The sequence below is a fragment of the Capricornis sumatraensis genome, chromosome X, assembly GCF_032405125.1.
Source record: "Capricornis sumatraensis isolate serow.1 chromosome X, serow.2, whole genome shotgun sequence".
In the NCBI taxonomy this organism is placed as follows: domain Eukaryota; kingdom Metazoa; phylum Chordata; class Mammalia; order Artiodactyla; family Bovidae; genus Capricornis; species Capricornis sumatraensis.
The window spans coordinates 139,065,444-139,137,348 of NC_091092.1; the positions used below are offsets into that span (position 1 = coordinate 139,065,444).

General features: G+C 49.1%; 1 protein-coding gene across 1 annotated transcript; it reads right to left on the reverse strand.

The window, feature by feature from the left end:
• Window positions 1–21,677: 21,677 nt before the first annotated feature.
• Window positions 21,678–42,700, reverse strand: LOC138071972 (liprin-alpha-1-like). The gene is made up of 16 exons (XM_068963330.1): window positions 42,584–42,700; window positions 41,392–41,490; window positions 40,750–40,920; window positions 40,174–40,189; window positions 39,804–39,852; window positions 39,000–39,102; window positions 38,575–38,778; window positions 36,507–36,653; window positions 35,005–35,121; window positions 33,691–33,798; window positions 29,727–29,950; window positions 27,696–27,927; window positions 25,640–25,669; window positions 22,867–23,009; window positions 21,842–22,014; window positions 21,678–21,730 (listed from the first exon to the last, which is right to left on the reverse strand). The coding sequence occupies exons 1-16, from the start codon at window positions 42,698–42,700 to the stop codon at window positions 21,678–21,680; spliced, it is 1,986 nt and encodes a 661-aa protein (XP_068819431.1).
• Window positions 42,701–71,905: the final 29,205 nt, after the last annotated feature.

The window sequence follows — 71,905 nt, forward strand, 5'->3', positions numbered from 1 at the left end:
TCATATGAGCAATAATGATACATGACTGAATATTCACATCACCAATGAGAACTTCCCGAGTGCCAGACTCTAAGTGAAGTACTTTAGAATAACCCAGTGATGTAATGAGTTGTTTCCCAGACGGTTCAGCAGAAAAGAACCCGCCAGCCAGTGTAGATTGTGAAATGCAGGAGACCTGGGTTCAGTCCCTGGGTGGGGAAGATCCCCTGGAGGTGGAAATGGCAATCCATTTCCGTATTCTTGCCTGAAAAATTCCACAGATAGAGGATCTTGGGTGCTACAGGCCACAGGGCTGCAAAGAGTTGGACATGAATGAGCACCTGAACATGCACACAGTCGTGCAAATACTGCTGGTATCTCTGTTTGACAAATGGTGAGACATCATTGCTGTTGTTGTTCAGTCATCCGATTTTGTCTGATTCTTTGTGACCCCATGGACTATACACTCCAAGGAATTGTCTAGGCCAGAATACTGGAGTGGGTAGTGTTTCCCTTCTCCAGGGGATTTTTCTGATTCCCCGCATATTGTAAGAGTCAACTTGAGAATTCTTGTTTTTTATTTCATTTCAAATAGCCTTTGCGTATCTGAAAGGACAGTGTAGGTACTTTCGAGATGTATTCTGCAAAACAAAGCCCTTTTGGCAAATGTGGTCATGATCTCCAGGTCGGCATTGCTGTAGTAAGTGTCACATCTCAGCCAGAAGCCAGATCCTAAGCCCTTCCTCTGGCAGAAACAAATTCACAAAATAAGCCAAGAAAGGGAGCTGGAAAAACAAACCACACCAACAACCAGAAACTCATCCCTCATGAGACAAAGCTAGAGAAAAACCCAATACCCTTGTGGCCCCAAAACCCTCTTGGCAATGAATGTTCAGTAAGGAAGAGACAAAACATATCAAGTTCTAAGGAGAGGCAATGCCCATGGCCAGTGTGGTTTAGCAACGGCCTGACTGCTCAGATGTAGAAACACACCAATGTAAACCCTCTGCAGACAGCAGTGATGGTCATCACCATAGTAAGTGTTTACTCTGGTGACAACCTGCCCTGGGCACCACATAAGGGAGCAGACCTGATTCTCTTCCTCTGCCCCCACACCATTCACTCATGAAGGCAGCTCAGGTGCTATCGAGCCCTGCCTGCCTGTCTGGCTCGTCCATGAGCTGTGACCACCTCCAGGGAAGGACTCCACCTTCTCTTCTCTCTGCACCATGAACCTGCACACAGGGGGCCTTCAGAACCTCAGGAGACTCACCCCACCCACACTATAGCCAGAACCCTCCCCAGGCATTAAAACAGCTGTGGAGTCACTTTGGCCTAAGCCCTGGTTACAGATCCCTGCAACCTACTACAGCCTCTGCAGCGTGAATAATCAGGTCCTTTATACACAGATTCCTGGCTGTGAGATTCGAGCTTTGGATTCATTGTCAGCTCTGTCCCTCCTGTGGCAGCCAGGTGGGCCGCGATGCAGACAAAGGAGCTCATGAGCTGAGTTTCAACGGAGGCATTGAAAGGACAGCGATGGATGCAACCTGTTGCAAACTGAGGGAGGGTCCCTATGTGTCTCAGAAAAGGCCTCTGGTGTGCAGGTGTGGAGGAGGGCTCCCACGGTGCAAAGGAAAGAGAGGTACTCAGGGGCAAAGGCTCATGGCCTCTCCTGTAGCAGCTCCCCTTGGTAGCTCGTGAACAGTGGACAGCCAATGTGGTCACATGAGTGTGACTCTTATTCCCTCACAAAGCAAGAGAAAGGGGGCAGGGTATGGGAGAACCCGGAGGGTGTGGTGGGGCGGATGAAGGGAGGTGTCCTTCCTCTCTTCAGTGCAAATTGCTTTTGTGAGTCTCAGAGCTTCCAGACGGCAGTTACCAAGTCAGGTCCCCACAGTATCCAGTGTGGGCTGGGTGCCTTAGCCCCTCTCACATGGACAAGCCACACCATATGGCTTCCCTGGGTTCTAACAGCAGGATCTGGGGAGTTTGTCTCGGTGCACACTTCCTTGCTGTAGCTGTGTTACCTGTTACCCGCTTCTCTGAGCCCCAGTTTTGTCCTCTAGAAAAAAGACATCGATTGCTACCTTAGCAGGTTGCTACCTTAATCCTGTGAAGACTAATTAGGGTAATCCTACAATTAATAGCTGGCCTTAAGAGATATCAATGAATAGCTGGCCTTAAGAGATACTGGGCTTCCCTGATAGCTCAGCTGGTAAAGAATCCTCTTGGCATGCAGGAGTCCCAGGTCTGATTCCTGGGTTGGGAATCCTGATCCACTGCAGAAGAGACAGGCTACCCACTCCAGTATTCATGGGCTTCTCTTGTGGCTCAGCTGGTAAAGAATCTGCCTGCAATGCAGGAGACCTGGGTTCAATCCCTGGACTGGGAAGATCCCCTGGAGAAGGGAAAGGCTACCCACTCCAGTATTCTGGCCTGGAGAATTCCATGAACTGTATAGCCTATGGGGTCGCAAGAATCATACACGAATGAGGGACTTTCACTTCATTTTCAAGAGATATGACCTGAATCCAGATTAAACTGGCGTCTCCAAGTGTCATCTGGCATTTCTTCCTTGAAGCCAGCCAAAACCCACACAGCTGCATTTCCAGGGTCTCCACTTAGCCAGCTGGACAGAAAACCCAACATGGTTCAAACAAGCTGACAGGCAAGCAGGAGAGGACTCACAGGCAGACCGCTTCCCTCCAGTTTCAGGTGGAGCTCCGGGACCACAGCAGGAACCGGCGATCTCAACCCCTGGGCTCAGCAACGCCCTCATTCTCAGGCCAGCAGCTCTGCCCTCATGGGTTCAGGAAGGTCACCAACTGCCCCAGGCTGACCTCACGCCCCTCCCACTGCTGGAGCCTGACCTCACCCAGCCCCACCCCTTCTGGCAGAAGGCGAGCTCCTCTTCCCTTGCTTCCAGCGAGAGGCCCGGCCCTGGGCCCCGGTTGGTAACCGCACCAGTCCTGAGCCAATCATGGTGGCCAGGAGGGATAGAACACGCCGATTGGCCAGGTTCAGGTCATGTGACCATACTCTCCAGGACACAGGTGAGTTGCTCCCCCTGTGTCAGCGGTGGAGACAGTGCGATGCCCAAGAGCAGGGCTGAGAGTCCAGTCACTGTGTCCGTGTGCTCAGTGTCCTGGGGCGTGCCTGCACATCCTCTCTACACACCACCTTGTCCTCTGCAGGCAAAATATTCATGACACACCTCTTTCCTTCCCAAGCGCTGTTTCACGCACCCACATTCAAGGGAGCAGGGCCTTCTGTTTGAAGATAGGTTATGAGATCCTCTCTTGACCTCTGGGCTTGGTACTTGTATCATGTTAGGATAATTTATTCAGTCTAAAAACCCCCACAAGCACCACCACATGCTGCTTTGCATATTCAGGATTCTTAGCTGTTCTGAGTTGAGGGCATGGCCCACGGGCCTCCCAAAGGGAATGAATTTTGTCCAAGGAAGCACCTGAGAGGCTGAATCACTGAATCACTTTGCTATACACCTTAAACAAACAAATTATTGTAAATTAACAATACCTGAACTTAAAAGATATTCCTTCATCCAAAATTGTTCGAAATTCTGCAAAGTTTTTCTTTCAGTCGTTGGTTCTTCAGTTCAATTCAGTTCAGTTCATTTCAGTTCATTTCAGTTCAGTTGCTCAGTCATGTCCAACTCTGCGACCCCATGAACTGCAGCACGCCAGGCCTCCCTGTCCATCACCATCTCCTGGAGTTCACTCAAACTCACATCCATCTAGTCGGTGATGCCATCCAGCCATCTCATCCTCCGTCGTCCCCTTCTCCTCCTGCCCCCAATCCCTCCCAGTATCAGGGTCTTTTCCAAAGAATCAACTCTTTACATGAGGTGGCCAAAATACTGGAGCTTCAGCTTTAGCATCATTCCTTCCAAAGACCACCCAGGGCTGATCTCCTTTGGAATGGACTAGTTGGATCTCCTTGCAGTCCAAGGGACTCTCAAGAGTCTTCTCCAACACCACAGTTCAAAAGCATCAATTCTTCAGTGCTCAGCTTTCTTTACAGTCCAACTCTCTCACCCATACATGACTACTGGAAAAACAATAGCCTTGACTAGACAGACCTTTTTTGGCTAAGTAATGTCTCTGCTTTTGAATATGATATCCACGTTGCTCATAAATTTTCTTCCAGGGAGTAAGCGTCTTTTAATTTCATGGCTGCAGTCAACATCTGCAGTGATTTTGGAACCCGAAAAATAAAGTCTGAAACTGTTTCCCCATCTATTTCCCATGAAATGATGGGACAAGATGCCATGATCTTTGTTTTCTGAATGTTGACCTTTAAGCCAACTTTTTCACTCTCCTCTTTCACTTTCATCAAGAGGCTTTCTAGTTCCTCTTCACTTTCTGCCATAAGGGTGGTGTCATCTGCATATCTGAGGTTACGATATTTCTCCCAGCAATCTTGATTCCAGCTTGTGCTTCTTCCAGCCCAGCATTTCTCATGATGTACTCTGCATAGAAGTTAAATAAGCAGGGTGTCAATATACAGCCTTGACGTTCTCCTTTTCCTATTTGGAACCAGTGTGTTGTCCCTGTCCAGTCTGTTGCTTCCTGACCTGCATATAGGTTTCTCAAGAGGCAGGTCAGGTGGTCTGGTATTCTCAGTTCTCGAAGAATTTTCCACGGTTTATTGTGGTCCACACAGTCAAAGGCTTTGGCATAGTCAATAAAGCAGAAATAGATGGGTTATTTTGGAACTCTTCTTTTCTGAAGATTCAGCAGATGTTGGCAATTTGATCTCTGGTTCCTCTGCCTTTTCTAAAACCAGCTTGAACATCTGGAAGTTCACGGTTCATGTAGTGCTGAAGCCTGGCTTGGAGAATTTTGAGCATTGCTTAAGTAGTGTGTGAGATGAGTGCAATTGTGTGGTAGTTTGAGCATTCTTTTCCTTGCCTTTCTTTGGGACTGGAATGAAAACTAACTTTTTCCAGTCCTGTGGCCACTGCTGAGTTTTCCAAATTTGCTGGCAAATTGAGTGCAGCACTTTCACAGCATTGTCTTTCAGGATTTGAGATAGCTCAACTGGAATTCCATCGCCTCCACTAGCTTTGTTCATAATGATGCTTTCTAAGGCCCACTTGACTTCACATTCCAGGATGTTTGGCTCTAGGTGAGTGATCACACCATCGTGATTATCTTGGTTGTGAAGCTCTTTTTTTTGTACAGTTCTTCTGTGTATTGTTGCCACCTCTTCTTAATATCTTCTGCTTCTGTTAGCTCCATACAATTTCTGTCCTTTTTCGAGCCCATCTTTGCATGAAATATTCCCTTGGTGTCTCTAATTTTTTTGAAGAGATCTCTAGTCTTTCCCATTCTGTTGTTTTCCTCTATTTCTTTGCATTGATAACTGAGGAAGGTTTTCTTATCTCTTTTTGCTATTCTTTGGAACTCTACATTCAGATGCTTATATCTTTCCTTTTCTCCTTTGCTTTTTGCTTCTCTTCTTTTCACAGCTATTTCTAAGTCCTCCCCAGACAGCCATTTTGCTTTTTTGCACTTCTTTTCCATGGGGATGGTCTTGAGCCCTGTCTCCTGTACAATGTCACGAACCTCATTCCATAGTTCATCAGGCACTCTATCTATCAGATCTAGTCCCTTAAATCTATTTGGTTGTGAGTATGTTTCTAATTGGTTTGGTGGTGTTTTGTGAGGTAGGGATCCAACTTACTTTCCCATATGGATACCAAATTGCCCCAGTGGGATGATTCTTTTGTCCTTTCTCCTGGAAATGTCCTTTCTGGGTTTGCATATTAAAAAGCTTTTTTAAAAATGCCAAGTATCAAGCGCTTCAGATCTTTTTTAATTTGTAGAGCTCCCCAGAGGCATGTTTCCATTTCTGTGTCTTTTCTTTGCATTTCACCATTGCCAGTTTCTAGTATACACAAGTACCCTCAGAGGGTTCTCTGTAGTGAACCGTGTATGTTTCTGTGAGAACAGAGGATGTGAGCATGGAGGAGGGTCTGAGTCCATAGTGACCATGTGACCATGCTCAGCAACCCCAATATTAAGTCTGGCTGAGACCTCCTAAGGCAAGGTCTGTATTTCTTCCTCTTGGTGTCTGGATATGCAGAATGATGTTGGTGGATTGGGACTTGGATCTCTGGGTCCAGCAGTGTAGAGATATATCCATAGCCTGCTTTTCCATTGTATTTTCCTCCTGTAGGCTCTGCTGAGCTGGTGTGGAGATATTTCTGCTAAAAGCTTGAGAGGTCGTCAGTCTTTCTGCTTCTCATCCCCTGCCTCGTCTGTACTTCTGTCATTTTTTTAAAAAATTTAGCTAGTTTTCAATGTTGTCCGTCCTTGTGTCATTCTGACCCTCAGGCCCCTGTGGTTTAATAGACCTCCAGCTCCCAAGAGCTCTTTTCCTGGTGGAGACATGGAGAACTCAGGGAGCAACACTACATCACACTGGAGCCTGGACCAGAGAGAAGGTTCTTGCCAGGAAGGCTCCATCCCTGCTGTGGGGGGTTCGGAGTTATCACTTCTGATTTTGCATGGCCCTCAGTGCAGGCCCCACTCTGAGATCTGGAAAGGAGGTGGCTTCCATCATTGACACAGAACTAGTATTTTTTTGTCCTCGTCCTTGTCCAGTCCCGTTCCGCTCCCAGGCTCTACCCTTGACCCTCGCCCACAGGATCAGGAGAGCCCAGTTCTAGAGGAGTTTCATACAAGGAGAGGCTCCTGGAGACACTCCAACCCCTCGGCCTAAATAAGCATTTCCTTGGAGTTTCACAGCCCTGGGAGGAGACACTGGTTTTGTGTTCATTTTACAGTTGAATATGTTGAGCCTCAGATCATTGTGTGATTTGCCCTGGGTCACTCTGCAGGTCAGTGGGTGAGCTGGGATTTGAACCCAGACTCTAGGTCTTGGAGCCCGTGACTGTACAGGTATTTCTGCCCCTCAGTTAAATTTATTTCAGGGTTTTTTTTTGTTGTTTGTTTGTTTGTTTTTTTTGTTTTTGTTTTTTTTTTTGGATGCATTTGTATATGGGACTGTTCTGTTCTCTTTCTGATGGTTCATATCTTGCTATGTTGCTGAGTTTATTAGTTTTAATAGTTGTTACTTGGTGGAGTTTTTAAGGTTACATATAAATCCTGTTGTAATCGAATAGTGACAGTGTAACTTCATCTGTTCTGATGGGGATGCCTTTAATTTCCTTTTCTTGCCTAGTTACTCTGGGAAGGACACTTCCACTGCTATGATGAGCAAGATAGGTGAGATTGGACATCCTTGTTCTTTCCTGATCTTTCAGGAAAACCTCTGGTGGCTCAGATGGTAAAGCATCTGCCTACAGTGTGGGAGACCCAGGTTGGATCCCTGGGCTGGGAAGATCCCCTGGAGAAGGAAATGGGAACCCACTCCAGTACGCTTGCCTGGAAAATCCCATAGACGGAGGAGCCTGGTAGGCTACAGTCCACGGGGTCGGCAAGAGTCGGGCACAACCGACAGACTTCACTGTCACTTTTTACCTCTTTAGCACTGAGTTGGATGTTAGCCGTGGGCTTGTCTTATATACCCTTTAGTATGTTCCATGTATAGCCACTGTACTGAGAGATTGTATCGAAATTGATGTTACCCTTCGTCGAAAGCTTTTTCTGCAATTATTGAGAAGATCATGTGATTTTATTCTTAATTTTGCTTATATTGTGTATCACAGTGATTGATGTGCAGATCATAAATCATGCTTGCAGGCACAGAATAACTTACATTTGATCATAGTGTATGATTCTTTTAATGTATTCATCAATTTGGTTTGCTAATATACTTTTAAGGATTTTTACATCCATGTACAGCAGAGTCAGGGTTCTCTGGTGCTTCATATGGTAAAGAATCTGCCTGCAACCCAGGAGACCTAGGTTTGACCCCTAGGTCAGGAAGGTCCCCCCGAGAAAGGAATGGCTACCCACTCCAATATTCTTGCCTGGAAAATTCTCTGGACAGAGGACCTGGTGGGCTACAGTCCATGGGTCACAAATAACTGGACATGACTGAACGATTCACACTTACAAGACTACTTCTTGACATTCTTAATATCTAAATTTAAGATTTTCTCTCAGTCAAAAATTACAGTCAAGTACAAAATGTCAAAAGTCAAAGAGTCCTTAGAAATAAATGACAATAAGGTATAACAGATGAAAGCAAAAAGGACTCCACATAATTTACTTTTCATAAGAATTTTAGATCTTCAGAGGAATTCTCATTAAGCTGAATTAAAATGCAAGCTTTAGTTTAGAATGGAAACTTTTTTTGGTATTATGTTTCTATGTCGAGACTGAAATTTCATTATTTATGTATATGTATTAAGCAATACTGTGTGGATATTAAAATCATATTTTCAAAACCTTTAGTGACATTTATAAGTACTTATAGTGGAAAAACAACTAGGAAGAGAAGATGATCCCATATAGGTTTAATGACATTGCATATGTGTTGAATGATAGTTTTCAGATTGTATTTATTTATTTTTAATTGAAGAATAACTGCTTTACAATGCTTGGTTGGTTTTCCTCATACAAAAACACAAGTAAGCCATAAGTATATTATCCACTCTTTGGTGAGCCTGCCTCCCACTTCCCACCATCCCACCCTCTAGGTCGTCACAGAGCTCCCTGCTGGGCTCCCTATGTTATATAGCAACTTCCCACTAGCTAGCTAGTTTGCATATGGTAGTGGCTATGTTTCAATGCTACTCTCTCAATTTGCCCCCCCCCCTTCTCCAGCTGAGTTCACAAGTCCTTCCTCTACATCTGTGCATCTATTCAGTTCAGTTCAGTGGCTCAGTCGTGTCTGACTCTTTACAACCCCATGAACCCGAGCACACCAGGCCTCCCTGTCCATCACTAACTCCCGGGGTTTGCCCAAACTCATGTGCATTGAGTCGGTGATGCCACCTAACCATCTCATCCTCTGTCATCCCCTTCTCATCCTCTGTCATCCTCTTCTCCTCCTGCCTTCAATCTTTCCCAACATCAGGGTCTGTTCAAATCAGTCAGCTCTTCATCATCATGTGGCCAAAATATTGGAGTTTCAGCTTCAACATCAGTCCTTCCAATGGACACCCAGGACTGATTTCCTTTAGGATGGACTGGTTGAATCTCTTGCAGTCCAGGGGACTCTCAAGAGTCTTTTCCAACACCACAGTTCAAAAGCATCAATTCTCTGCTCAGCTGTTTTTATAGTCTGACTCTTACATCCATACGTGACTACTAGAAAAATCTTAGCCTTGACTAGACAGACTTTGTTGACAAAGCAATGTCTCTGCTTTTGAATATGCTGTCTAGGTTGGTCATAACTTTCCTTCCAGGGAGTAAGCATCTTTTAATTTCATGTCTGCAATCACCATCTGCAAGGAAAGATATAAGCATCTGAATGCAGAGTTCCAAAGAAGAGCAAAGAGAGATAAGAAAGCCTTCCTCAGTGATTCATGCAAATAAATAAAGGAAAGCAGTAAAATGGGAAAGACTAGAGGTCTCTTCAAGAAAATTAAAGATACCAAGGGAATATTTCATGCAAAGATGGGCTCAATAAAGGACAGAAATGGTATGGACCTAACAGAAGCAGAAGATATTAAGAATAGGTGGCAACAATACACAGAAGAACTGTACAAAAAAGAGCTTCAAGACCAAGATAAAAACGATGGTGTGATCACTCACCTAGAGCCAGACATCCTGGAATGTGAAGTCAAGTGGGCCTTAGAAAGCATCACTACGAACAAAGCTAGTGGAGGCGATGGAATTCCAGTTGAGCTATTTCAAATCCTGAAAGACAATGCTGTGAAAGTGCTGCACTCAATTTGCCAGCAAATTTGGAAAACTCAGCAGTGGCCACAGGACTGGAATAGGTTAGTTTGATTCCAATCCCAAAGAAAGGCAAGGAAAAGAATACTCAAACTACCGCACAATTGCACTCATCTCACACACTAGTAAAGTAATGCTCAAAGTTCTCCAAGCCAGGCTTCAGCACTATGTGAACCATGAAGTTCCAGATGTTCAAGCTGGCTTTAGAAAAGGCAGAGGAACCAGAGATCCAATTGCCAACATCCTCTGGATCATGGAAAAAGCAAGAGAGTTCCAAAAAACCCATCTATTTCGGCTTTATTGACTATGCCAAAGCCTTTGACTGTGTGGACCACAATAAACTGTGGAAAATTCTGAAAGAGATGGGATTCCCAGACCACCTGACCTGCCTCTTGAGAAACCTATATGCAGGTCAGGAAGTAACAGGACATGGAACAACAGACTGGTTCCAAATAGGAAAAGGAGTATGTCAAGGCTGTGTATTGTCACCCTGCTTATTTACCTTCTATGCAGAGTACATCATGAGAAACGCTGGGCTGGAAGAGGCACAAGCTGGAATCAAGATTTCCGGGAGAAATATCAATAACTCAGGTATACAGATGACACCACCCTTATGGCAGAAAGTGAAGAGGAACTAGAAAGCCTCTTGATGAAAGTGAAAGAGGAGAGTGAAAAAGTTGGCTTAAAGGTCAACATTCAGAAAGCTAAGATCGTGGCATCTGGTCCCATCACTTCATGGCACATAGATGGAGAAACAGTGGAAACAGTGTCAGATTTTATTTTTGGGGGTTCCAAAATCACTGCAAGTGGTGACTGCAGACATGAAATTAAAAGATGCTAACTCCATGAAAGAAAATTTATGAGCAACGTAGATATCATATTCAAAAGCAGAGACATTACTTAGCCAACAAAGGTCCATCTAGTCAAGGCTATGGTTTTTCCAGTAGTCATGTATGGATGTGAGAATTGGACCTTGAGGAAAGCTGAGCCTTGAAGAACTGATGCTTTCGAACTGTGGTGTTGGAGAAGACTCTTGAGAGTCCCTTGGACTGCAAGGAGATCCAACTAGTCCATTCTTAAGGAGATCAGCCCTGGGTGGTCTTTGGAAGGAATGATGCTAAAGCTGAAGCTCCAGTATTTTGACCACCTCATGAGAAGAGTTGACTCATTGGAAAAGACCCTGATGCTGGGAGGGATTGGGGGCAGGAGGAAAAGGGGACGGCAGAGGATGAGATGGCTGGATGGCATCACGGACTTGATGGATGTAAGTTTGAGTGAACTCCGGGAGATGGTGATGGACTGGGAGGCCTGGCGTGCTGCGATTCATGGGGTCGCAAAGAGTCGGACACGACTGAGCGACTAAACTGAACTGAACAGGTCTAGAACAAGCTTGACTTTCGGTCAAAGCACCTCGTGTTATTTTCAACTATTATAAAAGGAAATGAAAGGGAATAAGGTGTAGTGTTCTGGTGCTATACTCTGTTTTAAAAACAGGATTTTTATGCTGAGTCTTTGAGCACAGCAAAAAAAGGTTCATTGTTTTATTTATCTTTTTTTCCTCCTCCTATTTATACACAGATGAAATTCTTGAGAAATCTAGGTAAGGGGTTGAAGTTGAGGTTAATTGGTGTTAAATCCAGGAGTATTGGAGGAAGCCAGGAAGATGGAAGAAGAAGTGGATGGGGCTGCCATCAATAAAATCGGCACCCTTCTCCTGCATCACACCCCTCTGCAGTGTAACCCATGGCACTTTGTCTTCAGTCAGTCCCTCCCGCTAGCCCCATGAGGACAAGAGAGCGACTCAGCTTTGCCCACTGAGCACAGGGGTGGTGGGCCCAGTTCATCTGACCTGTGTTAAGAAATTGGGCCTGCAGCCCAGCACACAGGGCACCAGACCCATCCATTCTGTGTGTTTAGGCAAAAGTGGCTGAGGATCACAGTCCAACAAATACCAAAGCTGCTTCTGATTCCAGACTCACTCCTGAGTGCATTTTCTTTTAAAGTATAATCAGGCTCCCTCCTGATTGCACTTTGTCTCAGATTGCATAATGAACATGCTTTTGTTTAAAAAATTGTTTTGCATTGTCACTTCTGAACTGTGTTGATGATATCGTATCTGACATAGCGACAGAGTTTGGTTTTTTGTTTTTATTTTCACTCAAGCTGGGTAGAAGACAGAAGAACGACCTGAGAAGTGTCACTCTTTTGGAGGCCAGCGCTCAGGTGAAGGATATTGCAATATTCAGGGAGAGGATAATTCTAAAAGATGGACTTCAATAAGGCACTTTTGAGCATATTTTCCATGGGATCTTAGTAGATGAAAAAGATCCAAATATGGAGAAGGGATGGCACCCATTCCAGTATTCTTGCCTGGGAAATTCTTGCCTGGGGCAGAGCAGCCTGGTGGCCTACAGTCCATGGCATCACAAAGAGACAGACACAACTTAGCAACTGAACAGCAACAATACACAACCAGGCAGATTGTGATTTGGGGAAACACTGCTTGATGGAAATGTAGAATAAAACGGAGAGTGAAGTGACCTAGCAAATATGGAGCGTAGAGTTTTGGAAGAAATTAAAAGTGTATAGAATAATAGTTGCAAATATTCAAGCAATAAAGTCTGTGGCTAAAGGAAAAAAAGAAAAAGATCCAGATAAAGAAAAGAAAGTATTTGTAAAGACGGATAAAGATCAAGCTTCTGAAATTCGGGTGACAATGATGCTCACTGAGAGCTGTAAGCTGTGCGGTCTTCGTCACAGAAATCTTCTTCCTGTCACCAGGGTGTGTATAGAAGGAGAAAAGCCCTTGGGGATATTGGCTTACATGAACTGGGGGGAATCTTAGATTGTTTGTATGGCAGCGCCAATTAGTTGAGGCCCATAATCCACAGGTGGTTTCTCAACAAGACTTGGTTCACATGACTGTTCAGATTGCCTGAGGAATGAGCCATCTGTCCAGCAGGGAAGTCATCCACCAAGATGTGGCTGTTAGGAACCGTGTCGCTGAGGACACACTTCAAGTTAAGATCGCAGACAATGCTGTCTGCAGAGACGTGTTCCCCATGGACTCTGTCATTACCTGGGGGGCAATGAGAACAGGCGGGTTTGGTGGATGGCCCTTGAAAGTCTGGTTAATAACGAGTTCTCCAGTGCCAGTGACCTGTGCGCCTTCAGAGGGAGGCTGTGGGAGCTAGCTTTTGACTCTGGGCCTAATGCCTTACGTGGACAGGGACCCCTTTGACATGGCTGCGTGCCCTAAAAGACGGTTACCGCACTGTCCTGAGGAACTGTTTGCTGTGATGGCTTGTTGCTGGCCCTTCGATCTGGAAGAAAGATCCTAGTTTTAGCAGCTGCTCATGGATAGCCACCTCTGCCATGCCCTCATGATTACAGATGGGTCACTAATTGCACCCCATGTTCAGCTATGTATCTTGAAAGAAAAAGATCAAAGAATTTGTGCACCTGCCTTAAAACCACCACAGGTAACTACTATTAATAATCCTGTTTTTCCCTCTAAACATTTTTAAACACCTTTTTAAAAACACTTTTTCATTTCACTAATTATTTTGCTACAATGTTACTTTTGATAACTCCCTAACATACTGTATGGGTCTAACACCAGTAACTTAACCAGAATCCCACTGGGAACATTTTAATTATTTTGAAGTTTTTGACATTTGAATAATACTACAAAAACATTTTGTCACATAAATGTCTATATGTGTGTTAGTCACTCAGTTGTGTCCAACTCTTTGCAACCCACGAACTGTAGCCTGCCAGGCTCCTCAGTCCAGGGGATTCTCCAGTCAAGAACAATGGAATGGGTTGTCATTCCCTTCTCCACGGGATCTTCCCAACCCAGGGGTTGAACCCAGGTCTCCTGCATTGCAGGCAGATTCCTCATCATCTGAGCCACCGAGGAAGCCCAAATGTCTCTAAAATCCATGATTATTGAACAAGGCTTAGAGGTAGACTAAAATGATCGTTTGTGTGGAAATGGTTTCAGCAACTCAGAGAATGGAGCAAGAGCCAAGTGCTTCATAAGACATTGTCTGGACACTCTCCAGGGAGGGAGAGGTGGAAATCCTGGGAAGTGGTTTGCATCAGGAAGATTCCAGACTCCTGTGGGATGGTAGCATAATGGAGGACAGAAACAGCTGTCAAAGCCAGAGACCTTTTGCTGTGATTCAGCAGGGAGAGCATGAGGTGTGCCCAAGAGGACAGAACAGACAAAAGAATCCAGAGGAAGACACTCAAGTGCTGAGACACGGTAAAACCCGAGTCTGAGGAGTCAAGAAAAAAAAAAAAAAAGCCAAGATGACTCAGGACCCAGGAAAGGGATGGGTGAAAAGTCACTTCACGATTTTGTGAAATCTATTCCAAAAACTGAGTTTTGTATTTTCTATTTGTCCAACTCAAACTATTGGGGGATGTCAAAGAATCTTTAAAAGTTTATATGTATTTAATGAAATTCTATAGAGTGAATGTTTAATATCCAGGCAGAGAGACTGTGTGCACCCTGCTTATCTTTACTACTGGGGACAAATTTCTGGCCTTTAATCCTATTATTTTCAATTTATAAAATGGACATGACATTTTTCAGATTTGCTTAAAGTTTAAGTTCTTTGAGCAAAGATTGTGGCCAACTTTGCTTAAAGGCTGTGTGAAGGGTTAACAGGACTTTTCAGGTGGTGCTAGTGGTAAAGAACCCTCCCTGTCAATGTAGGAGACCTAAGAGATGCTGCTGGTTCCATCTCCGGGCCAAGAAGGGCCTCTGTAAGAGAGCATGGCAACCCACTCCAGTATTCTTGCCTGGCGAATCCCATGAACAAAGAAGCCTGGTGGGCTAAGGTCCATAGGTTGCAAAGAGTTAGACATGACTGAAGCGACTTAGCATGCAACAAGCACAAATAGTTGACACGCCTTAGAAGGGAGAGGTTGGCTACTGCCTTGTAGGGGCTAGAGGTTGTCCCCTGCCGATCAGGGCCATGTACTCACATTCTAGGCTTCTTTCCTCCGAAAGAGGCTTTGTTTCTATTCCAGAAGAAAATACAGGATCTTTCCTACTGAGGAGGAGGGCAGGAGCAGATGCGTCAGCCCTCTATTTAAGCTCTGAGTTTCATAACCTGGAATTTATGCATAAACCCCATTGCACACACAGGTACACATGCCTCTACCCTCTCCCCCTGTGGGGAACCAGGGCTAAGTTTATTCGGCAATGAAACAGTCTGATGCTTGATCCAGAGATCTCATGATGGGCTGGTGTGTATACAGTTGGCTAGCATGTATGTTTGTATGCATACATATACACTTGCATACTGGTATAAATACATGCTACCCAGGTATACGTGCACACTCATAAAGACTCATATAAATAACTGTGGTAAGGTAACTCGTTAACTCAGAAGTAGGATCTCAGACCTGTCAGAATTTCAGACAAAATACCGAGAAATGGATCAACAGAAGCAGTGGGATGTCTCAAGATCAGGGTAAAAGCATGGTGACTTCCCCCAACTCCAGTCGCTCACTTGCTCTGATGAAACAAGCTGCCATGTTTTGCGCAGCCCTATGGAGAGGCCCGGGCTTCCCTGGTGGCACTGGGGGTAAAGAACCTGCTTGCCATTGCTAGAGACCCAAGAGAGGCCAGTTCAGTCCCCGAATTGGAAAGATCCCCTGGAGGAGGGCATGGCAATCCACTCCAGTATTCTTGCCTGGAGAATCCCATGGACAGAGGGAGCCTCGTACAGGGTTGCCAAGGGTTGGACACAGCTGAGGCGACTTAGCATGTACATACACACATATGGAGAGGACTGGGCTTCCCTGGTGGCTCAGCCGTGAAGACTCCGCCCGCTAATGCAGGAGACTTGGCTTTGATCCCTGGGTTGGGAAGATCTCCTGGAGAAGGAAATAGCAACCCACTCCAGTATTCTTGGCTGGAGAACTCCACGGACATAGGGGCCTGGTAGGCTACAGTCCATGGGGTTGCAAAGAGTCTGACATGACTGAGTGACTAACAAACAATAAATGGAGAAGCCCACATCACAATAAACAATAAACGGAGAGGCCCACGTCATAAGGACAAAGGACGGCCTCCTGCCAACTGCCCCCAAGAACTGAATCCAGCCCCCACCTCATGTGTACGCTTGGAAGCACGTCCTTTCCATTCAGGCCTTGAAGGGACCACAGCCCCAATCTGGTGAGACTCAGTATCAGAGAACCAAACTACACTGAACCATGAGAAATGGTGATGTAATAAAGGCTGTGACACACCTAGATGCCATATTAGAAACAGAGACATCACTTTGCTGACAAAGATCCGTCTGGTCAACGCTATAGTATTTCCAGTAGTCAAGTACGGATGTGAAAGTAGGACCATAAAGAAGGCTGAGCACCGAGGAACTGATGCTTTGTTTAACTGTGGTGCTGGAGAAGACTCATGAGAGACCCTTGGATAGCAAGGAGATCAAACCAGTCAATCTTGAAGCAAATCACCCCTGAGTATTCATTGGAAGGACTGATGCTGAAGCTGAAGCTCCAATACTTTGGCCACCTGATGGGAAGAGCCGACTCACTTGAAAAGACTCTGATGCTTGAAAGATTGAAGGCATGAAAAGAAGTGGTCGACAGGATGAGATGGTTGGATGGCATCACCGACTCAGTGGACGTGAGTTAGAGCAGACTCTGAGAGAGGGTGAAGGACAGGGAGGTCTAGCATGCTGCCGTCCACGGGGTCACAAAGAGTCAGACACGACTGAGTGACTGGACACCAAGAATAAGCCTGTAGTTTTAAAACACCACGTTTTAGGGTAATTTCCACTAATACGTGCTCTTACCTATCCTGTAAAACATGGCCTGAGTCTCCCTGGCGTCCGTGCACACGGGTGTCCCTCCCACAGCAGCAGCACTGCTGGCCATGCCCTGCGTGCATGTTCTCGGAGAGAACAGGGCCCAGAGCATCAGGGTTCACAGGGCTGCCCTGCCCTGGGCCTCTTCATCCAGAGGCCAGTGTTTAACACAGAAGTGCCCTGGCATCTGAGGGTCAGCCACCGCTGAGGGGCCACCCTCCCTTGCAGGTGCTGCTCTGGGCGGTCCTCTGGTGGGTCCATCCCAGGAGCCCAGCCCTGCTCGAGCCACTCTGAGAGCAGGAGGCTGTCTGCTCTGTCCTGTTCACGTCTCAGCTAGAAAGCTGGATTGGGTTTTAAGTTTTTTTTACCAGCAGCTTTTAGCTATATGTCAGAATAAAGTCAGCCACAGAGTTCTCTCCTTGATCTGCTTGGTCCTTCACATTTCTCTGAATTCTCAAAGCAGCTGAAGCCCAGAATGGGGTGGGGCGGGGTGTCTGGAGAGGAGGGGCTCGGGCACCAGCTGCCGTCCCAGGACTGACTCGTCTATGTGTTTGTTTCCAGTTTACCCGCACTACTTCTGTAGGTGATTATACAGCGTCCAGAAAACGACAAAGGGTACATTTTGAACTTGATGCAATCTTTAATCTGTCAATACTTGTTATATGGACCATAAGATATTTTATTAGAGTTTTTAATTAGTGAAAAATCATGAATACCAGAGAAAAAAAATGTTCCTTATTTTATGTAAGCTTATGACTTCATTTATATACTTTCTTTTTCTTGTATATCCAGGCTATGAATATCCTTTCAGATCAGTTCATGTTCTGATACCTGATTTTAGTCTTTCAAATGATTGTACTGTAATACTTGTCTGTATAAATCCTATGAACACATACAGGGCTTTTGCAAATGATGCATTTATTGTCATTATTCTTGTTTAATTTTTAAATGTTAAACCATGAGAGAAGGGGTTTTACTGCGATTGTAAAATCATCATGACATGGTGTGCATTATCCTTCCAGAATGTAACCAAGCTCTCCAACAATCACTCTGAAATGAGCGAACTTAATTTCAACCAATTGTTGTATTTTAATGACTGACCTAAACTGTACTTTGTTTCTGGGAAGAAATGCTTTTTGTCTGCAGTGTGAAGCCATTTAAAAGTACTGGGTGTTAAATGTGAGCTTTTAATGAAATTTGGGCTGAAAGGATAACTAGGAGACGACTATGAAAATCTCTCCTGTAACCCAGTCTCTGTGGACCCAGATCCCTCCTCTCCGGTGAGACTCTTCGAGGACCAATCGCGATGCCCTGCACCCGCTGCGGAGCCATCGAGCTGGACAGTGAGGGCACCACATCCCCGACAGACAGACAGCGTAGTGCAGCTCTGACAAAGGCCTTATTTTTTCTGATGTAAATCATCTTTTTACATCTGTTTGTAAACATGTTTAAAGAATGGACCTAGGCATACATTTTTCAATTTTGATGACATAGCCATTTTGGATAGTATAAGTAGCAAATGTAACTTTTACTTTTTCAGCAGCACATTAAAGCAGCCAGCAGGAGATGCGTTCAGATCATGGTGCCTTATTATGCAGCTGATCTCTCAGTAGACACAGACGGCATGTCTCTTTACATGTGTGTTCTGCCTTTCCTTGTACAATTCATTGTTAACATTCTGATTTTCTATTAATCTTTTGTGAACTTCCTGAATATGTGACAAAGTATGTACGGTCTACTTTTGAACTATTTTTTTATCACAGTATTATTTATTGCTTTCTTTCAATAAAGTACTGAAGCAAAATTTCCCACTGCCAATAAAGAGTGCCGAGGGTAAGCTGTACTCTCAATGAGAACAGACCAGAGCTGGTAATGGGAGCACGTGTCATCACACGGACATTCTGTTAAGAGAAACGGATGGATACAATGGAAAGGCTAGAAGGAGGAAGTATAGGTGTCCCCAAAGGACAACCAACCTGGTATTCATGTCCTTGGCTCCAGAGACAAGGGACTCCATCACTTCAGCACCTGCGGGGACGGGGCCCCTCTGCTGCTGAGGCGTGGGCAGCAGGCCGAGGGTGGGAACAAAGTGCAGGTGTCGAGGCTCACCGTGGATCCCAGGGTGGGGTGGCCGAGGGCAACCCTGATGTGGACCCAAATGATGCACTAGGGAGTGTACGTGTGCACGCGTGTGTGTGGGAGCTTTTCATGTTATTTTAGTCAACAGTCTTTATTATTCATATATTCATAGAAACAAGAATGTAGCAGGGGGAGGTGGGAGGGAGATTCAAGAGGGAGGGGACACACGTACACCTATGGCTAATTCATGTTGCTGTATGGCAGAAATCAAACCGATATTGCACAGCAATTATGCTTCAGAAAAAAAGAACATAGCAAGGTGGTCAGGAAAGAATGAAAAAAAGATTTCTCATAGAGATTTATAGTCACAACTCTGTGTACATCTGGGAGCAGGCTGCCCACCACCATCAGACCTTCCCACCACCATCAGACGTTTAACCCCCAGCATCAGGCCTTAGTCGAGCATCAGGACCTCCCCCAGCATCAGACCCTAGTCCAGCATCAGATGTTCCTGCCCCAGCATCAGGGCCCTCCCCCAGCATAAGGCCCTCCTCCAGCATCAGGCCTTAGTCCAGCATCAGGACCTCCCCCAGCATCAGATGTTCCACCCCCAGCATCAGGGCCTCCTCCAGCAACAAGCCCTCCCCCAGCATCAAGCCTTCCCCCAGCATCAAGCCTTCCCCCAGCATCAAGCCCTCCACCAGCATCAGGCCCTCCCACAGCATCAGGCCCTCCCCCAGCATCAGGCCCTCATCCAGCATCAGACCCTCCCCCAGCATCAGGCCTTAGTCCAGCATCAGGACCTCCCCCAGCATCAGGCCCTACCCCAGCGTCAGGCCTTCCTCCAGCATCAGGCCCTAGTCCAGCATCAGGCCCTCCTTCATCATCAGGCCTTAGTCCAGCATTAGACCTTCCCCCAGCATCAGACCCTAGTCCAGCATCAGGCCCTCCCCCAGCATCAGGGGTGGCAGCCCCACTTGTCTGACGCTCCTGAGCACACTTAGGCAGCCCCACAGCAGCAGGACAATAGCTCTTGCAGGATGTGCATCTTTAGGAATCACCTGCAGAGCAGCAGCAGCTGGGGTCTGTTTCAGGCCAAGGAGAGGCAAAGAAGAGGCACTTGTGCCAGAGGCAGCGGTGGGTGTGGGCACGTTCCCCAGCTCTGCTTCCTCCCCGAGGGGGCTTTGCTCTCCTGCTCTTCTCACATGGTCACTCCAGGGCCCCAGGGCTGTGTCCTTCCAGATTCACGGTCTCCTTGATATCTCAAGCCCAAGTCCTGAGTTGCGTCCCAGTCCAGCGTGGCAGAGGGCTGGGAACATCCAAGCTCAAGGGCTGAAAGGATCCCAGGGGGACAGCCGGGCCCCAGCAGGTGGCAGAGCAGGCGATGAGGGTGGCCGCCCACAGAGAGCCCCACAGCAGCACTGGAAGGAGAGCACGGATGCCTTAGCTCACCTGGGGACGTTGCCTGGCCTCAGCACTCAGATGTCACCCCAGCAGCTCTGGGGACACAGGAAGCCAGTGAGTGACACCACGCCACTCGGGCCATGTGGGTGGGCACTGCTGACCATGGCCTCGGTTTTCATTCCGGTTCCGACTGTCCCTCCAAGGGCTGGCGGGCTCCTCCTCCGATGGAACAGATATTTTCTTTGTGGGTGAACACATCCCGGCTTGTCCCTGTCGGCACTGTTGTTGCTCTTCGTGTGTTTTCCTCTTCTCATCCTGTGCTTGCTGCTCTTCCAGTTTAACTTAGGAGCAGCCCCCTGATTTTCTGCATTTCCTAGTTGTCAGTGTTCCCTGGGGCTTTCCAGGTGCCGCTAGCGGTAAACATCCTGCCTGCCACTGCAAGAGATAACGAGACATGTGGGGTCGATCCCTGGGTTGAGAAGATGTCCTGGAGAAGGGCATGGCAACCCACTCTAGTATTCTTGCCTGGAGAATCCCACGGACAGAGGAACTACTGGGCTACAGTCCCTGGGGTCACAAAGAGTCAGACACGACTGAAGCAGTTTAGCACACACTCAGCTTTTAGTTCAGTCACTCAGTTGTGTCCAACTCTTGGCCACTCCGTGGACTGCAGGACTCCAGGCTTTGCTGTAAGTCACTGTCTCCTGGAGTTTGCTCAAACTCATGCCCATCGAATCAGTGATGCCATAGAACCATCTCATTCCTGCTGCATCCACCAGAGAGGTGGCTGGGGCTCGGCAAAGTGCATGGTCCCACTGCGTGGATGTGAACCTGCCCTCACCACTGCCTCACCGCGTGACCATCACTGTCTCCTCCCCTGTAAATCGGGAGGTGGCAGCACCTGCTTGGTAAGGGGCACACGCAGCATCTGGTATACAATCAATGCACCATCCAGCTCAGTGTTGTATTCACTAACAAGAGGGATAGCACTGAACAATCTGCTCCTTTTTCTCTCTTCTCCCTTCACTGTGCTCCAGACCACATCTGTTTGACTCACCCTGTAAATCCCACACCCAGCAAAAAGAAGACACTCAACAAATATCTGGCTGAAGAGGCAGGAACATACCCTGTCCTTAAGGAGATGAAGCGGAGCGAGACGGGGGCCTGATGATAACACTGTGTGATGAGGAGACCCCAGGAGGACCTGCGTGGCTGTGGGCTGGGGTGGGGGGCATGGGCAGAACCCCTCATGAGCTCCTGGGGATGGGGAAAGTGGCAGGAAGGAGGGGATGCTGTTCCTTGTGGGGTGCCCACAGATTGTACCTCACTCCTCTCTGATAAGCACTTAGGCCGTTTCCAAACACTTGTCACTGTTCTGGAGGAAACAGTCATTGCCTGGCTCCTACTCAACCCGTTTTGTAGAATACGTTTCTCATCGGAGTAAGCATCTGCTTTACTCATTCCATGCTCCATTCACCCACCCATCCAGCCAGCCATCTGTTCATCCACCCGTCCACCCATCTACTCATCAACTGATCTGATCATCTCGGACCCTAGAGAAGACAGACACCTCCTCCGCTCCTTCCAGGAGGACACCCAGTGTGAGTGACAGGAGCCTCGTGGGGACAGTGGGGGAGACACAGAAGGGACATACACGGAGACCCTCCTCCCTCTGAACGGTGAAGCACCCACCTGGTCCTAATGCCTCCTTGCTGGTGTGTCCAGGCCGGCCCTTTTCCGTCTTGCCAAACCAACGACCGATGGAGGACTTGATGCCCTTCTTCTTTGGGGCTTTCTGCAGCGAGTCCTGGCTGTTGTTGCTGTTGCTGGGGTTGCTCCCGAGACCGTCCTGAGAGCCTGTCGCGCTTCGGGGAGAGAAAATGACCTTTAACTGGCACCCTTGTGCAAACACACACCCCTCCATAAGACCTACTGATAGAACCGGACACCTAGCAACACCCACGCCTCAACCTCGCAGCAGATAGTGGAGTCTCCTTCACCAACCACACTCCACACGAGCGATGCAGGCTTCCAGCCACAACCAACGGCCCCAGGAAGCTGAGATTCTCTGACTGAAGTCCTCCCCCAAGGAGGGAGGTCTTCACTCCAGACGAGCTGGTGCAGAGGGCGCCCCGACCCTCCCTCAGGGTCTCTGCTCGGCAGGTGACAACGCTCCCAGAGAAGGCGAGCTCCCCAGTTCTGGGCAGTTCCCCCCGCCTCCTGCAGGGTGACCGTCCTCGGCCGTGGCAGGAGAGCGACGGTCACTGTGCAGGGCTGCTGGGCAGGTGACCACATGTGCCCTCCATCAAGTGCTGCCTGGCTCACGATGGGAGCTCAGCAGGTTGGGCTCTGAATGAGGACAGTGTCAGTCACAGGAGGGGACAGACAGTCTCCTGAGAGGAGACCCCTGAGGAAAAGGGAGGGACCCTCAAGAGCAAAGCCGAGAGGCATGGAGCCGTAACCATCAGGAATGCGCCCCAGGCCTGGGAGACCTCTAGCTAGAGCAGGAAGAGACCTTCCACAGGAGTCAACACGGAGAGACAGATGTTTTCTAAAATCACTGAGGTCACTGAGCTCTTCTACCCCAGCACCTGAAGTTCACCACTAAACACAGGCACCGAATCCAGTGGGATTCCTTTACAACCATCCTTGCAACTCTTTCAAGACAAGAGCCACAGGGCTCCTGAAACTGACGACGAGGCGAGCAGGCCCCTTACTTGCGGATGTCCCTGATATCCTCATCGCTGGCTGTGTGCAGTGAGCCCGTGAGCCAGTCCAGCCGAAAGGACCGCAGCGAGGCGGAGGTCGAGGTTTCACATTTGATGGTGTCATCTTCTACCTCTTCCTGTATGGCTGGCAGCTGAGGGAGTGAGGTAAGTGTAAAATTGGCTAACAATAGACTGTGTCGAAAAAGGCAATCACACAGGCTTTACATTATAACCAGAAACTTACTTGAAAATATATTAGCTATGCTATCCGCCAAGTACAAAAAATGCCTTGTTCTAGCTTAATGCCATCTTAAAGGACTGTTTGTTCAAGAGAAGCGGGGCTGTGGAGCAGCGAGAGCACCCCACTGACTGCAGAGGCCATGGACAGGAGCCTCCCTGCAGCCGGGCTCTGCACTCCCTGAAATCCAGTGAACAGATGGCCCTGCCAGGCAGGACAGCAGAGCCACGCCAGCACCGAGAACCCTGCATGGCATGAACTGCCCTGATGAAAGGACTGTGCTCATCGCCAGATGCTGCTCAGAAGCACCACTAGCAAGAGTAAGAAACCTCTCAGCAAAGCCTTCCAGACCTTTCAATTCGAAGGAGGAAAGGAAACAGCTTGTACCACCACCCAAGATCATCTGTAGTGATGATGCAGGTTACTGAGCCCAGGACAACAAGTGAAACACAGAAAAGGTACCTAAGCCCTCCATGCAAACACCATGTGTCTGGCTTGTATTTCTCAGTAACATACAGACCGGGGGCTACACACTGAAGTGCTTACACCCAGTTTGAGTGTCATTTGCTCCCTGGGGTTTACATGAAGCTCTCCTAGGTCTTCACTAAGAAATAATCTTGTATCAACCTAGAGGGGTGGGATGGGGAGGGAGATGGGAGGGAGGTTCGAAAGGGAAGGGATGTATGTGTACCTATGGATGGTTCATGTTGAGGTTTGACAGAAAAGAACAAAATTCTGTAAAGCAATTATCCTTCCATTAAAAAATAAACTAATTAAAAAAAGGAAAAAGATGATCTCGCCTGGACTCCCAGCTCTTCCGCTAGTCCTGGGTGTGAAGATAGGAAAGACACTGGTGGCAACAGTGTGGGGAACAGATGAACCCCTCGGGGTCCAGACAGGTCTCACTTATACATTTGGGTGTATGGTTAAGCAGGGGAGGTTTGAGGAAACATGCATGGCAAGTATTTTTATAAACAATGAGTGCGTTGTTTTAACCAACTAACCAGTCCTTTTTTAATGGGATTCTGTAAAGAATACTGATCCCGTGCAGCCCCACAGGAGCTTGGTGACAACAAAGTGACTTAGTGCAAAATACAGCTGGACTCATTTAACAGCAGCTGGATAAACTGGGCACCCTCCCCTGACCTCTACCAAGAAACCTCAGACAACAGAAGGCTACAAAGGCTAGAAATTATCCACATGGAACTGAACAGGGATCAATCTCAAATTCAAGTTAAAATAAGCACTTATAAAAATCAGAAAACAACAAAGAACAGAGCAGGGAAGTGACACACCTGGGTTGACTATGGACTCAGTGGAGACAAACACCTGCCTTAGAGTCAGGGACCACGGCCAGCCCCTTCCCCCGGGCCTCCTCCTAAGGAAGGCTCTGGGTCCGCAGCCTGGCCGTCCTCCCCCAGGATGGGAGCCACCCCACTGGTGCCCACATGACTAGGATGGGCAGTGACGTGTCCTCACTTACCAGGAGGGCAAAGCAGGCCACAGAGCGGGCGAGTGGCACACCCAGGACACCAACCCCAGGGTGATGGTGCTGCTCTGCTGTGCCCAGCAGAAAGGCTCCCGGGCATTGAGCTGCCTGAACTGGAGCACGGCTGCCCGAGTCCTGCAGGAAGGCCCCAGGAGTGCTCCATCAGCGGGCTGGGAGTGGGAGAGGGACAAGGAAGGCCAGCCCTCGGGGCACTGGACTCCAACAACAGGGGCTCAACCAAGTGACCAAACGGGAGAGGCAGCGAGCTCCCTCCTGATGCTCCCTCCATCAGGGATGCCGTGATGGACACGAGAGCCTCTGGAGCAAAGCGGGCTGGACAGCACCACAGGAAGTGTCCAGGCTCTGATCAGACCAGTCCGAACCACACTGCTGGGTGTGGGAGCCTGGGCACGGTGCTCGGCCTCTATAAGCCTCAGTGTCCCTGTCTGCTGAATGGGGATAACAGCAGCCTGGACCTCACCTGGCGTCTGCGGGATTAGATGACAGACTCAGAAAGCACTCGACACGGTGCCTGGCGCACAGAGTCTCCTGCACACTGCTACCCACCGTCATTAAATTGGCTTCCCCCAAATCTAACTTCTATAGCTCTGATTCAGTCATTTGTTTAAAAAAAAACTCTAAGCGGAAATTCCATGGTGGTCCAGATGTTAGGACTTGGCACTTTCACTGCCTGGACACTGGTCTGATCCCTGGTTGGGGAATTAAGATCCCATAAGCTGTGCAGCATGGCCAAAAAATAAGTAAAGAAAAATTTTAAAATAATAAATAATACTATCTCTATTATAAATAAGCATGAGATGATTAGAAGGCAAACAAGTGGGAGATAGGCAAACTGTTACAATTGTCCCAACAAATGACCTATTTCCAACAGAACCAACCATCAGCACCCAGTGGTGGGTGAGTTTCATTACTTCCATGAAAATGTCAATTATTCACAAGTACATAGCCACACAGTGTTCATTCATGTAAAATGATAAGGACTCTCTAATACTTCACAGAGAAACAGAGGCATGCTAAATTACTAAATAGTTTACCTTTCGACAATGCTTCCTTAAATCACTAGGCTGATAGATGCATGCAAAGAAATGAAGAGAAACCAGATATCTTGCGACTTTGAAGCTAAAAATTCAAGAATCAGTACAGACAAACACAGTATAGCAAAAATGATGGCAAACATATAAGTGAGATGAAGACTTAGAGAACATGTAACTGGAAACAGAACATTTCTTTTGACCACAGAAATTAAATAAGCTATTCAAGATTTACTAGAGAAACACTATAAATTATTACTCAGGAAGATACAATTCTATTACAACATCATGATTTATTAAAGCACAGCATTCTGTACAATAAAGGCCCTTAACAGTTGTCTATTCTCAGCCAAACTTCTCTATAAGTTAGTTTCTCTTCATAAAAAACATGTTATACTTTAAAATAGTAATTTAACTGATGAGGAAGTTACCATAATACCTATTTGAACACTGAACAAATCGAACCATCTATTGGACATTAACATAAAATGCTTACCTAGAATTTGATTTAAAAGTTCTCAAAATAAATGTATTAAAGCAGGTTCCCTGTGAAAATGTGTAAGAAAGCAAGCTAGCATAATAGCAGGTGCAGTCTTTCCATTTTATTAACCATAGAAGATGCTTTTTAAAGAGTCTAGTAGAGACATTCACTGTGCAAAAGCTGATGAGATTTATAGTCTTAAAAACAAGCACCGACACAGAAAGGATATTGTGTCAAAAGTCCATTAATTCTACACTTAAGAAGATCATTTCTTTAGGTAAGGATAATCTCATTTATGAATGACACATGATATGCGGTTTAGGATCCATCTACATTATGGTTGTAACTGCATAGTGATATGCTAATTCAAACTTACTGCTATGGGGGAAAAACACCATTTGATGAGACATGAAGACAAAGCACAAACCCGACTAAGGGGACGCCTGCTGTGGACCACAGCACTGCTATGACCAGAGCAGGTGGGAGGACGGGGAAGGGGAGATGGATGGGTCAACTGCAGCCTCGGGGGCAAGGCGGGGCAGTGGTGGGAAGCTGGGGTCTGGATTGACAATCACTGAGCAGGCAACAGAATGAGCCAGGAAATCAAAACCAATGATGAAAGCAGACACACCGTCAGAGAACTCCAACAGCAGGACAAAATATACAGAACTGTTCTTTTACAAACACTCGGAAAGAAATCAATCGTGAAACTACAGAGAAATCGTCAAAGAATTTTAAATATCAACTAATTAGCCAACGATGCAAATTATAAAAACAGTGTCTCCAAAGACCACAAAATGGACTAGTTACCACTTCACATGCCGCTAAATGATTCACAGTTAATTTAATTATATGCCGACTAACAATGCAGCTAACATGAAACGGGTGGTAACCAAAAAAAAGTGAAAATACAAGTGCAGTTACAAAGCAGAGTGTTGTAAACATGAGTTCATGGGGTAAACATGGAAGCTAAGCTGGAACATGTGCTTTAGAGCCGCACACTCTGTCACCGAAAGCCCTAGGTCGTCATCCCGTTTTCAGACTCGGAAGAGTGAGGAAGCCAGACTTCTTCACTGGGGCCCTGGGGCACCGGGCTTTGAACCTGGTTTCACATGCAGAGCTGGCCTGAGCGCGCGGCCAGGCCCATCCGCCAGCAGACCAGTTGAGATTCCTAAGCCAGGGGTCCAAATATCAAGACTCATTTGTCGCTGTGTGATTATGGAATGATTTCGCTCAGTCGCGTCCGACTCTTTGCGGCCCCATGGACAGTGGCCTACCAGGCTTCGCGGTCCATGGGATTTTCCAGGCAAGAATACTGGAGTGGGCTGCCATTTCCTTCTCCAGGGGATCTTCCCAACCCAGGGATCGAACCCGGCTCTCCTGCATTGCACACAGACGCTTTACCGTCTGAGGCACTAGGGAAGCCCAATTCAAGACTAGGCAGTTTTAAAAATCTTAGACCTCTGAGCGTAGCAAACGCACCTGATTTTCTTCTGGGTAAAAAGAGAAAAAACAAACAAACAAAAGAAAACCAGTGTGCTCGGGGAGGGACGCGGCAGGGAGGAGGCAGACACATACCAGAGTCATGAAGCCCAGCTTGTCTTCTTCTGGCTCAGGGCTGGGCTGCCTCCTTTCGGGCATGGAGCGCCCTCTAATGGGTGGGAAGGAGCTGGCATGCGAGGAGGCGAAATCCAGGTTGAGGGAGTCCGAGGATTTAAAGCGCCGAAGGTTGCTGAAGCTCCCACTGCCCACCCTGTTCTCAATCCCCTCCGCCCGCTGATCCGTGTTCTCCTTGTCTTTTTGGATCAACCTAAAACAGAATAAAATCATCACCTGCCTTTGTCAGCAGAGGAACATGTCTGGACAGCAAATGTGGGCTTGCATTCTGTGTCACGATTAGCAAATTCCAGGAAGAGTTGCTCAATTAACATCTCAGCAAAAAGGTTCAGCTTTCCCTCTTTGGAATATTCTCAAACTTAGAATAACTTATCACTGAGTCTTACAAAGTGGCCCCTCATCATTCACGTTTGATTTGACTTATTTACTCTAACATTCTGATCTGGCCTGGGTGGTGACTCTCCCTGTGAGGAGATACCTGAAGCTGATCACCTTTACCTTCCCTGCTCTCAGGGCAGAGATGCACGTCAGTGCCTCAGATCTTTTCCACTGGGAATCCGGAACTCCGTATAACCAAAACAGTGATTCACAAGCAAGCTGGAGTTTCTAAACACGTCTCCAGACCAGATGAAGTGCTGAGTTGAACTTTTCATTTTGTTTTAAGCTTGTGTATGTGCAAACGCATCACTTGATGAAATTCTCCACCAGCTTTGTGTGAGTTTCTGGATTCAGGTCAATGTGCTGCATTAACCTAGAATTCACAGTTACTGCTCTTCTCCCCTAATGTGTCATGGATGATTTTATATACAGATTACATGCATGATTATGCAAATAAAATGATTTTCCCATTAAAATACAAGATCCTTACAGGTAGTAAACTCTCCAGTTTCACTTCTACTTATACATCTTGAAAGTTTTTCACTGTTGACAAGTTGATGGACAGAATTTACCATTTACATCAAGTCAACTTGTTGCATAAGGAAAAATCATTTTTACCTGACAACTTGCTCTAAAAATAAAAATATTAATACAGAAGTGTTCCCAATTTCCTACGGGGATGAGGAAAGACAATCTTTCTGAGCTTGTCTGTGCTCAAACACGGCCCACAAAGCAGTCTGTCTCAGCGTCAAAAGTACAGGCGGCACCATCTGCGTTTGCTGGTTGTGCCATTCACCCCTGCCTTTTTCCCGAGCCCCCCGCACTCGACCGACAGGAACGGGCACCTCGGGCAGGGGTGATGGGATGAGAACAATCTGAGCAGCAGCTCTGCCAGGTCCTGTGCAGGGTCACCAGCCTTCGGCCACTCTGAACGTGGACTCGGGACAGGAGGCACAGCTGTGCGGGTGTGGCACCAGGCAGGCCTCGGGGCCCCAGCCACCCGGCTGCACCCAGACCCAGGACCCCCTGCTCACCACAGGCGGGCCTTTGGGTTCTATCCTGTTTTGTAAACTGTTCTAACTGCCAAGACTGGGTCTAAAGAAAACATTTTAAATATACTGATGAGATGAGAAAAACTCAAACACATGTCCTTGGATCACTGTCTTACACCAAGCCAATCTTCATAATGTATTAAGTTACAAAGGAAAATGCAGATCTGAGTGGGAATTTGCCAAGCCCAGAACCCCAGCTTTTCTGTTCCAGGTGGCTTTTCACCAGAACGTAGAAGGCTCCGAGGGACACACGAGCGTGAACCCTCAGTGCTGGAGGGTGCACGGGCCACAGGGGACACCGCCTCGGCACCTCACCCACCTTGGGGCCCAGAGCTGAGGGGGGTACACCCCACAACGCCCCCCCACAGAGTGCTGACACCACACTGTGGACAGAATGTCCTGGCTGACTGAGCTCTATAATCAAGGGCAATCTCAGAACTGAAAATTCCTGAAGCAGACCTGAAGTCAGTTTTCTCACTATGGAACACTCAGACTTCTCTAAGCAGGAGACAGCTCCTTAGAGAAGCTGACTCTCCGGGGAGCTGGGCTCAGGTGCACCCACCAGCTTTCTTCGTTGATCCTGTCCAGCTGCTTCTGAATCCTCCCGGCCGGAGTCTTGGCATTGGCCTGGCCGCTGGGCGACAGCAGAGCGGGCGCGCTGAAGGGGGTGACCCGGTCGCCCATGCCGTCTGACACGCCCTTGTCACTCTTGAACACCTGGCCCACGTTGGCCAGCATGCTGGCTTGCTGCCCACGCTCCCAGTCCTGATCTTTCAGGGGCTGCACCTGGGCACGAGAGGACCACGTCTCGTCAGCAACATTCTGGGCACCTCAAGTCTATCAGGAACTGAACACAATTTTACATGGAAGCCCTGACTTTGGACAAATGGGCCCTGCTTATGAGACACTGCCATCTCTTAAGCGAGCAGTACTGAAGAAACGGGCAGGAGGAGAATCCAGTTCCTAGATGGCCTGGTGACATTCAGGTCTCAGCGTGGACGGAAGGCAGTCCTATGAGGTTATTCACAAGGGTGGGCTGGTGGAGTCAGAGACAAAAACTGAAAATTACAAAAATATATCCTTGCTTCCATCAGCCAGGCTGAAGGAAAATTAGAAAAAAAAAAAAAAACCCTTCAGCTCCGCAGACACTGGGTCCACCCCATCGCTCATCACTGGTACTAGTTCACCGAGGAGTGCCGTCCTCGTGGGTTCCCAGCCCTCCGTTTTCCAGGCTGGTCTGAACACGCACAGGCAGGAGTGAGCAGGGGCAGCCAGGGGACGGGAGGGCCAGCCTCCCGTGGCTCTCCTCTCAGGGCACAGGCCCTTGGGCTGTTCTGGGGATGGCCCCGCACACCGCAAGGGCGCCTCTGTCATCTGAGACGCATGCAAGAGTGCCTGCTGGGCCCCGTGCCGCCCTCCCGCTCTCACACCTCACACCCTTCTCTCCGCAAATCTCCCCCTTGCCCCACTCTCACCCAGGTCCTGCCTTGTTTTCCCAGAGATGACCTCAAAGCAACAGAGGGGCAGCCTCGAGCTGCTGGCTTGCCTGCTCCCTGTCCCCCATGGCCAGTACCTTCGCTTTCTGTCTTCATCACTACCCCTCCCCAGGGCTGGGCCACCCCTTTTCCTGGCTCCAGGACCACCTGCCATCATTCCTGCTCCGCTCTGGCAAACTAGCTGCCTATGGGTTCACCACCATCAGCCCGATCAGCACATCCTCTCCATTCTCTCGCCTTAAAATCGCACATTTTGGAACATTTTCATTCTGAGAAATTGTACTCTAAGTGTTCCATAGCAAATAGAAACACTCAGAACAATACTAACCCTTATAAACCATAATGAATAAGAAGTCACATCTCAGGTGTAGAAAAGCTTCTGGAGGAAACATGGCAAGCCATTGACGACAACGATGTCTATAGAGAGAAGCTGGACTTGGGGTCGGGGTTCGGGTGGTGGGGGACAGGACTCACTCTATTGCCCTCACTCCTCTCATTGCTTTAGACTGTCCCCATGGACCTCACATTCATTCCTGGGCATTGCTCACATTCATTCCTCTACACCCCACTTCACTTCCTCACGGGGTAAAACAAGTCAAACGGCCAAGTTTCCGAGTCACTCGACTCAACCTGGCAGCTCTGTGCTGTCGGCCACGGCAGTCAGTCACCTTGTGCAGCACACTGAGGATGTGACGCAGGCCGGTGCAAAGCTCGATGTGGAAATCACACAGATTTCAAGACTCGCAGTGAAAAAAGCATGTAAAGCAGCCCGCTCATTTTTAGGAAATTTTAGATTGTGTATGTGGCTCGTATTATCTTTCTGACGGACAGCACTGTCCACGTGAAAGGCTCATGCTTTATCTCAGCTTTCGGGTGAGCCCAGAAAGGACTACTTAGAATTCTGAACCACACACAACGGCCACACACTCTAAATCCACCTATAATGCAAATCACATTCAATGTTCAAAACCAGAAACGCTATACACGTTACAGCAGTGGACTAGCCATAAGGAAAATGTAACTCCACTTCCGTGAAGCATCTGCAGTAACTGTAACAGTGAACCCAGCTCAGTTCAGCTCTTAACACATTTCTAAAGGATTTTGAGATTTAAGGACCTTGTTGTTTTGCATTTCTTCTAAATGCTTTTTTGCATTTTCAACTTACCATAGGAGAGAATTCTGAAAAAGATACATACAGTGCTTTAGAGTCAATTCTTAACAAACGTTGCATGGACTGCGGGATGGCTACTCTCCTGTCTGAAAGCATAAAGCACCTCGGGATGAGGGGCGGACCTCTCGCCCAGAGCGAAGTGTCAGCACGAAGCCGGATGACAACTGTTAACACTAACTTGTACACAGAAAAAATCCTCCTTCCCCGACTGATCTTCTAGATCCAAGGAGGCCAGGTCCCCGGGGTAAGTGAAACTGCTTTATACTTGCTTTCAGCCTTTGCAGTTCAGTGGTCACTCAGGAAACTGGTGCAGGTTTCACATGTAAAATTCAAACCTGAGCCAAAACTATCCCCACCTCAGGGCCAGCCCACAGGTCAGGGTGAAGAGAGCTCTCTAGTGAGGTGTGGGTATCATCTTGGGTTTTGTGGGGGAAAAATGTGCCGCAGAACTTGTAGTGACCATGGGTCTCTCTCAGACAAGCGTTACCCAAGCGCCGACCTCGGTGAAGGTTCTGGGCCTCGTCTTTAGGGCACCGGTGCAGCTGGGACAGGTTTTCACCGAACCTCAACCAGACTGTTGCCCACTGAGCTGCTCTGATAGAGGTTCTCAGACATTTTCCAAAGCAAATAAAAAGAGAGATGGCTGGAGTTGGAATATGAGAATGCTTGGTTTTACTTGCTTCAATCTTTTCTATCACATTATATAAAAGATCCTGAACTAAACTTATTGATTTGGCTGCATCAGGCCTTAGCTGCATCATGCGCGATTCCTTTGATGTGATTGCCGCGTGGCACGTGGAATCTTAGCTCACCAACCAGGGATCGAACCTGCGCCCCTGACCTTGCAAGGCAGGCTCCCAGCCACTGGACTGCCAGCAAAGCCCCAGAAATAAACTTCTAAGAAAGAAACGAAGGGGTGAGGGTGAACCTAGAAGAATGTTCTAGCACAGCGGCTGGTAACATCGGGGCCACTGGTGATTCCGCCTAACTGATGCTTTCTGGAAGGGTTGTGGGCACACATCTATGTCTATTCCTTTACACACTGCCTGTGGATGCTGTCACGCTTATTGACTAGCATGAAGGCATAAGGCATCAGCATTCAAATATTTTTAAAGCAAAACAAAAGTTTACTTTGAATTGGCTTAGTCATAAATAGCATCCCAATCTCAACAGCCTCTGAGCAGCCGTTCTGAAAGTAAGGAAGTGCACCCCTGATCGGGAAACACTGAGCTCTCTGCTTAAGCAGAGAGGGAGCCTCACCGAGGTCTCATGATGGGAGTCAGAACCACAGCCCCCTGGGAGCCCACATGTGAGGCTCTGCAGTCCAGGCCCAAGAACACAGCTATGGTGGGGATAGTACTGACCCCTGAGGCTGGACCTGGGATCCCCACTCCATTTCCTGGATGGTCGGTACCGCTGTGTGGCCAACCCTTCCGGGAAACCTCCCTCAGGGCTCTCTGATGCGAGCCTCCACCATCGCTCTTTCCTGGAGCGCCTTCTGTCGCAGCGCAATTTCGGTTCTCCTCCTGCCTAGGAGCAGCCATCCTACACACACACCCCACGTCTGGACCAGCAGTTTGGCATGTGGGACTCCAGCGCCACGTCCGAGGCAAGCACCTCCACACCTGGGCACCATGCCTTCCGTTTCACGGGCCTCGGGCTGGCTCCCTCAGGTTTGAGGGACACTCGTAAGGTCCAACTGTATGCTGAGCAGCTCCCCGGCCTGGCTGGTCAGAGCAACAAGCGTCCTTCTTGAGCGTGGGGACCCCCTGGCCCCTGCCCACCACCTACAGGAGACCACATCTGGTCCTGCTCCCGAGGTTGGGTGCCTGGATGAGCAGACAGGGCCACACACGCACACTGGACGGCAGAGACAGGAGCGGCAGAGAAAGGCAGCGCCGGCCCCGCCCAGCCGCGTCTCCGGCCCACACGCCCCTCTCCTCCATGCTGCTGTGTCTCTCTCCCGCCTGTCGGCCAAGAACAGCGTCATCTCCGCTCACAACGACCCTGTCCTGACGGCACGCGGGCTGTGACCGCAGGGGCGGCTAGCGGGCCATGCTCTGTGCGGACCACTGGCCCGGGTTCTCGGGGGCCACACCCGCACGCCTGCTCACGCAGCCAGCGCGGATTCGTGTGTGACACGTGGGTGACGGAGGGTGCTGGTGACCGGCTCGTGAGAGGAGAGGTGCTCCCTCTGGCCCCAGACCCCCTCCTCAGACTGCCTGAGGTGAGCCAGCGCAGGCAGCAGTCAGTGGCAAGCACGGGACACACGAGGGCACACGTTCTTCCTTCCTAAGCTGGGAGGTAAGTTCGAACAGTTTCGCCTCCTTAGTGGCAGAGCTTCCGGAAGACAAAAGTTCAGACTACAAGGCCGACCGGGGACAGACAGCAAAGATGCCAGGGCAGAGAAGAAACCAGCCCTTGAGGGGAAGAGCACAGGCAGAAGGGCGCCCCCTGGCGGCTGTTAGTGACCCTGCTCGGGGAGGGTTTGGGAGCACAGGACACCACCCACCTCCGGAAACTGGCTGGCCCCTCAGGCGCTCCCTGAGCTCCAGGCAATGCTCCAACAGCCAGGCCAGCACAGGCCCGGCCCGCCTCTCCATGCCCAGCCAGTGCCCACCAGCAGTGCAGGGCAACACCTTTCCCACCAGAAGGACAGGGTGGTTGGCTGGCTGTGAGCACCATATCCCCAGCAGCGCCACGTCTCCTGGATGCACCCTCTCACCCGTGGGCTCCCGGGGACTGCAAGCTGGGAGTGGGGCCCTGGGTCTGCACCGTGCCCCGCTGTGACTTATTCAACAATGTATGAATAAAGACTTAAAACTGTGTTCATGACAGAGCTATTTTGGCCATCTCTTAACGAGAATGGGATTTTTCTCATTCTTTATCCTGCTAGGCTTTGAGTTGCTGACTGAACTCTGAGCAGCAGTGACTCGGAGCTGAAGCATCCTGGGGACACACAGAGCACAGGACAAAACTGGAGGGAAATTAACCTAGGGATGACACGGGAGCGGGGACTGTCCGACACTCAGGGAGCACTCCCATCTCAGACGGGCAGCACAACCCCCGCGTCTGCCCTCCTTTGTGGACTGAGCAGCACGGGGAGGGGCACAGTGGGACAACAAGGGAACAGGCCCTCCCCGCGCCCGTCCCCCGGGGACCAAGAGCAGCACCTTGGAGAGTGCAGCTCCCCACTGAGCCAGCTCAGCCACCACTTCTGTCAGCATCTGCTGCAGCTTCTGCTCTGCCAGCTCCAGGCACAGCTGCAGCTGTCGGTCTTTATCCTCCTTCTACAAAGGGAGAGCAGAACATCAAAACGGGCCAAGCGGTGTACCCTCTGCCATTGTTAGTAAGCTGAGACAAAACCTAAATGCATGTGTCTACAGGATTAGTTCTGCTTCGGAAGCCGCGTCACGGTAATTTTTCTCTCAGTGTTCCTGGGCTTGGTCTCAGTGGGCAGAACACCTCCTGCCAGAGTATTTGCTCTTCCTAAATGTCTCCAAAGAAGTCTTAAAAAAAAAAAAAAGTTCTTATATATTAAAGAAGATCAGGTTTCTGTAGAATCTTATTCATTCCTATTGACAAGTTAAGGGTCAGTACTGACCCTTCTTAAAACATCACCAGAATCATCATTTGAAGGGAACCCTACCAACCCAGACAGCCATGGGCTTGTAAGCCAAAATATGGGTTTCATCTCCTCTGAAATACAGACCTGATCAGAGTGTGCCTGGGGAAATGCCAGTCAACTAATATTTGTAAATGCATGATTATTCTTTTAACAGATCTTCTTACTCTGAAAACTTTCAGTGTAGAACATTTAGACAGATTCTTTTTTGAAAAAGAAAAAAAATGAAATGATCTATACGCTCGGGTTCCTGAGAGGTTAGCATTTATTTCTAAGCAGCTTTCTTATTTTTTCTGTGTGTGTATTACTCTATATACATACATAAACAATAAGATGTGCTTTAAAACCCTCAGAAAACAACAACGTAGTATTTTCTGAAATGCCTTTTGCAGCCATTATTTTGTATATCGTAATGCTCTTAATTAGCATTCCACATCATAGATTTCAATGGCTTTCTAGTATTTTATTTTTGTAGTGGGGCCAATGATACACTTTGTCACACACCAGACTGACTCACTTTGTTTTGGAGAAGCCAGATTTGGTTTTCCTGATTAAGTCCTGATTATGTGAGACCACACAGGAACAGGAGCAAGTAAAGCTCACCAAACCACAGGAAGTACAAACCCTAATCAGACTGGAACTCTAACCCTGCCTTTTGTTACAGTGACCACAGTTCCCACCAGGCAGCCAGCTGCTGTGAAGTTCCCTGCTGCTCTCTGCTCTTTCAGCAAAAATGCTAACAAGCCAACAGATTCAAGTCAAGTAAAACAAGAGTCAGGAGTGGAATTCCACAAAATGGTTAACCCAAATCCCAAATAATTCAAACCTGTAAGTTGCAGTCAGCCTCAATTTTTAAAAAATATATTTCCTTTCAGTACAGCTGATTTATCATGATGTACATCCACACTTTTGAACGCAGTATTTTAGGGTTATAAGAACTTTACACTGGGACTTGATTTCCAACATGGGAGTCACATGAAAAGGTCTTTACCTTCCTTCCTCAGTATTCACTACTACAGAAGTCAGACACAGTTCAGGAAAAGCCATTACCTGTCGATGCATAGAATCCTTATTTGCGATTTCATTTTCAAGTTTATCATCGAGGTTGTGCACAGAGATGACTTTGCGCTGTGCAGCGAGGTAGCGTTTCTCAAGTGTAGTGATTCTCTTCTCCATGTCCTCCTTTGGGGCCATAGCCTACACCAGGCATTGCAGAGGAGAAAAGGTAAGCCATTATCATAGAATACTGCGATACAATTAAGAGTAAAAAAGCTGGACTAAATCCTAAGTTTCAAATCAAACATAAAATTAGCGTCCTCAAAATTAAAGTCCTAGACATGGCAGTTTTCTGAGATGTGAGCAAAAACGCGCCTACCTCAAATGTCACATTTGCCACGATGGAACTCATCTGTCTTAATGTCTGTCTGGCCACTCGATTTACCAAGCTTCTTTTCTACATCATAAACCCAAACAGCAAACAAAAAGTACACTAAACTACTCTGTCATTGCAAGAATTCCAGGAGGGACGGTATCTGGCATGAAATGAGGATCTCTGTCTCCTACACCATACAGGCGGGCTTGACCCAGAACAGGGAGGGACCTTCAACAGATCCTACCGGGAGCTCTGAGGCTCATTTCCTCAGGTAAAAGTTGGAAAAATCTCATGCAATTTCCTCAAAATTAAATAAGAATATTAATGAGTAGAAACAGAAGTCAAAGTGTTACACAACTGGGAGCAGCCTTCTCAAGCCTAGTTCTTCTCAAGCAGTTACACCACATGTAGGAAATGCTCAAACCAGGAGCAGAGCTTGCTGCCGATGCGACTCCTGTCCGCCGGCTCAAAATCCATTTCAGGTCCCTCTGTGCTCACTAAGTAACCGATGTTGTCCTAACATGAAAAGTGCAAGGTCTTAAAAACGCTTTTTCCAGAATTCTCTGTGTATTAATCTCTGCCACCTAATCTCCTCCTGTTGCCAAAGAGTAGTGTGAACACGTTATACAAACATGTGCAAATATTTCTGTTTTGAGTTCTCACACAGAATTACTCACACCGAGCTACTAAACAAGTACACCTGCTGTACCACATGTTGGAGGGGTGCACTCTGAGACAGTCTCATGGGGGAGGGGTGGGGCAGGGTGGGCACTGTCTGTCTGCACAGAGAGGAGAGGCGAGGCTCACAGGAGGAGGCCTGAGCCCCCAGCTCTCTTCTGTTTTCACAGTGACTGTTAGGGAGCTTCTCATAAATCACGACACCAGCAGACACGACCGCCAGAAACATCCTGATTCTGCATGGTTACACAGCACGGGCCTGAGGATCTGAGGGTGAGCAAATGCCACTCGACTTGTCTGACCGCTGGTATCACTGTCACACATCCTTTCAAGGAGCGGAACCTCAGAAAACTAGAGAAGATGGCCAGGCAAGCTGCCTCAGCAGAGCCCACACAGCATGTTCCCATCTCTCCGGGAGAATGGGCTCCACAGATGTTCAGACTCACCTGAGTGAATCAGAAGGAAATTTCAGCATCATCGGGAATATATTCAGCAGGCAGGTAGGGGGATGAACTGGGAGACTGGGGTTGACATATATACACTACTGATACTATGCATCAAGTCAGCAACGAGTGAGGACCTACTGAACAGCACAGGGAACTCTATCAGTGCTCTGTGGTGAAGTTAATGGGTAGGAAACCTAAAAAACAGGGAGATTTGTGTGTGTGTGTGTGTGTGTGTGTGTGTGTGTGTGTGTGTGTGTATGATTGGTTCACATTGCTGTACAGCAGAAATTGACGCAGCAGTATAAAGCAACTATACTCCAATAAATGAATGAGTGGATGAATGAATTTTTAAAAAAGGAACACACTAGGCCCCCTAGAACTTGTGGAAATGAGGAGTCCACACCCAGGGTGCAGCACAGCCATGTTGGTCCACTGCCAACGGGCCGCCTGGACCAGGCCTCTTCTACCCTAGTGACCTCGATGCAGAGGCGGGAAGGCAGCCAGTGGCGGTCTCGCCAGTGCTCTGCTCTTGCTCACGCAGCCATGCCAAGGCTGAGATCACTGGGAGAACAAGGGACCCACTTTCCGCCTCAGGACAACAGACACGTCCACTGTCACTCACTTCACGGACGTCCTGCTGTAGTTTCACGTTTACTTCCTTGGACTTGAGGAGGTCCTTCCTGGCCGTGTCCAGGTCCTTCTCCAGCTCTGTTACGTGGGCAGAGAGGGCTGCCAGGCGGTCCTTCATCTCTCTCTGCTCCCGTGACTTCTTCTTGATGATTTCCTGGAGCTCGATCACCGGAGCCAGGTCTTCGTCGCGGGTTCTCTAAGGGGGAAAGGAAACCTTAGACAGCCTTGTTTTGGGAGGGAGGGAACACAGCACTTCCGGGAAATCGGTGAAGTCAAAACTGCCTTCTGCACTCTGGAGCTCACACATCCCTTACAGCCACTCAGAAATACATGATGCATTGGTGAAAGGTCTCAACAGCCCCGCACAGACTAGATAGTAAGACGAGAACCAGACAGAGAGTGAGACCGAGGACATGCCTTTCCATTGGCGCTTGGCATGTTTTCTTGCTTGTGATTTACATCAAGCACCCCATCCATTAGTATCTTTTTCAGGTTATTCTTCTCTTTAAGAATCATCAGTGAAAACCAAAACATTGAATCAGAATAAAGAAATAAGTAAAGACAGCAAAACTCCATTAGGAAAAACTCAACTCAAAACTGAAAATACAGCATAAAAAGAAAATACATGGTGATGCTATCCATCTCGAATAGAACCAGGTGATTCGAGTCAGAATTTGTCTCCTCCTGGACAAAGGGGTGCTTAAGAGATCCTGCAGCTCTGAGCCACAAGTCTAGTTTACTAGTCATTAAAATAACCCAGGTGGGCTGGTCCTCAATCAGAAAGATAAAGAACATCTGATGTCCACCACTACAGCCTTCATACTTTTTTAAAATGAAAGGATACAAATGACAAACCCTTGGACTGCAAGGAGATCCAACCAGTCCATTCTGAAGGAGATGAGGCCTGGGATTTCTTTGGAAGGAATGATGCGAAAGCTGAAACTCCAGTACTTTGGCCACCTCATGCGAAGACTTGACTCATTGGAAAAGACTGATGCTGGGAGGGATTGGGGGCAGGAGGAGAAGGGGACGACAGAGGATGAGATGGCTGGATGGCATCACCGACTCGATGGACGTGAGTTTGAGTGAACTCCGGGAGATGGTGATGCACAGGGAGGCCTGGCGTGCTGCAATTCATGGGGTCACATAGAGTCGGACACGACTGAGTGACTGAGCTGAACTGAACTAACTGAAATTGCACGATGAATGATCCAACTTACCTTGTTATGTGTGGCACCTAATTCTTCTAACAAACTACACCTTTCAAGTGCTCCTCGTGTGTTGATGCGTGTATATACGTGAGTGCACTTCTTAGTGGATGCTGCTGCTGCTGCTAAGTCGCTCCAATCATGTCCGACTCTGTGCGACCCCATAGATGGCAGCCCACCAGGCTTCCCTGTCCCTGGGATTCTCCAGCAAGAACACTGGAGTGGGTTGCCATTTCCTTCTCCAGTGCATGAAAAGGAAAAGTGAAAGTGAAGTCGCTCAGCAGTGTCTGACTCTTCGCGACCCCATCGACGGAAGCCTACCAGGCTCCTCCAACCATGGGATTTTCCAGGCAGGAGTATTGGAGTGGGTTGCCATTGTATACTCACCCTAATACGCGGCTACTATAACAGAATACATTTAATGTATCTCATTGATCTTCACATCAAAAAATCTGCTTATTAACAGCTTTAAATTCTAAGTTTGAGAGGGAAAGAAATGTTATCCTAAAATAATTCTATTACTTAGTTTTTAATTGCAAATTGATATACAGAATATAATAAATCTTGAGACATTTATACCAACTAATACTTTTTAACTGGTGGCTTCCCAGGTGGACCTATGATAAAGAATCCACCTGGCAGTACAAGAGGGCAGGTTCGATTCTTGGGTCAGGACGATACCCTGGAGTAGATGATGGCCACCCACTCCAGTATTCTTGCCTGGGAAGTCCCAGGAAAAGAGGAGCATGGTGGGCTATAGTCCACAGGGTCGCAAAGACTCGGACATGACTGAGCATGCATGTAGGCAACACTTTTTAACCATATAAAAATCTTACTTCTTACAGAAAAAAAGTATTTACAACAATTCAAGAAGCTCAAAAGTCAACTAGTTACATAAATACATGCATCATCCACCTAACAAGGCTGCAAAGTGTACAAATCCAGGATGGCCGGGTGGCTGGTACCTTCTTGTCCAGGGCCTTGTGGTGCTCAAAGAGTGATTTCAGTGACTTGATCACCTCCAGCTCGCTGGTCATGCCGGCTGGGGACTGCGCCTGCCACTTGCCCGCCGTCGTCTGGAGGGACGGTGAATACCGGGAAACCAGGAACTCCAGGTGCTCCAGCAGCAGCTGCAGGGCAGGGCCAAAGGAACACCGTCAACCTCATGCTTGAATTCAGGGCCGACAACCCCTCTCAGCCTCATGCTACAGCCGGAAACATGCTAAGGCAAGTCGGAATCCCGCCACTTCAGTCTAAAGTTAGAGTGGACTTCCCCAGTGGCCCAGTAGTTAAGACTCCACACTTCTGCAGGGGTCATGGGTTTTAATCCCTGGTCAGGGAACTAAGACCCCACACAAACTGTAGCACGGACAAAATTGTAGGTTAAGAGAACTCCCCCCTCAAATGTACTAAAATTATAGTAGCTCTCACCATAAATTTGAAGCAAAGTATGAGAACCCCAAACTGATCCACCCTGGTCTGCTCAGTGGGGAGATGTGAAAAATGACTTGAAAACCAGACAGAGTTTAAAGACAGCAACACGGAGCCCAGTGGTGGCCCCCGAGGGGCAAATGTCAACATGTGAGAATTCCCCTACTGACCATGATGTTATTCCTCTCTGCTTTCAGCAGAGCTATTTCTTCTCTTGCAAGAAGCTGTTCCCAGCATATATTGAGTTCTTCTGTAGATGTTGCCAACTCCTAGAAAACAGTGAAATGAGTAAGTAACTAAATGCAAACACAAATTAAAAAGAGAGCGAGACTCTGAAGACTGACCCTGTCAAGTCTTTCCAGGCTCCACACAAAGGGTCTCCCTGCCCCTCCAGAGAAGAGGGGGTCCACTGACCCCAAGACCACACAGACCACCACAACTCAGACTGGCCTTCAGCCTCCACCTCGACCTGGCAGGCATGCGGCAGGGGAGAACCCGGAATCCAAGCCTGTCTTCTCAAGACCCAGGGACGTCTGAGAAACTTCCCTAAACATAAACCTAAAAACAAAGTGGATAAAGAGATTCTTAAACGACACACAGACAAGTGACCTAGAACCGCTGGGAAGAGTGAGGAAGAAAGGTAAGGTCTACAAGGCCATCAGGCTTTGGAGTGTTCCTCTGGGAAAAAGGCTGATGGCACCCCAAGGCCATCTGTTAGCCTGACTCCATTGAAGTCACCCAGTCATTCAATAAACTGGGGAAAATGTTAAATTCATGTTTTATGTATTTTATCACAATTTTCACGCACGCGGTGCCGTCCACATGGTGAACTTGCTCAAACTGAACCACATGGAGTCTTTCATTCTTTTAGTTTTCTTTACACAAATAAAAAAATCCTGGGCTACATATCCCCTACTACATACTGAGTATTCAGCGCCTAGACACTGCCCAACACTTGTTAAGAGGCATGTAGTAGACATGTGAAGCTATGAGGGTGTATGTTATACACATAAGCAGCAGGTACCCGTCATTAAGATACTGGACACACTGTTCTGTGCTTTGTAAGATGGGAGACGTTAAGGGGTTTAGCCTTTCTGCTTCAAGGACTGACTCTATAGCTCAATCCACGTGCCCCAGTGACTCCTCCAGACAGTGTTTCCCTTCTTGTGGGGCCCCCGCCCGTCCTCCACGCAGCCCCTGCACAACCACTTACAAGGTCAACCTGCTGGGGTCGATCTTGCCCAGAAGGCCAAAACGCCCTGGCCGGCAGGGCCCACAACCATGCTAACAAAATGAAACACAGCTCCAACGCTTCGCCGCGTGAAGGCCAATCCGACGGGCCCAGCCCCCGGCTGCTCTCACCTCAGGCCGCTCTGCTTCCAGGACTTGGGCCGAGGCCAAGTTCTTCCTTGTCTTGGCCTTTGCCTTGGGGATGCAGCACTGGAAAAGCGCCCATAGGCGGGCCCTCCTGCGACCCATCCTCGTGGATGGGGGCAGCCCCCCACTCAGGGGCAACTGCTGTTTCACGGTTAGATACCTCAGCACCCGAGCTATCACCACCGATCTCACACTACGACCACCACTATTCACACTACGACCACCGCTCTCACACACACTGCTCTCACACACCACTCTCACACACTACTCTCACACACGGCACTCTCACACACCACTCTCAGACACACTGCTCTCACACTAGGACCACCGCTCTCACACTACGACCATCAGCGCTGCTGTCTCTAGAAGAAATGGCACGAAGGATCTGCCTCCAGCACGTCTCCCAGGAGCCTGGCACCTGGAACCCACTGGGTCATAAGGGGCTCCATGGTAACAGGGGGGCTGGGCTCAGGCCCACCATCAAGGGTGCAGAGAGGGGGGAGGGGCTGCCCAAAAGATGACAGATGACAGATGGGGTGCAGGAGAAGGAAGGCTGTGCCCACAGCTCAGGCCCACCATCAAACATGACCCTGCAAGGATACTGGTTCACAGTCGAACCAAATAGTAGAAACTGCTTCAGAAACCACCACCACTAGGAATGAGCACGTCTTCTAAGTGGGCTTCTGCCTCCTCTAGCCCCCAAACAAGCCTCCAGGGAGGCTACTGAAAGGGCACCACTGAACTCAAGGGTGTCCCCAGAACCCATCCGGGTGACAAGGACTCACTGCACTAGCTGCCCCTCACTCACCCTGAGCTCCGTCCTCCCTGACTGACTCCCTCACTCGAGCTCAGCAAGGGCTTGACCAACCTCGCTCCAGGCACTTAAAATGAATTCACAGTGGGTACAGGGCTTCGGTCAATCTGCTGCGAACTCGCCCTCTTCACTTTGACCCTGGGCTGCCAGACAACTCTGCCCCGTGGGGGCTTCACGGTGGAGGTTCAGGGGTGTCCCTGCCTTGAGCCGCGACAGCCAGCGCCTTCCAGACCCCGCCAGGTGCTGCCCCTCCCTCCACGCCCGAGTCTCCCACCCCCTCTCCTGGCCCCACTCCCAGCCTCGCAGCTCTCCACTTGCCAGGGCACAGGCCATACTGCTCCTGGCTCAGCCGGGGCCTCTGCTGTCACTTGAGGACCTCTGTCCCCCGGGGGCTTGAGGCCCCATATCCACCCATCTTAGCAGTTACAGACTCTGGAAGATACAGAGTACGGTTTGGGGTCCTGCCCGCAGTTCACCCTGAACACATTCTCTTTTTTTCGCTTTATCTGCTACAGTTCTCTGAGATATCTTTTGAAAACCTCAACTGTTGCTTTCAAAAAGACTGTAAAATCACTGTGCTCAACTTTAAGGATAAACTCTTCATTTTCAACCTTCAAGTGAAACTGGAGAGAAGAGTCAAAGCAGTCATTTTTTCACACTGAAAAAGAAAACCCACACCTGACCACATCACAGAATACAGTTCACGCAACCCCTTCCTCCTCAGCCTTCTCCTCCACTACCAGCCACCTGTCATCACAAGGCCTGCCCTGGGCCGGCAGGGGCAAGGGAAGAGGGCAGACTGGCTCCTCTGTCCCCAGGCCGCATGGACCACTTGCCCCACCTTCTTCCCAAGTTCAAGTGGCACTGAAACAGCCCAGGCAAGCAGGGGATTCTGATCAGAAACACAACTGTGGGTAATGAGCAAGGGCCCCTGGTTCTTGTTTACCCCAGTACCAAAGATGATCAATATAATTACTGTGAATTTTACATGTGGCTTCAGATGAGAGAAGACACCCGGGGCTTCCCCACTTCCAGTTATAGATGCAAGCAGCTTGTGGGTCAGCCTACCAAGAGCTAGAGAAGCTAAATACATTTCAAAAGAGGTCCTTAGGCAGCCACAATCCAAGATTTCAAACAAAAGCCCAGTGAGGGAGCTGGAGACTGAGAGGGCCGCTCCTTCCCTCGGGGCATCAGAACAAAGCTGACTCTGGGAAGAAAAGGCAGGGAAAAAGTCAAGCAGAGGGGACTGGCTAACAGCTCTGGACAGTTCCTTGGGCTGGGAAGACAAAAATCCAACCACAGGCCTGACAAGTCAGTCCGGATGGTAGAGACTAAGCTCCCCAAGAAACGGGAGGCACAGAAAACATACCCAGCGCTCTGCCCAAACCGGCTGAGTGCTGAGTATCAATCACCTTGTGGTGCTCGGGAGACAGACGGTGGGCTTCAGGACCGGCCGAGAAGGGAGGGGGCCATGGGAGGCACCCCAGACTTCCAGATGGAGATGCTGGAGGGCTCCTCCCTGGGGTCAGGGGGGGAAGGTGGGTGAAGGCTGCTGAGACTCAGCTTACAAAGACACCCCAGCCTCAAGTCACTCAGACCCTGAGTGAACAGACAGCTCTGTCCTCACTAGAGGTCTACATCAGAGGAACCTCTGGAGAAGACAGCATCACCAGAAACTCTAGGGGTTTCCATAGATAATGTCCACCATGCAACCAAAAAAGCAAATAAGGGTGTAACAACAAATAAGACCAAGAGAAAAAGAATGGAAACAGGTCCAGAGGTATCTGATGTGTATCAGCATATCAGAGGTATGCTAGAGGAATCAGATGCAAACTTCACCAGTTCAAAAATATACTTGACAAAAGGAAAACTTTCTGAGACTCAAAACTGATTCTAGAACTTTCAAATAACAGTGACTGAATTTAAGAACTCAGGCTCTGGGCTTCACATCAAGTTGGATGTAGCTGAAGAGAGGATCAGTGAACTGAGGAATAGATCGGTTAAAAAATATATATATATATATATGAGGGAAAAAAGTATAGAATATAGCGAAGGAACCCGTTGTTAAACTACATTGTTAAAAACTATAAATGGGGCCCCTCATGGTGGAGAAAAGACAGTCAGGGGAATAAGAAATGCCTCCAGGGGCTGAAACTAAAGAGCCTCTTAATGAAAGTGAAAGAGGAGAGTGAAAAGGCTGGCATAAAACTCAACATTCAAACAATGAAGATCATGGCAGCCGGCCCCATCACTTCATGGCAAATAAATGGGGAAACAATGGAAACAGTGACAGTCTTTATTTTCTTGGGCTCCAAAATTACTGCAGACGGTGAAATGAAAAGACGCTTGCTCCTTGGAAGGAAAGCTGTGACAAACCTAGACAGCACATTAAAAAGCAGAGACATTCCTTTGCTGACAAAGGTTCATTCAGTCAAAGCTATGGTTTTTCCAGTAGTCATGTATGGATGTGAGAGCTGGCGCATGAAGAAGGCTGAACGCCAAAGAATCGATGCTTCTGAACTGTGGTGTTGGAAAAGACTCTTGAGAGCCCCGTGGACTGCAAGGAGATCCAACCAGTCAATCCTAAAGCAAATCAGTCCTGAATATTCATTGGAAAGACTGATGCTGAAGCTCCAATACTTTGGCCGCCTGACGCGAAGAACTGCCTCTTTGGAAAAGAACCTGATGCTGGGGAAGACTGAAGGCAGGAGGAGAAGGGGAAGACAGAGGATGAGATGCTTGGATGGCATCACCGACTCGATGGACATGAGTTTGAGCAAGCTCCGGGAATCGGTGATGGACAGAGAAGCCTGGCAGGCTGCAGTCCATGGGGTCGCAGTGGGCCAGACATTCAGCAGCTGAACTGACTGACAGGGACAGTGGCAAGAGTTGGTTCAAGAATCAGAGCATTGACTCAAAAATGAAAACTACACATTGGTTTCAGCAGCTCTGCAGGTGCCTAAGGCAAGAAGAAAATGTTCAAGCTCTCAGAGGAAAAAAGCTGTGGCTTTTAATGGCACAACAACACTGAGAGCTGACTTTTCAAGAAAAAGGAAGTCAGAAGATAATGGACTGGCATCTGTAAAATGCTGAAAAACAAATAACCACCAACCTGGAATTCGATACCCAACAAAAACACTCTTCGAAAGTGCAAGCAAAATAAAGACTTGTAGGGCAAATGGAAATGAGACAATTCATCAACCACAGACATGACTAAAAAAATATTAAGGCAGTGCTTTGGGAGAAAGAAAAGTCGTCTCTGACTGAAATATAAAAAACAAGTAAAGACCAACAATGAGGTAACTGTCAGGGTAAATATTAATGCTACAGTGATGATAACGCCGACAATACATCTAAAGTTTTAAAGGATAACAGTGACAAGGAGGAAACAGTCGTGTCAGGGAGGCAGTAAAAGTACTAAGTTAGACTTCAATGTAAAACACAGGCTGTGTCTGCGAATGTGCACCCACCAACCTGGCAGAGGAGCACAGAACTAGAGAAACACCTCATCCTTCTAAAAGAAGGCCAGAGAAAAGAACACGGAACAGGTGGGACAAACAGAAAACACACAGCAACACGGTATCTACAGACGGAAACATCAAAGTTATAAACAGAGCAAATGTCCTCATTAAAAGATAAAAGCGTCACCCTGATTAAGATTAGAGCCACACACTGTTCCCAGAGGCACATGTTAAGATGGAAGACCACAGACAGGTGCGAGTAAAAGATGCCCAGGCGAACAAGGGCAGAAACCTGACGCGGCAACATCACTGTCAGAGAGAGTCTAAGGTAAGAAGCATCACTAGCGATAAAGAGGAGCATCTCATGCTCATGCAAGTCCAGTCTGCCAAGACGATGAGGATTCTAAATCTGAATGTCCCTAATAACATAACCTCCAAACATCGATACATACAAACTGACAGAAATAGAAGAGCAGTCACAGCCAAGTTCACAATTGCAGTGGGAGACGTTAAAGACACATCTCTCGGGGAACTGGGCTCCCTGGGACATCGTCACCTGCAGCCACGAAGTACCTGAAATGCAGCTGGCTCTACAATGAGATGTGCTGCAAGCCTGAAACACACACTGGATTTTAAAGACTTAGCATGAGAAAACGAATGTAAAATATTTCATTAGGTTTTATCAGGTTGATTACACACTGAAATGACAATATTTTGGGAATGTTAAAATAAAATATATTACAGGTAACTTCACCTACTTCTGCTTTACTCAACATGGCTACCGAAATCTGAATTATGATTGACAAATCTGATCTAACTGATACACACGTAACACTGCATTCCCACTGATAGATATTATTTTCAAGAGCCCAAGGAACATATAACAAAATGAATATATATTGAGCCCTTAGGAAAGCTCAAATTATTTCAGAGGACTGAAATAATGCAGGGTATACTTACGGATTGCAATCGGCTGATGGCCTATGTGCCCTCAAACTTCACCCTGCACGTGGTGATGATACCAGGAGGCAGGGACTCTGCGAGAGCTCAGGTCAGGAGGGAATGGGCTGCTGTGCTGCCAGAACCGGGAGAAGAAGCAGGCAGTCTAGGAACCAGGAAACAGGCCTCACCAGACGCGGCACCTGCTGGTGATCTTGGGACTTCCCAGGCTCCGGTACTATAAGAAGCAACTTTCTGTTGTTTATCAGCTGGTCTATGGTATTCATAACAGTAGCCCCTAAAGACCGAGACGGGGCTCTTCATGGAATTAACAGAGATCAAAAAAGGGTCACCAGAAAAACCTCCCCAAACATTGGGAAGATAAATCACATACTTCTTGTAGACTTTCATGAATAATAATTTTAAAAAGCACAATGTAAATTAGAAAATACTTTTACATACAAGATAATGAAAATTTGGCTTATTCAAACTTGTGGGACCCAGCCAACTCTGTTTAGATGGTAACCTAAAGCCTTAAACACATATACTGGAAAAGAAGGAAGGCCGAAATCAGCTGAGCCTCCTCCCAAAAATCCAGACAGAAAGCACAGCGAGTGGAGCACAAGGTGGATGGGAGAAAAGGAGCAGGAAATGAGGGAACACAGGGCAAACGGAATTGTTTAAACAAGCCAGACGTCGGCTCTTTGAAAGGACCGATAAACCTGATAAACCCCTAGGGAGACTGGTTAGAGAAAGAGACAGAGCACAAATCACCAGTATCAAGGATCTTTAAGACGGGGCACAACACATCTTACAGAAAAGAAAGATAGTGTGAACCACAGTTCACTTACTCATAGGAGAGTCTACGGGCCTAGCAAAGGGGAAATGCCTTACCTAAACATACCCAGGAAGACATACAAAATCAGAAAATGTTATTTGCATGAAAAAAAACTAAATCTGAAATTAAAAGCCTCCCTGCAATGAAACCAACTGGTTTTGTCAATCAATGCTTCCAAAAATCTAGGGAAGAAAACAGCAATCTCACAGGAACTCTCAGGGTAAACAAGGAACACTCTCCACCTTGTTTTCGAAGACTAGCATACTGCTACTGCTGCTAAGTCACTTCAGTCGTGTCCGACTCTGTGTGACCCCACAGACGGCAGCCCACCAGGCTCCCCTGTCCCCGGGATTCTCCAGGCAAGAACACTGGAGTGGGATGCCATTTCCATCTCCAATGCATGAAAGTGAAAAGTGAAAGGGAAGTCGATCAGTCCTGTCACACTCTTAGCCATCCCATGGAGTGCAGCCCACCAGGCTCCTCCGTCCATGGGAGTTTCCCGGCAAGAGTACTGGAGTGGGTTGCCATTGCCTTCTCCATGGATTATAGGAACATTAAAGATACACACACACACACACACACACACACACACACACACACACACACAGAGTTCACTGTGTGAGGTGATGCGTATGTTGAGCAATCATTGCATGATGTCTATGGGCATCAAGTCATCACAGTGTAGACCTGAAATACACAAAAACTGTCTCTGTCACTGACTGCTTAGTGAAGCTAGGGTTCTAAAATCAGGGCCTGGCACCTTATAGCTGGTAGGTGTGGGAACTCGGGTTCATGTGCAGGCTGTACACTCTTTTAATCACATGTGAGACCTGAAGCAACCAAGCCACTCTCCATTTTTCTGTTTTCCTCTGTTCCCCTTGCCATTTGTGTTTAACAGATTCCCAGCATTGAGTGAGCAGCGTCAACGCAGCAAGAATGTTTCCCCATTTAAGGCAGGAGCATGTAACACCAGCAGACTTCCCAATCCCCCCTGGGTGCTGCATCACACAGAAAAGCAAAGAAAGTCGACATTCCCGAGACAGAGCTGCCCGATGGCAGTGGGGACTATGGTCCCCCAGGTGTCCCAAGGGGACCCCCAGGGGCTAGGAGCCCACGCTGGGGCCCCCAGCTTGAGGCCACACTTGCCTTTCCACCATTCTGAAGGTCCTGGCAGAAGAAAGCCAGGCCATGGAAGGGGGATGGTGTGGGACGCAGGGCAGGACTGACTTGGGCCTGTGCTGGGCTCCACACCCAGTCACTACCCTTGGAGTGTACAAAGTTCTTGGGGTCATTCTGGGTATCTGGCAAAAAGCAATGGAGCCAAAGTCACTTGGCATGGTTTTTAAGGAAAAAACCTCACTGAAGATTCACTCAGCGCCAGCCTCGGCCCCTACTGAGATGCAGACTCCTGGTCATCCAAGGCTGTGCCTGCAGCCCACCAGGGCAAGGGCAGCCTCCCGGACACAGGGTGACACATGCCATTCTTCCCCCACTTTGAATGAAGGGCTGCACCCCCCTGGATTAACCCGGCTCACCCCTACACTTCTGATGCTGAGGCCCCCGTGACTCCCACGACCAGAGGATCCAGCCTCTCCCGGGGCCTCCGTGTCACGGCACAGGCCTTGTCCATGTGGCCCCAGCAGGCAGGGTGAGTCCTGTGCGGAGCCTCCCAGCTCGTTGGCCTTGCTGCTCACATCAGGGCTGTGCAGGAGCACTGTGGGTCCACTGAATGAGTGGATGAGGGCCCCTAACAATGACAGTGATGACGACGAGGAGGAAGAGGTGAAGGGGGCGGAGGTCCAAGTGTCAGTCCCTGATTCAGGCATCTGTGCGTATTAACTCATTTAACCTCATGACTAGGTTGTGTGTCTGTGTGTGGGGGGCAGGGGCTGGTCCTGCCACTGTTCTCACCTTGGAGCTGGCAAGTTCACTCTCAGTGTCCAGGGATGGCTGAAGCCACTGGCCACAGACTGGACAGCTTTAACACAAACTCATTCGCCCCCAGTTCTGGAGTCAGAAACCTGTGATCAAGGTGCGGGCAGGGCTCAGCTCCCTCCAGAGGCTCCAGGGGAGGGTCCCTCTGGCCTGGTCCAGCTCTTGGGGGACCCCAGGCCTCCCTGGGCTTGTGGCCACATCACCTCGACCTCTGCGTCCATGTGCCAAACCTTCTCCCCTGGGTGGCTCTGCACTTCAGATCACTCCCTCTTCTCTTCCAAGCACACCTGCCATTGGATTTAGGGTCCACATGCATCCCGGAGGATTTGGTGCAGAGGTCAGTAAATTATTTCCATCTGCCGAGACCATTCATAGGAATAAGGTCACATTTGCAGGCTGTGGAAGGATGGATGGCTTTCGGGGCCACCACTCAAACCACCATACTGGTCATGAGGCCACCAGGCAGAGCCTCACTGGGCTTGGTGCAGGGAGCTTCGAAGAAGCAGGGCTCCAGGACTTCAGTCCTAAGGCTGCCTCAAGAAGACAGTTAGGATCAGGACATTTGGGCACAGAGAACAGGTGAGCAGGGCTCCAAGGTGTGCTGGTGGGCGTGGGGCTCTCCTGCAGGGAACCTGGAGCCTGACATGACAGCCCAGGGCCAGGGGACATAGCGCATGGGTTTGGGAATGGACACATCCCAGCACAGACGAGGGGAGGCAGGCATGGGCGCTCAGGCCGGGGAAGCCCAGATCTTCCTGCTGCCCTCAAGGGGCAGGTCAGATGGGCACTGGAGGGAGCCACGGTTTAAACGACAGGGGTCCCAGTCCCGGTCTGCTGCTGTGTTGTCTCTGGCGAGTGACTCAACCTCTCTGAGACCATCGATTGCTCCTCTGCAAATCTTTGCCATATGTGACTTGCTTCACAGTTGAGGAGAGATCTTGGTGCTCTCAGCATCCCCGCCCAACCCCGAGGCTGGGGCTATGCCATATCTCCATGACCTTGAAGCCGCTAAGTCCACCCCTGCACAGACTCTCTTTGCAAAGAAGCTGGAAGCCGCTTCCCCTACCATAGGAAGCCGTGAGGCACCGAGACCCAAGAGGCAGCAACGCCTCTAGCCTGGGGGCTCCCGGGCGCGGGGTTGACCACATGGGGCAGTGGGAATGACCATGGATGGCCCCATACGGCCAACCCCATCTTTCCTGTTACAGCTCCTGTTTATTTCTATGCGTTCTGTTCAGCCAAATGCAAAGACCTAAAATATATTCCTCCGAGTCCATGGAGATTTCTCTCAATGCTGGTCAAGAAGCAGTGCCCAGGCCACATCCCTGGGAAAACATGCTCAGCTGTTTATGTAAGCGACAGGGTCCCTCCAAGTAAAACATCTGGCAGGATTGGGAAAGGGTCATGGGACTCGGTGGACGTATGGGATGTCCTTGTTCTTACACATATAGGATGTTTTAAACCCTGGTGCCTGGCCTGACAGCAGTCTGCTCCCGGCAGGAAGAAACCATAAGATGCTGGTCCCCTCTGCCAGCAGGACGCCCCAGAGCGGTGGCTTCTGGCTGGACTGGCCCCTCGGGTGGGGAGTCTGGAGGCCACAGAACTGCAGGGGCCTTGAGCCTTGGCGTGGGCATGGGAAGGGCCAAGGGGCTCGGGGAGAGGACAGGGTCAGGGCCCTTGCAGTGGACTGCCGCCAAATGCTGGACAAAGACAAGAAATAACAAATGTCATACTTTAAAGTTCCTAAAGAGCCAAGAAGGCCCAGAAGAGTGACCAGGTCTGTGCCGTCTGAGGTGTGGGAGGGGAAGGGGAGGCTCGCCCAGCACAGACTGGACTGGTTTAAACCTCCACTCCCAGCTCAACTCACAGGAACAGCGACCTCACCATAGTTGTTCCCGGCACTTTCCTTTTAGAAGGAAGAAGGGAATTACAGAACAAGCAAAAACGTCCCCGTGGGGATTCCTTGTGGTCGAGGATGCCAAGGGCCCCTATTCGTCCCCACGGCTGCCTGAGCCACCGTGTTATATGGCACAGCCACCCATCTTCACTGAAGGGCAGCCTCCTAGGTTGTTGGAAGGTTGGCCTCAATGAGGCCAAGCCTGGGGTCCTTAGCTCCCCCCAGAGGGCTCCCGGGCAGCACACCTCCCCAACCCACCCTGACCCCACAGCTGCCACCCACCCCAGAGGGCCCCGTCACTGCCATCAAGGAATTAGGGGTGCCACATCTCAGGCCTGAGGGTGGTGGGTGCCGCGGCCAGCACAAGCAAGAGTTGCACCTGCACAGGGAGAGAACGGAGCGTCCCCGCTAAGAAAAATAAGAGAGAGACAAAAGATGGGGTTGAGAGGATCAGACCACAAATGGCTGATGCCTTTCTTTATTAGGCTATAGTATTTATAGGATAATGTACGTGACTTAAGACATGTACAGGATTATTTTTTAACTTCAGGATACAATCACTAGACCCTTACCATTATGTACAGAGTATAATAAGTAATCTATCTTCTATGACATGTTGCAGGACACCCTGACCTTAAGGGCTGTAAAAACTCTTCAAGGGTGGCGGGACAGGGAGCTTAGGAACAATGCCTAAGGCTCTGCATACCTGCCGAGCAGCTCCCAAGACTTAACCCTTCACGGGCAGTCCCCCACAGCTCCCCTCTCTTTTTTTTTTAAAAGCTCCATAAGGTGTCGGTGTTGCAACATGTTTTTATGTATCAGAATTTTCATGTGTAAGAATTCTTTAACAATACTACGAATAAAACAAGGAGCCAAACAAATCACGATAAGCACAACAATCAAAACCGCGCCCACAGCAATTATGCTTCGCCACAATGAATGCAAGCTAGGGAAGTTAGAAAATAAATTTTGTAAAAAATTGTCAACAGTATCATTTATGTTTAGAGTAGCTTTAGGAGAATTTTCAATATTAAGAATTTCATTATGTAATTGCAATAGGTCTAGAGAAACATTAGTATTAAACCAAATTCCTTGTAGATGTTTTTTCACCTTATCCCACGGAAAGTCAGATGCATTATAAGCCTTTTTTGTAACACAAATCCATTTATAATTAGCATGACATTGAATTTTCATGCGAAAGCTAATGCTCTGAACTTGTTCTCCTAGAACTCATCATATAAAGCTGATAATCTATCTTCTATTTTTCTATCTATATCTTCCTGTGTTCCCATTACTTTAGTAACGTTATATGACAAGGAATCTACAGTATGAGCAGCTTGAATGGATTGTGCCAGAGATACAGAAGCGGTGACAGCAGTTGCTATAAGGGTGATTAAAGATACTATACCCAGAATAATCAGGCTCACACTTCTTTTAGTGCGGTTAAGAGCTGTGTTAATGCGTTGTAGCAATTCTAAAGCAGTCTCGTCATACCAAGCTTCAGTTATTTCAACTGGTAACATTACAAAAGCAGGTTGTTTTACTATTATAACTTGTTCTCCTTTTGCAACACCTCTTATGCAATTAGTAAGTATGCAATTAGAACAATTTAAATGATAAATATTCAATGACAATGTTATTTCCACATGGCCTTGTATCAACATAAATGGATAAGGGACACAAGCTCGGGGATATAAAAACCCCGTAACTCCTACATTACCATATTTACTCCCACTGATATTGGGTTGTAAATATAGACTATTGCCATGACCAAAAGCAGCCAAAAGTTTCCACAATTCTGTTTGATATATGTGAGCAGTGTTTACAGAGAGAATGGGTGGATGCTGTCCTCGATATTCAGGAAAATCAGGTGTTCCCCCAGGTGCCCAATCCCATAAAAAGGTGGTATTGGCATTGTTGATGTTGTACACCGACGCAACCCGGGCTCAACATAAAGTCCAAGGAGTGTCTATTCCTATGCGGATGCTTAGATGTTTGCCACAAAACGGAATGTTGAGAGGTCCAGTTCCGTCACGGTGCGATCTTTTTCCGGTTTTTTCATCAATGCCAGAAATAGTCACTCGAGGATAGGATATATCAGCTGACACCTGTATACAGTGAGGATGCTGTAATTGATAAGAAAAGCACATAGGATATTGCGTAGTAAGACCATAAAAGGAGATATTGGCTTGCTGAGGGGAAATATGAGTGTCTGATTTTCCTCCTAAAAGACTTGTGTCGTTGACATAGACAGGTACTATTTCTTTATCCCAGCCTAATGATTGAATCATAGGCGGGTCAGGAATGTATGCCCAAAAAGCCGTAGCCACTCCGTTCTGTATCCTCTGTAACAATAATAATAACATAATCAATATATTTGTAGGTGTCACTGAAGGTTGTACATGAGCCTCATTCCAAGCATATTGCATCAATGCCTCAATCTGCCTTTGGGTAGGCAGCTCACTCGTGGGCTCGCCCAATGTCATGCGGTTCATTTGATATGTCAGGGAGTTCCTCCGTCGCGCGTACCAGCCTCTCTGGGATCCAGCGCGGCGCTTCGGCATCCTGTGGAAAAACACAAACATGTCCCCGTCCCCATATTAATACAGGGTCTGGCCCATACCACAAATTGGTAAGTGGATCCTTCCATCGTACAAGTGGTTTTTTGCATGAAGACCGTTTTCCCCAAAAACGTTGGGCTGCTGAATTGCCTTCTGCGTCTAAAGTTAAAAAGTTTAAAACATAAAGAGCATGATTTAAGGCATTATACGGTGAGGGGCTATACAGTTCATCCCCCTTTTTTTGTTTTAATAATTGATGTTTAAGGCGTTGATGGGCTCGTTCTACAATACCTTGTCCCTGTGGATTATATGGAATTCCTGTCTTATGATGAATTTGAAAAGAAAGACAAAAACGTTGGAAAGAACGGCTAGTATAACCGGGTCCATTATCTGTTTTAAGGGTGTGTGGGATTCCTGAAATAGAAAAGCAAAAGAGCAAATGTTGAATACAATGACGAGTTGATTCTCCAGTATGAAGGGAGGCCATGAGAAAGTGGGAAAAAGTGTCGATAGAGACATGAACATATTTAAGATGCCCGAATTGAGGAATGTGAGTAACATCTGTTTGCCAGAGATGATTAGGGCGTAAACCCCGAGGGTTGATTCCATATTGAGGGAGAACAAAAAATTGAGGACAGGTAGAGCAAGATTTTACGATTTGTCGTGCAGCTTCACGGGAAATCTTAAATTGTAGCCGTAAAGAATGACTATTTTGGTGATGTAAGTTATGAGATTTTTGGGCTGCATCGATAGCCGATTGAAAAAACACCTGTTTAGTAAGAATGTCCGCAGTGTGATTGCCTTGTACCAGGGCACCAGGAAGGGTGGAATGCGCATGAATGTGTCCAAAAAAACACGGGTATTGACGACGGTGAAGGGCCTGTTGAATTAATGTAAATAAGTTAAGAACTTCAGGAGAGGTTGTGCCGATAATTGGAACAGTTTCAATCATCTGTAAAGCACCGACCACATAGGAGCTGTCTGTAAATAAATTGAAGGAAGTGGGTACAGTTAGCAATGCTTGATGGACTGCAAATAATTCTACAACCTGGGCAGAGGAGAAACTGGTATGCGCTTAATAGGTTTGATGGTTAATAATTAAAGCAGCAGTACCATTAGAAGATCCATCTGTAAATATAAGAGTCGCTTTAGGAATGGGTTGCTGGCGAACTACTTTTGGAAAAATAAAAGCATGAAAGCTAGCAAACTGTAGCAATTTATCAGAAGGATAATGATGAGTAATCCGTCCCGGGTAATTTGCGAACGCTATAGACCAATTATCTGAAAATTGAAAAAGCCAATCTTGTTGTTCCAAAGCATAAGGAATACAAATGAAAGGGGGTTCCATACCAAAATATTGGATGGCTTCATGACGTCCTTTTGCTACAACTTTTGCAACAAGCTCATAGTAAGGGAGCAAATGTTTAGTTGGAGTAGCCGATAGATATATCCATCGCAAAGGTTTATCTTGATAAAGAACCCCTGTGGGTGCTCGAGGGGTGGGAAGTATATACAGACCCCATGATCGGTGGTAATCACAATAAGTAATCTGTTGTTGTCTAATAGCTTCCTCTATTGATTGTAAGGCTGATCGTCCTTCTAAAGAAAGTGTTCGGGGTGACGCAGGGTCAGAGTCACCTTTAAGGATGTCAAATAATGGTTGCAAGGTATAAGTGGGTAATTTTAAATAAGGGCGTATCCAATTAATATCTCCCAGGAGCTTTTGAAAATCATTTAGAGTTTTTAAATGATCAGTCCATAACTTAACTAATTGAGTGCTATAAGCCCGAGGATATAAGGAAAAGCCCAAATAATTATAGGGAAAGTGAGTTTGAATTTTATCATCAGCTATGACAAGACCATTAAAACTCAAGTGTTGTTTTAGAATAGAAAAGGCTTGATACAATAGGTGTTCGTCAGCATGAGCTAGTAATATATCATCCATAAAATGAACTAAATATAGCTGAGGAAAAAGCTGACGAACGGGAGTTAACGCTGCGGCAACAAACTTTTGACACAGCGTAGGGCTATTAGTCATTCCTTGTGGAAGAACTCTCCATTGATAGCGTTGCATAGGTTCTTTAAAATTAACAGAGGGCAAACTAAGGGCAAATCTTTTACAATCTTGGGGTGCAAGAGGAATAGTGTAAAAACAATCTTTTAAATCTATAATAATGATAAAGGATTTGTCAGGTATAGCGGAAGGGGTGGGTAACCCAGGTTGTAGGGCTCCCATATGCATCATTGTTTCATTTACCTTGCGAAGGTCTTGTAGCAATCTCCATTTTCCCGATTTCTTTTTAATAACAAAAATTGGGGAATTCCACACAGAGGTAGAGGGTTCAATATGCCCAAGTCTCAGCTGTTCCTGCACCAGCTGTTGTGCGGCAGAAAGTTTTTCTTGTGTTAGGGGCCACTGATCAACCCATACCGGTTCCTCAGATTTGCAATCAATAGGATCGGCATGTGTCACAGGAGAATCAGAGGTCCCTAGGGAAAACACCCCAAGCCCTTTCGACTTTGATTAGATTTTAAATCAGGGGGTGAAATGATGCCTTGATGTTGTTTACCTAAACCTTGGTTAGGGAGTAAACCCTGATCTAACATTAAATCTGTTACGGTGGGTGAAGGACTATATAAATATACACCCATTTTGCGCAATATATCACGCCCCCATAGATTAACTGGAAGATGGGGCAGAATATAAGGTTTAAATTGGCCCGTATGGCCGTCTTTATCCTTCCAAGTAAGAAGGGACGAACTTTGTTCTGGATTAGTAGTTTGGCCAATACCTTGAAGAGTGGAAATGGCTATTTGTTTAGGCCATGTAATAGGCCAGTGTTTTTCAGAAATAACACTAATATCAGCCCCTGTATCAAGCACTCTGCGGAAAAGCTTACCATTAATGTGTAGTTCAAATTCTGGTCGTGCCTCGGTAACATTTTGCACCCAATAGGCGTCAGAGGACCCGAAACCTTTGTCCTGACGGTCTCAGTTAATTGTTCTTCCTTGTATAACTAATGGAACTAAAAGGAGTTGAGCTATACGTTGTCCTGCATTAATTACAATAATTTTGTTAGGAGCGGAGGCTAATATTTTTATCTCTCCTGTATAATCAGAGTCAATTACACCAGGATGAATAAGTATTCCTTTTAAAGATGCACTGCTGCGCCCCAAAAGCAGTCCAGCAGTTCCTGGAGGTAAAGGCCCAAACACTCCTGTGGCAAGGGTTTGAACCCCCATCTCGGGAGTTAATACTGTGTAGGAGGTGGCACAGAGGTCCAATCCCGCGCTGCCTCTTGTGGCTCGATAGAGGTCTGCAATGGTTCTTTGGGAACCTGCAGTGTTGCCCCATAACATTGTTTCGGGGCCAGGGGCTGGCCCCTCACCCAGTTTCCCGAAACCGGGGGTAAAGGATTACCTTGAACATCCGTTTTAGAACGACAATCTCGGGCCCAATGCTTCCCCTTTTTACATCGTGGGCATAACTTAGGAGTGTTAACAGGAATTTGTTGTTTTTGGGGGCACATTGCAGCCCGATGGCCAGATTGACCACAAACAAAACAACCCGAATTACCTGACTTTTGATATCCTTTCTTGTTCTTGGCTTGTTGCTGGAAAAGTACCTCTTTAATGCTTTTTCCTTGTAATGCCGCTGCCATGGCGATGCCTTGCATATAGGAGGGTCCAATGTCAGCACAAATACGAATATAATCAGACAGATCTGCCTTCTTTCTATAAGGTCGTAAAGCAGCTTGACAGGCAGAGTTAGCGTTTTCAAAAGCCAATTGTTTTGCTAATACTATCCCAGCCTTTTCATCTGACATTATCTTACCTATAGTATCTAAAAGTCGTGCCACGAAGTCCTGATAAGGCTCATCAGGTCCCTGTCGGACCTTTGAAAGATCTTCTGTCTTAGTACTGGAGCTAGGGAGTTTTTTCCATGCCTGTCGGGCTGCATTTGATATTTGTGCATATGCACCAGGTAAGAAATCAAGTTGAGTATTAGTAGCCTGGAAAGCGCCTTCACCAATCAACATTTCATAGGAGGTTTGTATACCTTGCTGCCGATTAACATCGGCTATATGAGCACACTGTTCAACATATTCAGATTTCCATAATAAATAATCTCCCCCCGAAAGACAAGCTCTAGCTATTTGTTTCCAATCATTTGGGGGTAGATTCTGAGTACCCAAATTTTCTATCATAGCAACAGTGAATGGAGCGGTAGGACCGTATTGTGAGCAAGCAATCTTTAACTCTTTCAATTGCTTGAAAGGCAGCGCTTCATAGAAATGCTGGTTATTATGTTCAAAGACAGGAAAAGCAAGAGAAAAATCGGAGACAACCTCACCAAGTCGTTGTGCTTGTCTCAATGCCTTTTGTAGCGGAGACACATTTTCAGATGGCGGAGGAGGAGGTCCCGGAGGGGGATCGAGACCAGCAACAACGGAAGGAGCATAGGCAGGGGGAAGAGGTGGAGCAGAAGGAGATTTTGAGTTGTTACTAGGAAGCCCAACCCCTGAGTTCTGTTAAGCAACAGTGAGATTTTTTAAACATTCAACCAAATCATCTTTAGATGTTGATGCCCCCTTTTCTTGTGCCAAAAAACCCCAATCTTCTTGATGGTATTTAGCAGCCTCTTCGTCTAATTCCGCCTCATCTGTGGAGGAAAGTGAATCATCAGTATCTGGCGGATGCGATAAATTACAAAACGGAGGGTCACCTTTAATTCCCTTGGGAACAGCATACTTGGGCTCCGAATCAGGAACATGAAGAGGATTTTCTTCCTGTTTTAATAAATTTCCTAAACGTTTTAATTCATCATTATCAAAGTCCAGGCAATCACGAATTAGTGTCCAAAAGGATAAAGTTTCTACAGGAACCTTTTCAGGGCCATGTAAAGTATAATGAGTCCGAATTTGTTCCCCTACCTTTTTCCACGTCTCTAAACTTACTGTGCCTTCTCTGGGGAACCAAGGGCAAACTTCCTCAATAAATGAAAGAAAATTGATTAATTTAGGTTTGGAAATAGTAATTCCCCGGTGTTTTAACATTACAGATAACATATGTGCAAACAATTGACGACTATGCGTCTGTCCCATATTTATACTCTCAACTATATACCTTACTACTCCTCCTTAATTTAAATCACTTGTATACTTATATACTCACGCTTTTCAACTTAATAAGAGTAGTGGCGAGGAAAACTGTCGAACTGCCCCACGTTGGGCGCCACCTGCCTCGGCCAGCACAAGCAAGAGTTGCACCTGCACAGGGAGAGAACGGAGCGTCCCCGCTAAGAAAAATAAGAGAGAGACAAAAGATGGGGTTGAGAGGATCAGACCACAAATGGCTGATGCCTTTCTTTATTAGGCTATAGTATTTATAGGATAATGTACGTGACTTAAGACATGTACAGGATTATTTTTTAACTTCAGGATACAATCACTAGACCCTTACCATTGTGTACAGAGTATAATAAGTAATCTATCTTCTATGACATGTTGCAGGACACCCTGACCTTAAGGGCTGTAAAAACTCTTCAAGGGTGGCGGGACAGGGAGCTTAGGAACAATGCCTAAGGCTCTGCATACCTGCCGAGCAGCTCCCAAGACTTAACCCTTCACGGGCAGTCCCCCGCAGCGGGCGTGCTTCCACGCCATCTTGTGTGTGGACCCCAACTGTCTCATGGTCCAGCAGGAGTTGTGGGGAGCATGTATACATGGCAGGGACACACAGGACTGCTTCCGAGCACTGCCGGGCCAGGAAGCCGCAGAGCCCCGGTGGGAAGACTGGGTCGGACTTCTGACCACCACAGGGGACTGGTCAACCTCCCCGCTGTGCCCTCGGCTTCCTCAGCTCTAAGGATAATACCACCACTCGGAGGGCCTCTGATGCCAGGGCCGCTCTGTGGGAGAGGCCGTGTTCTCCTCGAATGTGTTCAAGGCACGTGATGGCTGGTCTGTCCCTAATGACCGGGTGCATTCTTGGCAGCCCTGGGTCCTGCCTGCTCTTCCTGTTGGCACCCGGGTCCCACGTGGGTGTGAGCTGAAAGGCTGGTTCCAGGCTGAGTCTCTCTGCTTAGGTGACAGACGTGCCCCCCGGGAGGGAGAGCGTCTGGCATGGGGTGGGCCTCATCCCCTCCTTCTGATCAGCGCCAGGACCACCCTCCTTACAGTTCCTGGAGTTGGAAGACAGGGGCCCTTTCTGGGTCACCTGAACGTGTCATCTCACAGGAGCCTTGGTTGAGGATATTTGCTGAGTGATCCATGGGGCCGGGGGCACAGTCCTGCTGAGTTCCTACTGTGTGCAGGCCGAGAATGCTCCTGAGGTCCTTCCCCAACCTCTGGCAGCATCCTTGGGTTCATTTTAATACTCGTGGACGAGGAGGCAGGCTGGGACTGCCCTGGGGGCTGACCCTGACTTGCTCACGCCTGCCCTCCACCTGGACGGCTCCCGAAGCGGACAGCAAAGTGCTCAGTCCCTGGGAAAGGGTCTGCAGGGAGGCATTTCTGCTCTGCGGTTCCTGCTGACCACGTCTGCACCGCCCAGGAGGAGTGGTCACATGGGGTGCTGGCATAAGCATGCTTTCTCCACATCCTGGACATGGTACCCTTGACTGTCTCCAGTGAGCCAGGACCCAGAATGCAGTCTCTCAGGGAGCTGGGGCTGCAGGACCGGCTGGGGCAGATTTACCCCTCAGCTTCGGCATAGGGTCTGGTTCCTAAGGCCTGGCTTCTTGAAGGAATAAAAGATATGTATTCATTCACAGTTCTGCTTTGATGTTTGGTGGGTAGGTTACTCAGATCCACCCGCTCATGGAAAACAAAAACAATCAAAAAGTGTCACGCCTTAAAGTTAGTGAAGACCTGACAAGACCCAGAGGAGCAACTGCCCAAGAGGAGGAGTCCAACAGAAGACTCCTCCCCCCACCCAATGGAGCTGGACTCCCAGGAGACGACACATTCAGGTTGTCCTTCACACCCTTGCTGCAACTCAGGAAGTTCCCCGACATACCCGTCTCCACTCGAGAGGAAGCTCGAGGGTCCCACCCACATCCAGAGGAGCCCTGGTGGCCCGTGGGACAGAACTGTGGGAAAGCATCGTGGGAAAGCCTCGAGGGAAAGCCACAGATCCCTTGATCCACGTGACGGGAAGAGTGATACTGCTGCTACAGCTCGGGAGGAAAGCGCACGTGCATGCCCCCACTCGAGAAGGGGCTTGACTCCCCTGGGGAGACTACAGAAGTACCCCAAGATCAATGTGAGCACGGGAGAGGAATCCTCAGGTACAGGACCTGACTTCACACAAGGTCTTAGGCCCCGGCATCGACGGGAGAGGAATCTGGAGATGCCCCCTAGCAACTCGCATGGGGACTGGCCTTTCCTGAGGCCACCTGAGCGGGTCCATGAGGTCCCCGTCGTAACTCGAGAACACCTGCCGCAACTCGAGAAAATCCAGGTGGTTCTCCCTCCATGCGATATGAGGCCCATTTCAGCTGAGGCGTCTCGAGGCTAATCACACCTAACCTCTGGAACTTCGAAAGGGTCCTTCACACCCTTGCTGCAACTCAAGAAGTTCCCTGATTTCCCCGTCTCCACTCGAGAGGAAGCACGAGGGGCCCGCCTAAATCCAAAGGAGCCCAGTTTCCTCCTCGAAGCTCGAAATCAGGGTTCCTTTGCCTGCTTCATCTGGAAATAATTCCCGGCGTTCCCGTCGCATCTCAAGAGGAGGCGCTCTAAATAGGAAAGGTGAGAGGAATTTCAGGGTCGTGCCACCATTCCAAGAGTCCCCCAGATGTCTCATTCCATTCCAGAGGAACCTGCTTTCCCTGAACTGCCTCGACTTTCACGCTGAGGATCGACTCACACCACGGTGGCACATGGAGCAGCCCTGCGGGAAAGCCTCGAGGGAAAGCCTGAAGGGAAAGCCACAGATCCCTTGATCCACGTGAGGGGAAGCGTGACACTGCTGATACAACTCGGGAGAAAAGCGCACGTGCATGCCCCCACTCGAGACGAGGACTGACTCCCCTGGGGAGACTCCAGAAATACCCCAAGATCCATGTCAGCACCGGAATGGAATCCTCAGGTTTTGGCCCCGACTCCACACGAGGTCTTAGGCCCCGGCATCGACGGGTGGGGAATCCCGAGAGGCCCCCTAGCTAAACGCATGGGGACTGGCCTTTCCTGTGGCCACCAGAGCAGGTCCCTGAGGTCCCCGTATTAACTCGAGAACCCCTGCCGCAACTCGAGAAAATCCAGGAAGTTCTCCCCTCCAGGCAAGATGAGGCCTATTTCCTCTGAGGCATCTCGAGGATAATCACACCAACCTCTGGAACTTCAAAAGGGTCCTTAACACCCTTGCTGCAACTCAACAAGTTCCTCAACATACCCGTCTCCACTCGAGAGGAATCACAGGGGCCCGCCCACATATAGAGGAGCCCCGTTTCCGCCTCGTAGCTCGAAATGAGGGATCCTTTCCCTGCTTCTTCGGGAAAGAATTCCCGGCATTCCGGTCGCATCTCAACAGGATGGGCTCTCAACAGGAAAGGCAAGAGGAACTCCACGATCATGCCACCATTGCAAGAGTCCCCCAGAGGTCTCAGTCCTTTAAGGAGGAACCTTTATTTCCTGCACTGCCATGACGTTTAGGCCGAGGATCGACTCACACCACGGAGGCACGTGGGACAGCCCTGTGGGAATGCATCGAGGGAAAGCCTCGAGGTAAAGCCACAGATCCCTTGATCCACGTGTCATGAAGGGTGACACTGCTGCTTCAGCTCCGGGGAAGCGCACGTGCATGCCCCCACTTGAGACGAGGACTGACTCCCCTGGGGAGACTACAGAAGTACCCCAAGATCCATGTCAGTAGTGGAGAGGAATCCTCAGGTTCCGGCCCCTACTCCACACAAGGTCTTAGGCCCCGGCATTGACGAGAGAGGAATCCCGAGATGCACCCTTGCAAATCGCATGGGGACTGTCCTTTACTGAGCCCACCAGTGCGGGTCCCAGAAGTCCCCGTCGTAACTCGAGAACACCTGCTGCAACTCAAGAAAATCCAGGAGGTTCTTCCCTCCAGGCGAGATGAGGCCCATTTCCGCTGAGGCGTCTCGAGGCTTATCATACCTAACCTCTGGAACTTCGACAGGGTACTTCACACCCTTGCTGCAACTCAAGAAGTTCCCCGACATACCCGTCTCCACTCGAGAGGAAGCACGAGGGTCCCGCCCACATCCAGAGGAGCCCCGTTTCCGCCTCGTTGCTCGAGATGAGGGATCCTTTCACTGTTTTGTTGGGAAAGGATTCTCGGCGTTAGCATCGCATCTTAAGAGGAGGCACTCTCAACAGGAAAGGCCAGAGGAAGTCCAGGATCGTGCCACCATTCCAGTAGTCCCCCAGATGTCACAGTCCATTCCAGAGGAACCTCTTTTCCCTGCACTGGCTCGTCTTTCACGCTGAGATCGGCTCACACCCGGTGGCACGTGGAACAGCCCTGTGGGAAAGCATCCTGGGAAAGCCACAGGTCCCTTGATTCACGTGACAGGAAGCGTGACACTGCTGCTACAGCTGGGAGGAAAGCGCACGAGCATGCCCCCACTCGGGACGAGGACTGACTCACGTGGGGAGACTCCAGAAGAACCCCAAGATCCATGTGAGCACCGGAGAGGAATCCTCAGTTTCCGGCCCCGAATCCACACAATGTCGTAGGCCCTGGCATCGACGGGAGATGAATCCCTAGATGCCCCCTAGCAACTCGTATGGGGACTGGCCTTTCCTGAGGCCATCAGAGCGGTTCCCTGAGGTCCCCGTCGTTACTCGAGAACACCTGCCGAAACTCGAGGAAATCCAGGAAGTTCTCCCCTCCAGGCGAGATGAGGCCCATTTCCGCTGAGGCGTCTCGAGGCTAACCACACCTAAACTCTGAAACTTCGAAAGGGTCCTTCACACCCTTGCTGCAACTCAAGAAGCATCCCGACATACCCGTCTCCACTCGAGAGGAAGCACGAGGGTCGCTCCCATATTCAAAGGCACCCGGTTTCCGCCTCGTAGCTCCAGATGAGGGATCCTTTCCCTGCGTCATCGGGAAAGAATTCCCAGCGTTCCCGTCGCATCTCAAGAGTATGCGCTCTCAACAAGAAAGGCGAGAGGAACTCCAGGGTCGTTCCACCGTTCCAGGAGTCCCACAGAGGTCTCAGTCCTTTCCAGAGGAACCGGTTTTCCCTGCACTGGCTCGACTTCCACGCCGAGGATCGACTCCCACCACGGTGGCACGTGGGACAGCCCTGTGAGAATGGATCGAGGGAACGCCTCGAGGGAAACCACAGATCCCTTGATCCACGTGTCATGAAGGGTGACACTGCTGCTACAGCTCCGGAGGAAGCGCACATGCATGCCCCCACTCGAGACGAGGACTGACTCCCCTGGGGAGACTCCAGAAGTACCCCAAGATCCATGTCAGCACTGGAGAGGAATCCTCAGGTTCCGTCCCCGACTCCACACAAGGTCTTAGGCCCCGACATCGACGAGAGACGAATCCTGAGATGCCCCCTTGCAAATTGCATGGCGACTGTCCTTTCCTGAGGCCACCAGTGCGGGTCCCAGAGGTCCCCGTCGTAACTCGAGAACACCTGCCGCAACTCAAGAAAATCCAGGAGGTTCTTCCCTCCAGGCGAGATGAGGCCCATTTCCGCTGAGGCGTCTCGAGGCTAAACACACCTAACCTCTGAAACTTCGAAAGGGTCCTTCACACCGTTGCTGCAACTCAAGAATTTCTCCGACATACGCGACTCCACTCGAGAGGAAGCACGAGGGTCCCGCCCACATCCAGAGGAGCCCCGTTTCCGCCTCGTAGCTCGAGATGAGGGTTCCTTATCATGTTACGTCGGGAAAGAATTACCGTCGTTCCCATCGCATCTCAAGAGGAGGCGCTCTCAACAGGCAAGGCGAGAGGAACTCCAGGGTCGTGCCACTATTTCAAGAGACCCCTAGAGGTCTCAGTCCTTTTCAGAGGAACCTGTTTTCCCTGCACTGCCTCGACTTTCACGGCGAGGATCGACTCACACCACGGTGACACGTGGAAGAGCCGTGTGGGAAAGCCTCGTTGGAAAGCCTCGAGGGAAAGCCACAGATCCCTTGAGCCAGGCGAAGGAAAGCGTGAGACTCCTGCTACAGCTCGGGAGGAAAGTGCATGTGCATGCCCCCACTCGAGATGAGGACTGACTCCTTTGGGGAGACTCCAGAAATACCCCAAGATCCATGTCAGCACTGCAGAGGAATCCTCAAGTTCCGGAACTGACTCCACCCAAAGTCTTAGACCCCGGCATCGAAGGGAGAGGAATCCGGAAATGCCCCCTAGCAACTCGCTTGGGGACTGGTCTTTCCCGAGGCCACCAGAGCGGGTCCTGAGGTCCCCGTTGTAACTCGAGAACACCTTCTGCAACTCGAGATACTCCAGGAGGTTCTCCCCTGCAGGCGAGATGAGGCCTATTTCCGCTGAGGTGTCTTGAGGCTAATCACACCTCACCTCTGGAACTTCAAAAGGGTCCTTAACACCCTGGCTACAACTAAAGAAGTTCCCCGCCATTTCTGTCTCCACTCGAGAGGAAGCACGATGGTCCCGCCACATCCAGAGGAGCCCCGTTTCTGCCTCGCAGCTCGAGATGAGGGATCCTTTCCCTGCTTCGTCAGGAAAGAATTCCAGGCGTTCCCAACACATCTCAAGAGGAGGCACTCTCAATAGGAAAGGCGAGAGACACTCCAGGGTCGTGCCACCATTCGAAGACTCCCCCAGATGCCTCAGTCCATTCCAGAGGAACCTGTTTTCAATGCACTGGTTTGTCTTTCACGCAGAGGATCGACTCACACCACGGTGGCACGTGGGGCAGCCCAATGGGAAAGCCTCGTGGGAAAGCCTCGAGGTAAAACACAGATCCCTTGATCCACGTGACGGGAAGCGTGACACTGCTGCTACAGCTCGGGAGGAAAGCGCACGTGCATGCTCCACTAGAGACGAGGCCTGACTCACCTGGGGAGACTCCAGAAGTACCCCAAGATCCATGTCAGCACCGGAGAGAAATCCTAAGATTCCAGCACCGACCCAACACAAAGTCTAATCCCCAGGATGGACGGGAGAGGAATCCCGAAAGACCCCCTGGCAACTGGCATGGGGACTGGCCTTTCCTGAGGCCACCAGAGCGGGTCCCTGAGGTCCCCGTCGTAACTCGAGATACCTGCCACAACTCGAGAAAATCCTGGAAGTTCTCCCCTCCAGGCGAGATGAGGCCCATTTCCTCTGAGGTGTATCGAGGTTAATCACATCTAACCTCTGGAACTTCCCAAGGGTCCTTTACACCCTTACTTCAACTCAGGAAGTTCCCCGTCATTCCCGACTCCAATCGAGATGAAGCCCGAGGGTTCCCCCCGCATCCAGAGGAGCCCCGTTTCCGCCTCGTAGCTCGAGATGAGGGATCCTTTCCCTGCTTCGTCGGGAAAGAAATCCCAGCGTTCTCGTCGCATTTCAAGAGGTGGCGCTCTCAACAGGAAAGGCGAGAGGAACTCCAGGGTCGTGCCACCATTCCAAGAGTCCCCCAGATGTCTCAGTGCATTGCAGAGGAACCTGTTTTCCCTGCACTGGCTCCACTTTCACGCCAAGGATCGACTCACACCACGGTGGCACATGGTACAACCCTGTGGGAAAGCCTCGTGGGAAAGCCTCGAGGGAAAGCCTCAGATCACTTGTTCCACATGACGGGAAGGGTGACACTGCTACTACAGCTCAGCAGGAAAGCACACGTACATGCCTACACTAGAGACGAAGCCTGACTCAGCTGGGGAGACTCCAGAAGTACCCCAAGATCCATGTCAGCACCGGAGAGGAATCCTAAGTTTCCGGCCCCGACTCCACACAAGTTCTAAGGCCCCGGGATCGACGGGAGAGGAATCCCGAAATAGCCCCTGGCAACTCGCCTGGTGACTGGCCTTTCCTGAGGCCAACAGAGAGGGTCCTTGAAGCCCCTCTCGTAACTCGAGATCACCTGCCGCAACTCGAGAAAATCCTTGAAGTTCTCCCCTCCAGGCGAGATGAGGCCCATTTCCACTTAGGCATCTCGAGGCTGATCACATCTTAAATCTGGAACTTCGAAAGGGTCCTTCACACCCTTGCTGCAACTCAAGAAGTTCCCCGCCATACGCGCCTTCACTCGAGAGGAAGCACGATGGTCCGGCCCACATCCAGAGCAGCCCCGTTTCCGGTTCATAGCTCGAGATGAGGGATCCTTTCCCTTCTTCAACGGGAAAGAATTCCCGGCGTTCCCGTCGCATCTCAAGAGGAGGCGCTCTCAATAGGAAAAGCGAGAGGCACTCAAAGGTCGTGCCACCTTTCCAAGACTCCCCCAGATGTCTCAGTCCATTCCAGAGGAACCTGTTTTCCCTGCACTGGCTCGTCTTTCACGCAGAGGATCGACTCACACCAAGGTGGAACGTGCGACAGCCCTGTCGGAAAGCCTCGAGGGAAAGCCATAGATCCCTTGATCCACGCGATGGGAAGCATGACACTGCTTTTACTGCTCGGGAGGAAAGCGCACGTGCGTGCCCCCACTGGAAACGAGGACTGAATCCCATGGGGAGACTCCAGAAGTACCCCAAGAACCATGTCACCACCGGAGAGGAATCCTCAGGTTGGACCAGACTCCACACAAGTTCTAAGGCCCCGGAATCGATGGGAGAGGAATCCCGAGAGGCCCCCTAGCAACTCGCATGAGGACTGGCCTTTCCTGAGGCCAACAGAGCGGGCCCCTGAGGTACCCCTCCTAACTCGAGTACACCTGCCGCAACTCGAGAAAATCCAGGAAGTTCTCTACTCCAGGCGAGATGAGGCCCATTTCCGCTGAGGGGTCTCGAGGCTAATCACATCTAACCTCTGGAACTTCGAAAGGTTCCTTCACACCCTTGCTGCAACTCAAGAAGTTCCCCGCCATACCTGCCTCCACTCGAGAGGAAGCACGATAGTCCGGCCCACATCCAGAGGAGCCCCGTTTCCGCCTCGTAGCTCGAGATGAGGGATCCTTTCTCATCTTTGACGGAAAAGAATTCCCGGCGTTCCCGTCGCATCTCAAGATAAGGCGCTATCAATAGGAAACCCGAGAGGCACTCAAAGGCCGTGCCACCATTCTAAGACACCCCCAGATGTCAGTCCATTCCAGAGGAACCTGTTTTCCCTGCACTGGCTCGACTTTCACGCGGAGGATCGACTCACACCACCGTGGCACGTGGGACAGCCCTGTGGGAAAGCCTCGAGGGAAAGCCACAGATCCCTTGATCCAGGCGATGGTTAGCGTGACACTGCCTCTACTGCTCGGGAGGAAAGCGCACGTGCATGCCCCCACTGGAGACGAGGACTGACTCCCATGGGGAGACTCCAGAAGGTCCCCAAGATCCATGTCAGCCCCGGAGAGGAATCCTCAGGCTGGACGCGACTCCACACAAGTTCTAAGGCCCCGGGATCGACGGGAGAGGAATCCCGAGTGGCCCCCTAGCAACTCACATGGGGACTGTCCTATCCTGAGGCCACTAGGGCGGGTCCCTGAGGTCCCCATCGTAACTATAGAACACCTGCCGCAACTCGAGAAAATCCAGGATGTTCTCCCCTCCAGGCGAGATGAGGCCCATTTCCGCTGAGGCCTATCGAAGCTAATCACACCTAATCTCTGGAACTTCGAAAGGGTCCTTCACACCCTTGTTGCTACTCATGAGGTTCCCCGCCGTACCGGCCTACACTCGAGAGGAGACACGAGGGTCCCGCCCACATCCAGAGGAGATTCGTTTCCGCCTCGTAGCTCGAGATGAGGGATCCTTTCCCTGCTTCGTCGGGATAGAAACCCGGCGTTCCCGTCGCCTCTCAAGAGGAGTCACTCTCAACAGGAAAGGCGAGAGGCACTCCAGGGTCGTGCCACCATTCCAAGTGTCCCCCAGAGCTCTCTGTCTTTTCCAGAGGAACCTGTTTTCCCTGCACTGTCTCGTCTTTATCTCTGAGGATCAACTCACACCACGGTGGCAAGTGGGACAGCCCTGTGGGAAAGCCTTTTCGAAAGCCTCGAAGGAAAGCCACACATCCCTTGATCCACGCGATGAGAAGCGTGACATTGCTGTTACTGCTCGGGAGGAAAGTGGACGTGCATGCCCCCTCTGGAGACCAGGACTGACTCCACTGGGGAGACTCCAGAAGTACCCCAAGATCAATGTGAGCAGCGGATACGAATCCTCAGTTTCCGGCCCTAACTCCACACAAGGTTTTAGGCCCCACCATCGCTGGGAGAGGAATCCCGAGAGGGCCCCTAGCACCTCGCAGGGGAATGGCATTTCCTGAGGCCATCAGAGCGGGTCCCTGAGGTCCACGTCGTAACTCGAGAACACCTGCCGCAACACGAGAATATCCAGGAAGTTCTCCCTTCCAGGCAAGATGAGGCCCATTTCCACTGAGGCGTGTCGAGGCTAATCACATTTAACCTCTGGAAATTCGAAAGGGTCCTTCACACCCTTCCTGCAACTCAAGAAGTTCTCCGACATACCCGCCTCCATCCGAGAGGAAGCACGAAGGTCCCGCCCACATTTAGAGGAGCCCCGTTTCTGCCTCGTAGCTGGAGATGAGGGATCCTTTCCCGCTTCGTCGGGAAAGAATTCCCGGTGTTCCCGTCGCACCTCAAGAGGAGGCGCTCTCAACAGGAAAGGCGAGAGGTACTCCATGGTCTTACCACTATTCCAAGAGTCCCTCAGATGTCTCAGACCATTCCAGAAGAACCTCATTTCCCTGCACTTGCTAATCTTTCACGCCGAGGATCGACTCACACCACGGTGGCACGTGGGACAGCCCTGTGGGAAAGCCTCAGTGGAAAGCCTCGAGGGATAGCCACAGATCCCTTGATCCTGCGACGGGAAGCATGATATTGCTGCTAGAGCTCGGGAGGAAAGCGCACGTCCATGCCCCCACTCGAGACGCGGCCTGACTCCCCAGGGGAGACTCCAGAAGTACCCCAAGATCCATGTCAGAAACGGAGAGGAATCCTCAGGTTCCGGCCCTGACTCCACACAAGGTTTTTGGCCCCGGTATTGACGGGAGAGGAATTCCGAGAGGCCCCCAAGCAACTCGCATGGGGACTGGCCTTTCCTGAGGCCACCAGGGCGGGTCCCTGAGGTCCCCGTCGTATCTCGAGAACACCTGCCGCAACTCGATAAAATCCAGGAAGTTCTCCCTTCCAGGCGAGATGAGGCCTATTTCCGATGAGGCGCCTGGAGACTTATGACACCTAACCTCTGGAACTTCGAAAGGGCTTATCACACCCTTGCTGCAACTCAAGAAGTTCACCGCCATACCCGTCTCCACTCGAGAGGAAGCACGATGGTCCCGCCCATATACAGAGAAGCGCCGTTTGCCCCTCGTAGCTCGAGATGAGGGATCCTTTCCCTGCTTTCAACAGGAAAAAATTCCGGCGTCCCCGAAGCATCTCAAGAGGAGGCACTCTCAACAGGAAAGGCGAGAGGAGCTCCATGGTCGTACCACCATTCCAAGAGTCCCTCAGATGTCTCAGTCCATTCCAGAGGAACCTCTTTTCCCTGCAGTGGCTCATCTTTCACGCCGAGGATCGACTCACACCACGGTGGCACGGGGGTCAGCCCTGTGGGAAAGCCTCGAGGGAAAGCCTCCAGGGAAAGCCACAGATCCTTTGATCCACGCGACGGGAAGCGTGACATTGCTGATACAGCCTGGAAGGAAAGCGCACGTGCATGCCCCCACTCGAGACGAGGCCTGACTCCCCTGGGGAGACTCCATAAGTACCCAAAGATCCATGTCAGCCCCTGAGA

Bases quoted from the DNA above. Each gene is read 5' to 3' on its own strand.
- LOC138071972 (XM_068963330.1), bottom strand. From the start codon at position 42,700: ATGGGTCGCAGGAGGGCCCGCCTATGGGCGCTTTTCCAGTGCTGCATC. The intron at 40,921-41,391 runs GTCAGTAGGGGA...CCTGCCCTGCAG, and splicing joins CAGAGAGGAATAACATCATG to CTGCTGCTGGAGCACCTGGA. The intron at 29,951-33,690 runs GTGCGTGTGTGG...TCTCGTGCCCAG, and splicing joins TCCTGTCTCTGCCGTCCAGT to GTGCAGCCCCTGAAAGATCA.